The 72,089-nt window shown below is 34.2% G+C and overlaps 1 protein-coding gene and 1 long non-coding RNA gene across 3 annotated transcripts; both read right to left on the bottom strand.

Annotated features, from left to right (window-relative positions):
• Window positions 1–33,628: 33,628 nt before the first annotated feature.
• On the bottom strand, window positions 33,629–39,571 carry LOC135117680 (uncharacterized). Its single transcript, XR_010277046.1, has 2 exons — window positions 39,486–39,571; window positions 33,629–34,041 (listed from the first exon to the last, which is right to left on the bottom strand). It is a non-coding gene; the product is annotated as an uncharacterized LOC135117680 (long non-coding RNA).
• On the bottom strand, window positions 34,240–39,026 carry LOC126054217 (uncharacterized). Of its 2 annotated transcripts, XM_049838801.2 has the most exons (3): window positions 38,841–39,026; window positions 37,505–38,606; window positions 34,240–35,705 (listed from the first exon to the last, which is right to left on the bottom strand). In XM_049838801.2, the coding sequence occupies exons 1-2, from the start codon at window positions 38,956–38,958 to the stop codon at window positions 37,507–37,509; spliced, it is 1,218 nt and encodes a 405-aa protein (XP_049694758.2). In that variant the 5' UTR covers window positions 38,959–39,026; the 3' UTR covers window positions 34,240–35,705; window positions 37,505–37,506. The 2 variants fall into 2 exon arrangements, with proteins under 2 accessions (XP_049694758.2, XP_063893415.1); XM_064037345.1 differs by lacking the exon at window positions 34,240–35,705 and having other exon boundaries at window positions 35,886–38,606.
• Window positions 39,572–72,089: the final 32,518 nt, after the last annotated feature.

Here is a 72,089-nt window from a genome sequence, read left to right as displayed (position 1 = left end):
GGGTTTCGTTATAAAATGTAATATTAAAATATGCCTGTAAGGCCCTTTGGATGTGATGGAATTTGGCAAAGGTTCAGAAGAGGTCATGTTATGGCATTTTTGTTGTGCCCAGATAACCTAGTTACGATAAGAGAGGTCATGCTTGTTTATTATAATAGATGCCCCGGTTAATACCAGCATAAAATAATGTTTCCTCTTTAAACATTTAAACAGATATCTAGATATCTAACTAGACAACAAAGACAACTTGGAACCGAATTCTCTCTTATACAATATTGACGAATTGGTAACACACATACATAGCTAACAAGTTCATTTAGTTAGTCCAACTTTGAGGGCAACATGTCAGAAAAGTACTTTCAAAAGGATGAAAGAAGGTACCAAACAAAGTACGGACGTGAACAGAATTCGCGTTAGCACGTTTTACAATTTGTTACATCGCTTAAATTGTAATAAAGCTTCAGAGTAACACATACGTCTGATAAAAAATTGTATGTAACCGTATCAGGCTGGATAAAGAAAATCCGACCTAATAACTCAGGTTACAAGGTTCAGAATTCCAAATGCAAATAAACTGATTTAAGACACTATTTTATTCACAATTGTGCCGTGTGAGGTTTATAGAAAGAGGTGTACTGTGAATCCCGGATGGATACAGTTCGTATTCTATTTACCTTAACAGATGCCATCATTATTCCTTAAGCATTCCTTACGACTGAGCGCCGTGCTGAATGAAATTGACAAATTCAGAGGGAACCCAAATGCCTCGTTACTTTTCATGTGTACCTTTGATAATATTTTATGAATAGTGTTTGTTTTTCAATTTGTTGGGTCGAAAAAACGTACTTTCAAGTATTTTTTGCTCCTTTTTACTATGAATGCTCTCTGAATTCCAAATGCTGTCAACTAGTGTTTTTTAATGAGCGACATTTAGGGCCTTTGTTTTACCTACGTCAAATAGTTTTCTTCTTAATGAATTTGATTGAGATCTGAAATACTTCCTATTTTTTATTACCTACCAGTATTCTAGACAATAGGGTAGTTTCCAGGGTCGAAATAATGAAATAATGTTTAGTCCGCTTTTTAGATAATTAAAAAATATTGGATACGTATTTTTTCTTTTTTTAATTAAACATAAAATGACAAAGATAATACACTTCAAAAATTAGGAGTGGGGGCCTTTTACGTCACAGTGTCCTGAAAATTGTAGCAACTTGTGACGTCACACTCAACTTTAACACGCTATATCTTAACAAGTTCTGATCCAATTTAAAAAAGAAAAAATACGTATCGCTTAATTTTGGCCAATCTACAAGACGGACTTATTATTATTTTTTAGGAAACTAGCCTATTAAGGACGTATTCTTTTTCTCTTCCTCAACAATTTGATTTAATATCTGATATTATATTCCGTCAAAATATAACTACGCAATATTCCCGACTATGTCACGTTTGGACGATCAAAAATTCCAATTTCATAAAGTCATATTAATGGTTATTGGGTCCTTTTGTTACCGTCCGTTTAATCAATGTTTCAGTTTATTACTTTTGAATATTATATAAAGGTAACGTACAAAAATTAAGTTGTTCGTGTATTTTGTAACGGGATCGGGCTATACTTTTCAATGTTTCATACGGAAATGTGTTCCTGCTTCATAAATAAATGTAAGATTGTGAATTTAATCCACAGTTGATAAAAAAATAACAATTTATAACACCTAGATTCTTTATTTTATTTTAATGCATCCAATAAACAATCATAACTCAGAATAAAAAAGTTATGATGCCGGAAACTTTCTTAATTGCGATTATTTCACTTTTATGGCTGAAAAAAAAACTTGAAACGCGTTTAGTATTCGGACCCTCTGCTTGTAAAAATGCCATTAGTCCTCAGTGTAATTGCATTTACAATTAAATATATAATAAATGAGCCAGTCTGAACAATTAATTAGAGTTCTCTATAGCATTGGAGGAATAAACGCCCAACGAAACGGCGCTCGGCTGCTTTTAATAGTCCCAGTCTTCGGCTGTATTTAATTACTTATGTACTGTCTATATAAATATGTAACCGTACGCCTGAATAATTTATTTGTATGTAGCAATTAAGTATTAAAGGAGTAATGGAGAGAAATGAGATGTTTCCTCGTTATTAACATGCGCCTAATTGATGTGTTTTTGTTTGTTTATTAGAATGATTACAATTACTAGCTAGCCTTGAGTAATATAATCATTTTTGGTCTTAGAATTAACATGACGCTTAAGTTTCTATTTTCGCTTTCAGACGCCAGCTGGTCCTGATGAATATTAGTTTGGAGTTAAAAATAAATGAAAGTTGACTGATTGCTGTTTCGAATTCTTCCTTTATATTATGCATTGTATAATATTTCCACAAACAATTCGAACACAATTTGCCAATGTTCCCATTAGCCAATATTGTACGAAATATATTCTTAACTTGTATGTACGTACAATGTAACCAAACTTGTATAGACATTACAAATTCAATAGCAGTAAATTAATTTCAAAATACACTTAATGTACCGTTCGCGAATATCTACAATACAATGTTGAATCTCGTCTACTTTATGAACTAATATAGTAGCAGTTCACACAATGTACGTATGTATGTATGTATGTACCGATGTAAACTATTATTTACGAAACCACATCAATAGCTTAAATTATTATTCTGTATCTTAATGGTTTAGCAGTTCTCAATAATTAGAACTAAGATTTCATTTGCTTTGGAAAAAGGTTCTAAAATAACTAACAAAAAAAATATATTTTAAACTAGCTGTTGCCCGCGACTTCGTTTGCGTGGGCATTTATATAGAATACATATAGAATTTGCAATTTTCCAATTTCGTTTATTTAATCGTTCATAGCTCAACGCCCGTGGGTGATAGCGTGATAATATATAGCTTATGTGTTGAACCGTCCCCCAGGCAATAGTCATGCAAAATTTGATTTAAATCCATGCAGTACTTTTTGAGTTTATCCGGGACAAACATACAGACATACAGACAAAAATTCTAAAAACTACATATTTGGGTTCAAAATCGATTATGGATCACCCCCCAAGTATCCTTTTAAAAAAATATTCAATGAAAGTTTTGACTTTCCTATCATTTTATTATATGTATAGAATATAGATATAGATAGATGAATTGAAAGAATAATCTGTAAACCGATTAAATTATGCCAAGAAACGTATTGCAAACATAAAAAAGGTATTTGCCATCTAATTCAATATTAAAATAATATCTGAGAGACCAACTATGCGTGCCCCATTCTGAACGCAAACCTACGAATATTGAGTTAAAGTTAGGGTAGGTCCCAGATTTTTGTATTCAGTTCAGATAGACCTTGTTTGATAACTCACGTTGAAGTATTCGTAAAAGGAATATAATCAGAAGCTTTTCGTCAAAGAGTATGCTTTGGATATGAATATTGTCAAATGTAGTTGAAACGTATGAAAGTGTAGGTTCATACGTCTAAAAATAAGTACGTAGGTACAGGTGTATGAATAGATGATTATTAACATGAACAAGGAAAAATTGCTAAATTATAAAAGGATTTGATATTAATATTTAATTTTGATTTACTATGGTATTTGAGACAAGTCTTATACCCGCATAAAATGGTATTCTCTGCAAGAATCGATTCATGGCGCCATCTGACACCATCGCACTGACTTAAACCAAGCCGGTGGAGTCAACAAATCATAATCATTTTCTCCAACAAACTTATTTTGATATATCGTTTTTATCATTTCATTACTTGCTTCAAATAACTTGTCCGTCAAAAGCGACAAATCTGTCCCAAGCATCCAGCTGCGGATACATCAATTTGTCACAAAATGGAAGAAGAACGCGAAGCAAACTTAGGGCCGCAGTTTATCAGGGTAACGACCTTTTTCGAATCTCTTTTAGGTGACGCTCGGTTCATTTATTATTTTTTTCTCCTTATCCGTTTCAACTCGATCACATGTTAGGTATCACTCAGCGTCGCTTTAAAACGTTATCGTTCTGTCTCGTGTGAAAAACGAGCATTTGTCAATTTGGAAGTTTGAAGGAATTCCTAACGAGTTGGAACTCCTAATGGAAAATTCTTTTTGGAAAACAATTGTTGAAAGATAAGAGAAGATTACTTTGATTTTAAAACTGTTATTTTAAATATTCTATTGTGTTTTGTTCTCAGTGAAAATATTTGACTTATTAACAAAATTTTATTTTCAGATCGGTGGGACTATTCTCTGCTGCGCCATTAGGTGAGGATCCCCACTAATTGTCGCATTTAAGTATGTATTACTAACACCAGTATTTAAGTTATTTTATATATTTACACTGTGGGCACATGTCTGAAATAAATTAATGAATTTGAAAAGAACTATGTACTCCTAATATTTTTTCATAAATACCAAAGTAATAAATGATTTATTAAAAAAAAAGTATAACCGTGCAAAGCATTATCAAATTACAACAACATTTTAATAAAGAAGAGCATTATCTCATCAGCAGTATAATTATGGATGTCTTAAAACAGAGCGCTTCAAAAAGCAAGTATTTTTCCAAGGTATATTCCGTAACATAATTTATACATTGCACCGCACCGCTGTCGTGGTACATAATATATATCAGTATTTCTAGCTCGCTGCACTCAGTAAAAAATGGTCCCAAGACAAAACAAAGAATACCAACTGCACTCCTTTAGTAAAAGCGAGCAAATTTTACAAGAAATGGAAATAATTCCAGCCGCTGCAACTAAAGATAGAAAATAATAAGCTATAACAAATAGGAAACGTCCGGGAACCGTGCAATATGGTTCACTAGAGACCACCGTACAGTAAGGTATGAATTCTAGATACCTACATAATACCTTTATCTTTTCTTTAAACTGTACGATGCGCTTTGGTTCGATTTAAAAGCTTAGGAAGAATGGGTTCTGCACAAAAATGATTTTATAGGATTTACAGAGAATAAAGTTCTGTGTGGACTTTATTCTAGTCTATTTGATATTGTTAATATAAGGGGATATAGGGAGGAATATTTTAATTAAATTGAGGTTGTTAGCGGTTGTAGCACGGCGCGAGCTACGGCGTAGCACCAGTGTGAACTACGGTGTAGCGCAGCTTGTAGCGTTACGAGGGGTTATGTTTATATGGTACCTAATACCTAGCAAATTATTAATGATAACTACCATATAGTAATAATTACAAATCGTATGCGTTCACAATTGCGCAGCTGTAGAATCCTTGACTCGCAGAGCAGCAGCATTGCATTCAATCACTCATTTGCATTCAATACGTACCGAAAAAAGTACGTCCTTATTATGTTGCTAATATTTTGAATTATGAAATAAATAAAACTCAATTTGATGATATACTTTGATCTCAAATAATATCTACTCTATAAATTAAATTTAAATTGTTTAAAAACATTTTTACATGCAAACTATGAAGCCGAGCTTAACTCAAAGGATTCTGACGAAATTATAATAATCTCTCGAAAGAAGAGTCGAGATTGAAAGTATGGATCAGACGGCATTAGCATTTATATTCAGATTCGAGGTAAAAGTTACTCATCATTGCTTAGTATTCTCTTTTGAATACACGGCGAGTTACTCCGAAGGAATTCCGTATTTAGATCGTGGTATACATTTATGAATTATTTTCTACTTCGCGGCGTAAGAAGATTAAAGATATCAATGTTTAAACAAGCTCTCTGGTTCGTCACTTATTTTGTTTGTAATTCTCGATATTTCGAATTAATAAGCTGCTTTCGTTGAAATTGAAATAAATCGACAATGGCTTTTTGTTGTGATCTAGTGATTTTATAAGCGACTATTTGTGAATGATGAATTCAAGTGAAAATAGTCACATGTTTTTATTTAACACAGTAATAAAAATATACAAAATGCTACAAAAACCACAAAAATTGTATAAAAAACTCGCACATAAAAACTTTTGAAGAATAATCAACTTTTAGACCTAATTTGGAATATATTTTAAACCTAGCTTAACTTAAAAATAGTTCGTGCTAAGAAAGCTTATTGCATTTAAGGACTGAAAACATGCATCAAAGAAAAGGTCAGACGTTGACAAAGAGTTATTACAAAAATAACCGTAGATTGAAAAATTTGCCGCCCACAGCAGTATAATATCATCTACTTTATTTTTCATTGCGACTCGTCTTCGGAAGGGTCCGTCTCTTCCAATTTAGGCTACAATTAAACGTAAGCATTAATTACATTGGCCCCTACCCCCACCGTTTCTGCCTTATTTCCCTTTTGCTTATTCAGCGGGAGCTATCACGTTTTTATAATGATTACTGGAAGCGGTAGGTAACTGTTGAAGGGTCGGAGACACCATTGCGATCGTAGCTGCTTCAATCTACTGAACGTGGGAAAGAGAGAAAGCATTTAATAGTAAATAGATAAAAGTGCAATCTTGCAACGAGCACATTATTATAAGATACATTATTTGAAGATAAATATTAAATGTAACTATTAATTTATCATAAACATTTTGTGGTGGCTTCAGGATGTTTTCCTTCTTCCCAACCTTATCCTCCCTATTAAATGTCATCACATAAAACGTCAAGCGCCACCAAGCGGCTGGCATCAATAACTGCACGCGCGGTGAAAAACCTAAATAAAACTGTGATATAGGACTACTAGTGATATGGTGTGGTGATCCCCTTGTTCCCAGCATCCAGTGAGTACCTAGCAATTAATTATTTTATCTGATAGCCTGTTTCTAGCAAGACACTTTATCGACGCGTCCCTGGCTGGACGCTAAACTCAATCAAATAGGAATGGAGCGTACTTGATTTCTCACCGTAGCAATCAGATACAACGGTAGTCACATCTAGGCAAAGTTTATCAAAGACAATGTTACGATTTTATTGTAGGCAATTTACGGTGCGATATACGCGTCCCTTTAACGCCTACCCTCGTATAATTTGGATTGTGGGACTAATAAGAAAGAAACAATGCTAATGAAATAATACCTATTAATGAAGTGTCTACGTATTATTTTAATTAAAATTTCAATGTATTGCGGTCAGCCAAGTTATTGTAATGGAGGTAAATGTTATGTAAGGTTTTGTTCGTACCCTATTATACAAATGAAGAGGTTTAAAAGTATTATTCGGGTTTAAAATAGCGTACGAACTTAGCTTTAAATAAAATAAAAATAAAATCTCGAATTTGTTCAACAAATACGGTGAAACTACTTTTTTATACCAAACGCTCGAGTGGCGTTTGAAACAAAAACAAACGATAGAAATTAAAGCATGACGTACTTTATGGTACACTGGAGACCAAATAATTAGCAAGGACTCTAAGCAGTACAAAATAATCCGAAATTCTCCTAATTAAATTCGCGTGAAGATTAATTAGCTGAAATTATTTTTCGTAGCATCGCTAATAAAACACGAGGATACTATCAAGACGACAATAATTCATATTTGTATTATTCTTGTAAATAATCAAGTGACCTTTGGGTAGTCACAAATTATGCGCAGTTGGTAATAAATCAAGTCCCACGGGTGCTAGTAGCTCAGCCTAATTGTATTATTATTTATGGGCCTTATAGCAATACTGTCGTGTTTGCACAGTTTTGTGCAAACACTGCTGGACGCTTGTTTATTAGATGGGCGCTGGATTAAAATTAAATGGGGATGAACAATTCTTGCTTATTTCTAGAAAGAAATGTGTTTTATACAATTGAGGTTAAACAATATAATTGTAATTAACTTTTATTGAAAGGTACTCGGACACAATTTCAATTAACATTTTCTAACATATTGAAAAGGATTGGATATAACGTACTATGTATGCAACACTCAATATCTGAAGGGAAATCGTAACAGAAATAATTTAAACCATAATTTCGGCTTTCACAGAGTAACACCAACACAATGATTTTCAGTTAGCTGACAATAGACGCTAAATTCACGTGAAAATGTATCTGCGTGTTACTAGCAAGTGGCCAAAACAACTTGATTGAAATTGAGTTGAAATGTTACAAAGCAGTCAACAGGCCTAACCTAGTTCCCTGCAAACATCACGCAGCACAATTCCATTTTATATAACGTTCATTCGTAGAATTGTGGCACAATTTCAGTAAAGATTTTGCTGAAATCAACCATTTTGGATATAATTTAGTTGGGATTTTGCACTAACTTGTTATGAATGACGGATAAATTGAATCTTTTGGTACATACCTATAGGCAGATATTTTATTTTACTTTAAAAAATGATTTCAAAATTCATAACAGTGACCTAGTTGCCCGGATACTAAGCAAGAGCATGAGAGACCAAAATAGACAAGAGGTATGTAACTATGTTCATCTCAAAAACTCGCCTTTAATTTGGAAAGATTTCATCGAAATATAAGCGGTTTGGCATTAGTGTGATTTAAAACTAGCTACTAAAATTACTGTTAAGATGCATGTGATATGCAATTTAATAGTCAAATGAAGTACATATTTTAACGTAACGTTAATCAGTTACACGGGGGACGCGCAGGGTTTCGCCAACCATGATATTGATATTTAATTTAATAAGTGATACTTGAGGGTAGACTCAAGGTGGTAGGGAAAGTACTATTAGTTACTGTAGTTAGTAACTACGATCAATTACTATAATAAATTCGTCATTACGTCACTCGTAATTCGTCCTATACTTACATTCAATCATATGTAGAAATATAGATACTTGTTTCTGAAGTATTAAAATCTACCTATTTTATGAGCACAACAATGAAATGAAACAAAAAATTTATACATTTAATTCAAAATGCCATTTGCATTAATTAAAAAAATATCTATTTTATTAATTAAATTATAACAAAACAGCCTTTCAAAAGTGAGATTTCAGTTTACGGAAGAAATTCGTCTTGCTCCTTTTGGAGCTGTCGTGGTTTGGGATCACGATCAAATTTCCAATTAGGTTAGTCTTTGGTTCGCTTTGTCTTCGTGTCATCTGGAGAGAAAACAGGTATCTGAATTTAATTATGATAAAAACTATGAAAAAGATTTTTTAAATTATTTTAAACCAGGTCTCATTTACAGTTACATGTTTCTCACAAAATTTTATAAATAAAGGCGTTAAGAAACTGCGAAACCCGTACACGGAAATGCATAAACGAGCAAAATAAGCGCAGAGCTTAGTATGCACACAGTTATGCTCAGTTGCCCGTATTCGCTTGCGGTTAAGATAAGGGGAGGTTGCGATGCCCGTTTCCTCTTCTGAACGTGTCTTTGCACTATCTGGAAATTTTGAAGTTGCAACTGCACGAAGCGAATAATAATCCAGCCAACATCATTATTTTGTCGTTTGCTTTTTTCGTTAGATACAACTGTTTTGAGTACTCATCTAACTTGTACAAATAGGTACGCAACACTTGAAACTTTAGGTAAAGAAAATTACAATAACAACAAAAGAGCACGTTAATCAATGTAACTATCAGACAATTAATTTTAAACTTAAATAAATTAGACAAGTTAGACTTAAAACAGGTCCAAAGAATACACGGGCAAGAGAATCCTGGCACGTCTAACTTAGTTTCAAAAAACCGATATCTAACTCAGGCTCTATTCTGCCCGCACCCACGGCATTCAACCACAAACTTTATAAAACCTTTTAGTTAAAGTTTCACGAAATTTCCTCTTCAGGCGTTACCCGATACACGTTAGCTTATCTATTATAATATAAAATAGAAATTATACGAAACTAGTTCTCCTGCAAGCCAAGGTACGTCAGATAAGCCCAGTACAGTATAAGTTTGAAGTCTTACTAACATTATACGGCAATTGGGAACGAAATTTACGAAGAAAATCAAATACTCGGGATTGTAAAGGTAGGTTGGCAAGGTGAGTAAAGGTTTTGGAGTGACTCTCAAAATACACAAAGTCTGGGATTTTCTTTCATCGATTACAAATTGATGCTGATTTCGAGTGAATGTTCTTGAACTTTGAAGAAATCTTTTGTTTGATTGATTTTTTAGGCTGAAGCAGCACTTGATCGTGACTTTGAAGTTTTTTTCAATACTTTTTCCTGTGTAAATGTCTTGAGCCCTAAATAGTAAAAATATATATAAAAAGACATATAAAATACTAAATAAAGAATCCATTACGTATATTTGCAACATGTAAACAGAGTCAAATACTACTTCCAAAAAAACCAAACCTTATCTATTAAGCAAATAAATTCAGAAATTCAAATAACCTTCCAAAGAAAACAGGCAAAGAAGTTTTACAAATAAGATACCCAATTTAGAGGGACCCACTTAAAACTGGGTAAGTCTCTATAAAAAGGTCTGATTTTATTTAAAAACAATTTATTTTTATTAAAAGTCGATAGTAGGATACAACCTACTCTTGCTGTCGGTAGAAAGGCACTTCGAACGTAATCTTGTGGATTGGTAAAATTCAATTTACCCGTTGCACTAGCAAAACAATAAGCCATACACCAAGTTTCGATACGAACGCTCGTATCGATATTCGATAAAAAAGTTGTATCATTTGTGCTGGACTGTTGATTGAAAAACTTTCTTTAAATGTGAAATGGTCAGTGCTATTTTGAGATTAATAATGAAATACGAATATTTATAAATACTTATGAAAACAGATTGGATATACGATGTTTTATTTGTGATATAAAGCCATCTTCCTATATTCTTGTAACAATAATTGAATGAAAGCTAAGAAAAATACTTACTTAAAATTTTAGGACTGACTACGCAGAGCTTGTGCTGCTCTCACAGACTCTAGTAAAACAATGCAATTTTATTTTTATCGTAACGCCTAAATATTTTTGCATTAGGTACTTATTAATTGCAAGAAAAAGCCAACCGCATTATGATAACAAGTGACACAAAACCTCATCATCCTCATCATCCTCCGAGCCTTTTTCCCAAACTACGTTGGGGTCGGCTTCCAGTCTAACCGGATGTAGCTGAGTACCAGTGCTTTACAAGGAGCGACTGCCCTATCTGACCCCCTCAACCCAGTTACCTGGGCAACCCAATACCCCTTGGTTAGACTGGTGTCAGACTTACTGGCTTCTGACTACCCGTAACGACTGCCAAGGATGTTCAATGACAGCCGGGACCTACAGTTTAACGTGCCATCCGAAACACAGTCATTGGTGTCTAAGATATACTTAGAAAGTACATACAAACTTAGAAAAGTTGCATTGGTACTTGCCTGACCTGGAATCGAACCCGCGCCCTCATACTCGAGAGGTTGGTTCTTTGCCCACTAGGCCACCACGACTTTTTTTTTAAGTGACACAAAACCTAACATTCTACAAATCACCAACATACTGGCATCACTCAATCACAACCATATAATCGAGGCAAGTAAGTCCGCCGTTTATCCGTATCCGCATTATCCGGACTGGCGGGAATAGTGCGGATATTGCCCCTCAAATTATCCGTTGACCGCTTGTAATCCGTTCGACGCCACACGCCACGCACCAATGATTATTGGGAACGATGAGCTATTATTACTAATATAGTAGAAATGCGTTAGCATTGTGTCCAGTTTAATTGAGTTCGTAATTAAGTTCACTGTGACTTAACAGTAGAGTCTGTATTCACTGCAGTCAGTTAAATTAGCTCTGAAGTTTTGTTAGGTCAACTTCCCTGCGACTGTATTTTGTTAATATTCCAGGGTTTCTGACCACTTAAGATCCATACTTATAAGATTACTTTGTCAACCGTCTGTTTATCAAGACGTTGGAATTAGTAAGTATTGAATTGAGTGGATACAGCAAGAGCTTACCTACACTACTACTATAGAAAAGTATAAAATTCGTTTTACCACGCCACCATTTGCTTACGAGTTTCACCGTTTAACCGGCTAACAAAGTGACTTCTTACTATTTTTTTCAAGCACACTTCATCACTCAACATACGTATATGACAGGTAATATAATCAAACAATAATATAAACTGCAGCACGTTACATCCCTCGCGTCGTATCATTAGGCATCATCTAATCACTGGCTCATGGCGCGTGACTTCGCTTGATAAATGGGTTATGTTACATAAACGCGCTTACCTTTGTCATTACGTTGGTCGCTTCTCAGCCTTATCTGGGATATGGCTTGGCTATTTCGCTATTTCTTGTTGTAGGTTAGGGTAGTAAAATATTTGAGTATTTTTCAGGGTCGGTTTTGTAAGTAAAGCTGCTCTTTAGTACGTGTTTGGCTTTGTTGGTTATTATTTTGTTAACAGAATTTATTTGGTATACCTAAAATGAACCTAATTCTTTAAAATATCTCATATTACAATTGTATATATTTTTAAGGGAATAAAGAAACATTTATTTCAAAATATTTTTAATACTATGAAACATACTATTCAAATGAATATTAAAGCTAAGAAGATTATTTTCAGAGCATTTTATCAATAGCATATAAAAGTGTGTCAATAGGTACCTACTTATTATATGCTTTCACACAGTAAAGATAACATACTATCAGTTAAAGTTTATGGTTGCATAAAACGGGGGTGCCATGCTTATTTTGCTCTTTGTCGGAGTAAAATCTTGTTGGATTAAAATTATGTGACTTTTACGAGTTCCTTATTTCACCTTTGCGCATGATGCTGTGAAAATTTTATTCTAGCGCATATTATTGTCATCAAAACTTCATGATAAAAAATAATATATATAATATATATATATATAATATATAGTAATATGTATACTATATATGTATAATATATAGTGTGTAGTATAATATATAGTATATATAGTATTTCTCCAAACCTCAATCTTGGTAGATATCGTGTAGAATTTTGGTTATTAGCATGTCAAAGGTACCTAATCCAACATACATAACTTATACTTACTACATAGCCTACCAAAGTTACCGTCGCATAACAGCTACAAATTGCGTAGAGCATAAAGTGAGATCAGCAGGTACAAACTTAGATGGTTCTAGAAGTTACTCTGCGCAGTAATACGAGCCTGACGTCAGGTTTCCGACACATGACCTACATTGGCCGAATCTCAATACCGTCACATGAATATCGTAGCTCAATAGATACTATTCAAGAGGATGTATGAGAGAATTTGCATGTTTTTCATACGATCTATTTATGACTGTACCAACCTATGGGTATGTACGTAAACTACAGACTTCATATTTATTGATGGGCATTCATATGACATATTTAGCGGAGAGTTTTTACAGTTTTGTATTTATCATCATACCTATTGTTCGGAGCTATTTGAAAATTTTGTGAATGCAGGTATTGGTGTCATAAATGACTAGAACACAATTTTGATTTTTCCTTTAGAAGTTTAAGCGATTTGTGAGTAAAGTGTATAAAATAACAACAACCGTGAAGTGACGACGTGGTTCAGTCCGCCTTAAAGCAAGTCACTTGTAAAGTTGCTAGTAAAACATTCCTTGCAAAAACTCAAGGCTCTTGAATTACATAGTAAACTTGCTTTAAAGAACACTGTTTCTTTAAAGGTTCACATTATTCAGTGGGCTTATTTGCCACACGTCCTCACCTACGGGCTAATTGCCAGGGCACGTTAACCAGATTTAAGTTACAATCTGGTTACCTAGCATTTAACGAATTCAGACGGAGTTAGTTAGTCTCGTACGTGAACAAGAGCTTTGCGAAATCCATTGTTGCGAATTAAATGAACAGTTTTAAGTATCCTTAGTGAAGGTTTGGAAGTGGCTCTCTCAATTTCAACTTTTGAAGATGAAGTTAGTCTGTGCTAGTGCGGGGTAGTTGTAGTTTCTAAGCATATTAAAGACGAGATGGATTGTTGACTTGATATGGCAGGAAGAGCTGTGAAACTTGTCTGTTTTACCAAGTTGATGTTGCTGTTTTTATGTTAGAATAACAGTGGAATAAAGTAGGCAGTGAAATGCTGCCTTTAGAAAAAAGAATAAAAATTTTGGTGCTAATAAAAATTTAGTTCTTGATTACTCGTATTTTTAGCAATTCAACCTGCGTTTGCCAAAAATCTACGAACGTCCGATCTCGACAAATCCTTTTCACCAAGACAAATATAGGAAAAATCCAAAAAAGCATTTAGCTCGAACGTAAACTGACGGTCGGCTGGACCTGTGCCAAGTAGCAGTTTGTGTTCGATTCTTGACTCTCGACGTTCATAAAACGTCGAACGAATGCACCATCGCACTCTCCTCGACGGTGCGAATAAAAACACCCACTAAACTGCCATAAAGACAATCTTTGTCAGAAACAAAGTGGTGATATTCTTTTTGAACGACGTGGTCGGCAATGTCATGGAAGTTTTCATAAAAATGCAAATTCTACCGCAACGTATTGCCGCCAGTCTGCGTCTGCACTCAGTACTCCTTCATTAAATGTAAATTCTTTATCACGCTCTTTTGACTCGTTCACTGTTAGTTATTAAGGCATACAACAGTGCCATCAAGCCGACATCCGACATGATTTTTCACTAGAATTTGAACTCTATTTTCCTTTCACTAGGTTTCAATTTTGTCTTGGTGGCTGGTCGGATTAAACGCACGCAAAAATGTACTTACTATTCATTTTATTTGTCACATCCGCAGCATTTTAATTATTACAATACTTGTGTTGTGCCTTCATTTCAAAGTTTTTAATAAAAATATTGCGCCGAGTTTATGTAACTTTAAAATTTAATATATGTATAGATTCTTGTCCGTTTGTTTAACTGATATTGCTATACCTATGTAAAACGTACATTACTTATGATGACCTTTTCTAGAAATAAAATTGAAAGATAAATAATAGAGCTAAGGCACGAGGCGCTATTATTACACCTACGAAATTGTTGAAGACCCCCATCACAAGTGGAAGGTTCATAAATCGATCAGCTTCACGTAACTTAAATCGTATCAATAAATCAGAGCACATATACAAAACCCCACATCGGACGTAATAAAACTTCACATTTCAAGCGCATCTGCATCAAAATTCCATTCGGCACTCACTGTCATATTTTATCCCTTTTTATCACCACCGCTTGCATAAGTACGACTAGTATTCTTTTTCAATGACAAAGATTCGCTTTCTGAATAGCAAAAGCTGTGAATCTCACTTTTTCAAGAGGCAAGGGTCGTTTCGTTTATCGATCTCGTATCGCGAACGCGGTAGGAATCCCAATCGAGTTTTCGATGAAATTTCTGAGACGAAGATCTTTTTCCTTGTGTATATGTTTTCGTTGCAGCACTTAGAATGTAAACGTTTTGATCAGACGAGTTTATCTGTTGTTTTACTATTTATGGCAGGGTTTATTGTTTTGCTATTGAATAGTGATGTAACATGTGGATAATGTTCTATCGTACATAAGTAATGCTTTTCAGATCAATGATGCGCGAAATAGTTTCGCGAGGGCTTTTTTGATGTGTTATTTATCCTTATTTATATCGAATAAAGCCAGAATGTTATTTTCGTCTCTAGAATCTATCGTAGTTACGCATTTTAAGATTTTTTAATAGGTGACGTTTTGTGACTGCCTTGCAATCTCAACATTTTTAAATTAAATCTGAAACAATTATTAACGCAATACAGCAACACCATCTAATTGATAAAATTATTATTTCTTACTGTAGGTTTTCTCTATGAAAAGAACGAATTACCTACACATGTTTTAATGAGATAGCGATATAAATGAAATAAAATAAAATAGAATAATTCCGTACCGACTTATCCATAACCAAGTAATTGTCAGTATTGCAGAGCGTCCAATGGTAAACAACGTACAAGAAAAACACTGGGTAATATTATTCGAGGTGTCTCAGACAATGCTAAATGGCTTCAAGCCTCTAACGAACTTATTCAAAGGAAAAAAGAAAATGACAAACCTAAAGAAGAGAGACGCGGGGATAGCAATTGTTCTATGAGCAAAAAATCAACGTTGTCTTGCTAACAATGTTGTAAGAGATTGTTAGATGTGTATTTATCTGCGTGAAATTATTGCTATATAGCGAACAATTACGGTAATTATGTTATGGTTTGTTGTAGTTTTTTCATATAAAAATATGCTTTATATGTAGAATGAGATTAGGTATATATGTAGATTTGAAATTTGACAGTATTATCACGGAAACTTTTCTTGGTCAAACCTTTGACTAGGCTCTAGAAGTCGGTGACAAAATAAATAGTGTTAGCTTCGAGACACGGCTTTTAAGAGCTACAAATTATATTTTTCAGAAAGTCATTTATATTTTTAAGTATTTTTTAATATGTGCAACATCAAAAAAATATCTTTCGCCATTCTAAAATCTTCTACTCTTGAGTACTAAATTATTCAGTGACGTTCATACGGAATAGTTTCATACGTTGTACCACAACATTTTCAAAGCGTTCGCATACGTACGCTACGAAATAAAACTGCATTGAAATGTTTAAACTGAAACTTGAAACTGGAGTTAGTGTGTACTTTCGTTTAGTACTCTTGAGTTTAAGAAATATAGAACAAGTTGCTTTTACAAGATTGTTGTAAGGCTGCCGGGTTAAAGGGAAATTGGATTCAGAAAGGCTGAAATTGTCTCTTGATTGTGTTTGTAAATTTTGCTGTAATGTTTTACTAAAACACTTTAGTAATTTTTCATAATTATTCATCATAATCAACTTTTGAAGAGTTTACGACATTTTTTTTGGCAACATTACGGAGAAAATTCTAAACTAGTTACTGTAAGAGCACAAATATTGTTGTATCATATTTTTCTGTTCGAGCTGATGATTTTGGGACACTAACCTACATATTTCATGAAAATATTGGAGCAAAGTTTAAAGTTATAACAATATCAGAAATGAGATAAAGGAGAAGTAATCTTAGCTTACCAAACTCCAAACTTTGGCCTACATAGTTTGAGGAAAAAGTCATAACTAATGGTAGGCGTCATGAATCTACTATTAATACGAAGCCGCAATCCGTGCTGCTCCAATTTGTTCCAATTCCGAAGTTTAAACAAACTTTGTGCGAAACTTTGCATGATTCCCGTGATTAAATCGATTTCGGATTGCCGGTGAAATTCCGAAACTGCCGATTCGTCGTTAGAAGTAAACGGCTCACCGAAGTTTCGGCACGTAAAATTTTAAATCCGAACATTATTCGGTTTGGTGCCAACTTTATTTTGGTTTTAATTCTAGAAGTTTTTGTAGTTATTTTTTTTTTTCGTTTCATGTCGCTGTTTAAATAGTTGAGGTACGGTTTTAAGTTGAACATCTTTTTTGCGTGCGAGAATTGCGCATTGCCGGCATTCCTTGTTTGATGAACAACAAAGCCAAATCAATTTCATGTTCCTAGTCATTTCAGTTTATAACTGAAGTAATATATACAAAATAGTCCAGTTCTTAGACTACAAACAGATCCAACAAAGTAAGCCATCACAAAACCAAAGAAGTTTAACTTAATGTATTTAGCATCACACCTCCCATTGACCGTCGGTCTCAATTCCTACAAGAGAATTAGATCTGGACCGAACTCAGAGTCGAACAGTTTCGCTAATAAAACGCGAGTCGGTAAAGTTAGCCGAGAGAATTTGTGATAACGTACTATTCAGTCAAGTTTGTCTGCAAACTCCAAGAAACTGTGAATCTAATACTTTGTTCAATCACGATATTTTTCAACTCCCCAAATTCCATTAGAGGTTTTCTCCGTATTTTTACTACAGCTGTATTAGCCCGCTATGTATGATCAAGCCAGTAGGTACTCGTATCTTAATATTGTTGTCTGATTGTATCTTCGCAATATATATTTCTAGTCTAGATATGAAATTGGAGTTTTATGGACGTCAATTCGTTTACATCACAATGTTTTATTTGGTTATAAAGTTGACGTGTAGGCTATATTTTCTTAGGCACAGTAAAGAGGCTAAGCGTCTGGGTAGGAAGGTCAAATGCTGAATAAGAGGTAGATAAATATACTTTTATTTTGTTATTTATTGAATACTTTAGAAGACGGTTTTTTTTCTAACCTTACATGAAAAGAATTTCAAACAATTATATTTACATAATGTCTTTTGAATGGGAGAGTAATTTTGGAACCACAAACTGACTGCATCCCATTTAAACTGGATGGTCCGCCAGCTAAATTGTTTGTCACAACATTAATTCACAATTTGTACCGTAATCCAACTAATCGTATTCGTAATGCAGTCAAACGGACTCCGGCACATGTGTCGGTCGACAATTCAGTTATCTACGAGATATCCCGAGAGTCGCACGTGAGACTTTTGCACCAAGCGCAAACGAACTTATTGTGAGAGTATTACCCGTACCATTGAGTTGATTTTTTAATTTCGTTTGTTAAAGTTTCGGGATCCATTTCGAGGCTTCTTAGGAATTTCTCAGTGTCGAAAACGATGTGCCATTTTTCATTTTGTCTCCTATTTGATGACTGAAAATCTATTTTGTTAGACTAATCATCTAAAAATTGGGCAATTTATGTACGAATTCAAATGGTTTCCATTTATATTTCAGTCCGTAATCTAGGCACCTAATTATCTCACAATATTAATACGTTTTTGGTCATAAAAATGGTCATCGATAAATCATTTACTTCAGCCCATCGACTTCAGATATTCAGCCTCCTTTGCCACTGAAGACCCACACTGCATTATCACCTCTGAAATTATTTGCCCGTAAGAGCAGTAACCAAGGCTCCATGTCACGTTTGCCGGTTTACAATTCACTTATCTCGGAGTGAGATCCCAAGAGTAGTACGTGAGACTTAGGCACTAAATACGAACGAACTTATTGTGGATCAAATTGACCAGATGATTTTTTATTCAGACCTGTATTTTGTTTGGAAAAAAGATCTTGGTTTATTTTGGAGTTCTGCTTGGAGGTATGATTTAATAATTACCTGAATGTAATATATATTTTTTTGGTATTTAGAGAAATTGTTTGCATAGTTACTTCTCTTCGAAAAGCTGGAGTTATTCCACATAAATTGTACTATTTTGCTAGAAGCTCACCTCAATTAACCTTGCTTACCTTTGTCTACTACATTAAAACCAGTATTTTTATTTAATTTAATAACATATTTTATTAGACACAGCGTCTAGTTAGTTTCATAGCGAGGTAAACAAAGTAGCACAATCTCGAAATTAGCTAGACACGGAGCACTTAAAAAAATATTATTCAAAGAAATTACATTCCCCAAGGAATATTACGTTGGCTCGTTTCTTTTTATACCGAGGTAAGTTGGCTGCAACATTAGTTTGCAGAGTTAGCTGGTTTCCTTCGTCCAAAAGTGGGGTAATATTTTCCAAAGATAAATTTTAAATGCTCCAGGTTTTGCACTCTTAGTTTGTTAGAATATAGCGCCATTACTCATTTATTGCATTCCTGTGTTGTTATATTTAATGATCTTTTGTTATTTTGTTGCTTTGCTTACAATGTTCCAGATAAGGTTTATTTGAAATCTGCGAAATAGGTATTCTGGACTTTAGTGTTCTGTTCGCAGTAAAGATGCAATTAAACGCACTTGACTGCCGGAGTCGAGTGTTTTCCATTTGCAACATTCTGTAAGATTAGTATGTACTTAGACTGGTTGTTATAGCAGAAGACTGGAAAGCCAGAAAATGTATTTAGTAATTATTTGAAACCATTTTTTATTATGGACTCGAATAAAAACTCCATTTAAAATCAATTCGATAATCATAAACAAATTCACAGCGAAGGCAATTTGCATTCGAATTCATTAGCTCGAAAAAATCGGATCGACGCGAAACACATTTGCACGTGGCCAGTTACGGTCTGATAGAAAAATCCAAATATTGCGTGGACCCGTATCCTAAAATTTAAATATGGCGTACATCAGATGTAATGGCCATAATCGCGTGAATCGTACCAATGGACTCGACAAACGAAGGGACGCATCACAGGCTACATTGTCAGCGGATAGCTTTGCGAGTTTTATATTTTATTCTCGTAATGGTTACCAGGATTTTCAAGTTATCCGGCAAAGTTAAGTAATATTTGAAATGGAATAATTATCTTCTTTGGACGAATTACAAACTTACAGCAATTGTTTTTGTGATTTAATATCAGCGTATTTTTTTTTTATTGCTGTGTTTCGTTTTCTGATTTATGTTAAGGGTATAATAATCCTTATTGGTCCTTCTGTATAAGGGGCTTAAAATAAGTCACAATAATATTTGGGGGTTAATGTTTTTATCGCTCTCACAGCAACCTCGGCTACTGTTATACATCGTTGGATTTTGCTCTGGTATTTATTTTAACATCAGCTTAAATCCTGACGTACGATTACGACTCCGAGCTACACTGAACGTAAATATTTGTTAAAAACACGAATAAACATTGTAAATAGATTACTGGATTAGGTCAGTGTATCCACTGAATTGCGATATACTATAGTATGCATTATGCGTTTTATACCACTAAGCTTTTAGTCCATTTGGATTTGTGAGGACTATTGTAATGGCAAAGCTAGTTAGATATCAATAGTAACTAGGTACGTGTAACTCATCGTTCTCCTGCCCTTAACCCAATTTTATTTGCCTCTATTTTATACTCTTCTATCTGCCGTCATCTCACAAGTAACATTATTTCTAGCAATATAGACTGATACATTAATTATTATGGATTTAATTGGTAGGTAAGCGTAAGTTACCTAGCATATAATTAAAAAAAAGGCATTTACCGATTTCTGACACTTACTACGGTCTGTCTGCCCGTAACTATGGATGCTGTAAAGGATCCGAAACGGCGGGATTAAATAATATTAATTTAACCGCCATAAAATCCGTAAAAGTAGTTTATATTTAAAGGCATTTACTGTTTATAGTACGATACTTTTAACCTACATTCAGAAATAAAATAAAATTAATTCCTTTATGGAAGTAAACAAACCTTTTCATAATTACAGTTACTTCAGGTCTATACAGAAGATAACAGTGCAGCTGGGAGTCTCAAAACATTCTCTTTGATGTGAAACTTTCCTTTTGTTTTCAGTCAGTGACAGATTTCCTCTCCATTAGACAAATTGTTTTAAAAAGTTTTCAATTCGTAAAGTTAGCTCGAATAATGAAGAACATTAATCAGAATGTTAGGGATGATCGTGTAAAGCTTAAGAGTTTTATTATATTAGAATTAAAGGGTATAAGAGATAAGAGGTTTGTGTATCATAAATATTTTATGTTATTTTCTGCATGAGATCTATACTTACATGGTTAAAATAATAATTGTAAAAATGAACATCGGATTCTATTAACTTTATTTGTTTCAATATTCTAGGTCCAGCGAAACACAGGTTTTAATAAAGCAGGTCGTCTTTATTTACTTACAAAATAAATATTGAGTACTTATTGTGAAATTTTAAATTATGCTACAAAATACAATTCCGCAGTTCTCGCAGGCAGTTTATTTTCATTCATTCCTTTGTATTGAATTTGCACGTAAATGAAAAAGCTATCAAATAGCACTCAGCATTTCATAATGTAAAACTATCAGTATCGTTTATATTTTTCTCTGTAATTTTTATTGAAAAATTGGAAATGATATTTATTACTGCAAACCAATATTCCTGAATCAGCTCACATTCTCAGTAGTTGACGAGTTTTTAAATGTTCAGCAAATGAATATTTACCTACGTCGTTAATTTATTAAATTTCTCCGGTTTACTGTTGGTTTATTAAAGTGGTAATTAATGGTCTGTGTGAAATTAATCGCGGCTGGCCGGAATACATTGACGAATTTATACTGGATAAGTTAATCACAAAATGTCACCAAAATATGGATCTGTTTATTTCAAAGGGATTTAACCGTTGTTAATTCTGATTTGCAATTGAATTTAGATTATTGAATGAGATATTTGACCACCATCAATAGTACAGTGGTCCATTTCAGCTATGTTTTCGTTTATCCTAAGACAACAAAACAAGCAATCGAGATATTTATCCGTAACAATGTAACAAAACATCACTAAACCCCAAACATACAAATGCCGATGTATCCGACAGGCCGGAGTAAAAAAGCAACACATTTTTCTTAGCATTCCGTCACTCAATTGTCCCACACAATATGTATCCTTTTCAAACATCCCCCATTATGCCGGCTAATAAGACTGGGGCTTACCAGACCTCAATTTATAATAAATCGAACTGAACGTTATCGTTTGGTTGCACACAATGAAATGCCGACGTATCTTCGTCCACAGTCACCGGAGATCCAAACACCCTAAGGCCATAACCTTGAATGATGACCAACGATTTGTTAAGACCCCGTCCTCGGTCGTTACGACCTCTTTTCAGTTTTTATTCCCCTTATGATGTTTCATTTTATGATTGCCTGCAGTATTAGGAGCGTATGTGACGGTATGAAATATGTTTTAGTTATTTTTTGTTGTGGTATACCTTTTTGCACTGTAATGCCCGTTGTATACTTTTGTGATCGTTGGTTTCTTTTTTCAGTGAAAAATTTCAAGAGTTTATTTTTTGTAAATTCCACAATCTTTTCTGGTCTAACTCATACGTTAATTTTACTAATCAATGTTAATATTCCAATGCAAAAATATATATAGAATTGCTGCCACAGTACAGTAGGTACTATTAATCATTAGACAACTCCCTTAAAGTTAATGTTATCGTTCCAGCAAACTTCTCACACTAACTAAGATAAATTTCTAAAACGATTATAATAAATTATATTGCTTGATTAACATAAATTAACCCTATATTTGAAACTCTATACCTCACACTGTTCCGTGAAATTCTAGCTAAAACATTGTGAGCTCAAAATGCTGGCGTCGTCGCCTTGTTATAAATCCGTTTTGCTCGTAAAGAAAATTGTGTAATATATCATCGTGTTAACACCACGTGAGAGAACCCGTTTATCAACTCAAGCCTCCTAATAATATCTCTTATGAATGTTATTCCACGTTTTTTTTAAACATTCTAATACGACGCACGTTCCCTGAAATGAAAAAATAACAAGAAACAAAAAAGTAAATATTCATGATAAGATATGAGGACAAGATTTCTGTTTTATTAAGACTGTCTACATTTTTCGAAGTTGAGTTAAAGCCTAAATATTTATTCCAAGAGTAGGCTTTTAGATTCATACTTTTCTAACAAAAAATAACATTTTTGGTAAAAAAATGATATGAAAAAATACAAAAAAAAATCATTGCGAAGTAATAATAGTTTTACATTTTCAAAATTAAGTATATTAAAACCATACTGACTCAAATCTATTCAGTCAACCAGTTATTGCGGACCCACTAATGGCATAGGTTTCAGTTAGATTGTTTTCTGGGGGAAACCAAAACAAGCCATAAAGATGAAGACATAGTAGGAAACAAGACAAACCATAACAAAATTGTAATGCACCATGCAAGCGTCTTTTCAATTATACATGACCATATGAGTACGGTTTTCAAAATTCAATTACAAGGTCCCCGTGTCCCCTACATAGGTATGTTTTATGAAAACATTTTACAATATTACTAGACATCGCGATGGGGAACTTGGGGAACTTGGATAGTAAACGTCTTGTTCTTAGGGGGTAAGAAAATGAAATTTACATTCGCATAACAAACAGGGGAACAATAAAATACACTTCTTTGCTTTGAATTTAAATTACGAGTGTTTTTTTTTGGTAATTTAAAAGAAATACATGTGTAGGTAGTGTTGTTCTTTGGTGCAGATTGCTAGATTGTTGAAGATTTTATTCGAAGGGAGCTTCAAGGTGCAATGTATGTTCCCTTTGTTTTTGTACTGTAATCGTTTGCGTTAAAGTTGTCGTACTGAAATTGATATATGATTATTTCTGGGGTTTCTTATAATATGAGATAAGCTACCGATATTAGTCAATCATGTAAATAGTTTTAGGAGAATAACAAAGTTGGAACATTTGGCAAGATTAAAGATAATAAAATAGCTTTCATGTAAAAAACAAAAAGAACCATTTTATTGAATAAACAACTTGATACTCGAATAAACTATGTAATTTAATTTTCTTCTAAACAGCAATTCGATGTGATCTCAATCGTTCTCTTCGAAGAAATATACGAGGTGCTTTACAAAGCAAAGTTTGAACTAGGTTATCGTACTTCTTCTTCAAGCACCCTTTCGCTTCGAACGGTTGGCCATCGATTCCGCGAATCGTCGCCAGTCAAACGAAAAAACACTTCAGTCACTTTTTTATAATGAAACTAGTTGCGCAAATAAATCCAAGTATCTACCTGATGCTTCCATAAGGACTATAGCAGTTGTTTTTGCGCCCTCTACGAACTTTTCAAATAGGGACGTAATTTCTCAGTGTTTCGAAGTTATATTACAACCTTTGATGACTAATATTTTCTTATTACAATCATAATATTTTCCTCCCCTTCGGTTACCCTCAGGAGATTGAGGGGTGGCATTCAAATACCACGATACTGAGCTATTAAAAACGTACATTCAGACTAAGTAATTTGTTTTCCTAAACAATTTCCTATGTCTACACCCGACTCCCAAGCGAACTGGATCCGCCAAAACAAAATATCTAAATAGAGATGTATCGACTAACAAGTATAGACTCGATACGTTCCCTCTTCAATTTGCGACTGCAAAATTGGATTTGATCCTCAACACTATTCGGATAGTCGTTTATCTCAATTCCGTAGGCACAGACAAAGCGGCAGCATCTACTGGTGAGAACCCAAAATATGTGCGCGTATCATAAATAAAGCATCGAACTTACTCGAGGCTATAGCTCTCAAAATAGGGATCTAATAATATTTCGCCTAGGTCTTATGATGTATTAGCGTGAATTGAGTGCTATTGTAAGTTCTTGTTATTAGGAGATTGAACTCTGTTACAAAGGTAAGTAGTAACTTAAAAATATGTGTTGTGTTTCTACAAAAGCCGGTAATGGTGAAGTAAAACGCAAGCCCTTTGACCTTCAACGTTGGCAAGCCATCAACTTGGCTTCATGATATTCATTTTTAAATAAAATTTATACTTACCATTTCAGGCGAAGTTTGGTCCAACACCTGTCCGTATTTCAGGGCAAATGACTAGACCATGGGGATGCAACTGAAGTACAATAATTTTCTGAGGTTTTTTTTTAGAAATGCGCCATCTAGTGACGGATGCCCCGTAACTTGGGTATTTGTACTTCGTTTTAGTCACTAGATGTCACTGCACCTTAGACCGATATTTCATCGATTTAATAACAAATCTAAAAAAAGTTTTGTGATTAGAAATATTAACAAATATTGTAATTAAATAATTTTATGATTTATTTTTAATTCTTTTTTATCTATGAGGACGTCTTAGTTAATCACAATAATCACACTACTTGAAACCACTTGAAACACTGACGATTGACATTGACAGTCGACCATACTTTTAAATTAAACCGTTTTCCGTTTTCTAACGTGTTGGTTTATTCTGAGTGTTATTTTCTGGTTTTTTTATTACGATTGTTGCGTGTTCCTGGACTCTGATACTGACTGCTTCTGTGATTGACCTGGCTTCGTATTTTGGACCTGTGATCTACTGCATTTTCATTGACCCGGCTTTGTATTTTGGAACCTCGATCGACTGCTTTTACATTGACCCGGCACCGTATTTAGGACTAGAAAATGCGTCCAGTGGATCGTCTTAGGGCGGAATGCCATCAACGTCAAGATATAAGTGCTACTTTGATTGTGACAATGACGGTAAGTTCAAAACTTTTAACTTTATAATGCACGTAATTTATCTTTTGCTGATAGGCTGCACAATATCCATTATTGTCATCCGTGCAATCTGTGGTCATCATAGTCCTTGAGTCATCAAAAATCTAAGATGCACTACCACACACACTCCTGTCCTGACCCTACACAAACAATTGAAACTGCACATTAACTTTTATATCCAATCAAAAGACTCGGAATCTACGTATAAGACAAAGCCCGCTCTAGACGACCCTCTGACCAAATAACTTCATCAGGTTTTAAAACTATGATTTTACAGTGGCGTAGCATGGGATTCCGCCGCCCGGGGCGCAGGTATATTTAGCTGCCGGTCAGTGGGTAGTCTTAGGGGCGAGCCCCCTTATTTAGGTACTTATTTAAATTCAAATGACTACAATTTAATAAAATTCTAAAGATGGTTTTGGCAAGAAAGAATTATTATTGATATCGACTCATGACCAGGTGCGGTCTCAGCCCATGATTTTGGGATTCACTAGGGTGCTGGAAGGAATACTTTCAGAAATTGTTACTGGCTCTCTTTGATATGTAGTGCAGCAGTGTGAAAATTTTAGCATCCTACCTAGGATTTTGTTGATTCATACACTAATGATCTATGTATAACTTTGTCGATTCATACAGCATGCAACAATATTTTTTGCAAACTAGGATATGTTAGATTTTCCTTTAAAGCTCAAAAAACATAAAGCCTTGTGTGGACTAAGCATTTATTGTCAAATTAAACGAAAAACAAGCAGATGTAAAAATTCAAGAGCGAGTCGAAAAATTTAGTACCCTGCCTGCCTGATAGGTTAGATCTTCTTTAGTAGACAAGAAGTTATTGGGAGGTAGGCTAGAAGTATAGATAGATATCTATCTATCTTGTTGTATTTGTTATGGTGGTGGTGGTGGTATCTATACACACTATGTACACCATAACAAATTACAATTTAAAACTTAATAACTAAAGGGGTGTAACAATGGTGGTCTTATCGCTAAAAGCGATCTTTTACAGACAACCTTTAATGTATAGTGACTCTTCTCAAGAAAATTGTATTATGGGGTGGCATAAATAGGAACTGACAATGTAAAGGCGGCAAAAAATGCCTTTGCCTCTACTGTCAACGCTATCAGCTTCTACTTGGCTTGATGCTGCAGCTAGGCGGCGGTGCCGGCCCCTAGAGTAGCGCCACCCAGGGCCATGGCCCCTCGGCACCCCATGCTATGCTACTGTGATTTTATTTACTTCAACTGTGGTGTTCCTGTTCTAGTACTGCTAGACCTCAGCTATTATTTCTAGTGTTAGATTAATATTCAAGGATGGTATCACAGTACATTACTAAAATTTTATACATATGATGATGATATCTATTACGGTATTTTAATGAGAGTGAGTTGTTCATGTATAAAACTTCTTGATTTCAGGCCCATTGCACCGATTTCCTAAACCTGAATACCCACATTTGGAAAAGTTTAACTCGTGGAAAAAAGTACTAGATAAAGCTTTACAAGAGAAAGGCGACATCTACATTTATAACCAAATTCGATTTTGCGACAGACATTTTGAAGAGTGTTACCGTTCAGCCAGTCACCGACTTACTCCAAATGCAATACCAACTCTAGGTACCTACTATTTAGATGTCTTATGTTATTTAAATCTTAATAGAAACAAAACCACATTTCTTTGCCTTCGCTGTAATAACAAAATTGTTCCTCAAATATTAAATAAAATTTTCTACTGAATAATCTAATCCTAATTAGAAGAAAATAAAATGAATATTATATACCAAAAATAATTGATGCAACATGCTATCTTCTAAGAATTAAATGAATATTGTTCTATATTCTACATAATTATACAGTAACTATAAATAATTTCATCCTTTTGCAGATTTATCTACATTACCAGTTGGTCAAACTCTTGAAGGTCCATCGGGACATGTCGAGGCAGACATGTCGAATTTATTAAACATTTCGCAAGATAAACTTGCTGTCATTGAGCCATCCAGCTCTACCCACTATCATAGTGATGTACAGAATGCATTACAGACAGCTGAACGCCCTAAAGGTAAATATTTTTATTGACAATTGACCTTTGACTTGTAACATTAGGTTTTTCTTTCCATCATCAGGATTCCAATTTGTTTCCACTGTAGGGTCATAAAACTTCTTGCAGAGAGAGAGTGGGCATTTAAGCGTACATAGGGAAATAAGGACAGAGAAAGCGACTTTGTTTTATACTATGTAGTGAAGCCTATGTGTTATTACATTTTTTATAAGCTATATTACTGTAAAGTTTCATCTAAATCCGTTTAGTAGTTTTCGCGGGAAAGAGGAACAAACATCCTCACAACATTTATAATATTAGTACTAGTATAGGATTATTTCATACTAACTGCGTCCCGCGGTTTCACCCGCGTATACCGGAATAAAAAATAGCCTATGTCTAATTCCAGGGTATAAGCTATCTACATACCAAATTTCATCCAAAGCCGTTCAGTAGTTTTTCGTGAAAGAGTAACAAACATCATCCAAACTTACAAACTTTCGCGTTTATAATTTTAGGTAGGATTATTTCCGCACTTGCAGGAATCAATAAATGTAAGACAATAACAAATCTCCGAACTTGTAAACCTGAATTAAATGGATTAATAATAATAACTTGATATAATCCTACAACTTATGTGTCATAATAATTATTCATCCAAATAGCTAGTTCTAACCATCCATACCATTTTTTTTCGTTGGTAGAAAAGGCCCAAAATGTATGGAGTCTGAATGATCTTCTTTATATCCATTTTGTTTACCCATAAAATCCCCATAAAAATATTTATCAAGCTTGTATCTGCTGTTGTAGGGAAGTCTCCACTTTTGTATCTGTTCCTCGAAGCCTACCTATTCCAATCTCTGGTCATAATATAATAACAGAACAATATTATGTAACATATTTTTATCACAATTCTATTAAAACTTTGTGTAACACTATTTCTTTGATCTGAGGTGTAACATAATTTAAATTACAGGTTCTAGGAAAAGAGGGACTTGTCAATATTTAAAACGAGTCGTCACCTCCAAAGAGAAGGAGATAATAAAGTTAAAACAGAAAGTATTGAAGCTGAAAAAGAAATATAAGGAACAAAATAACAAGAAACTCTCTGCAAGGAAAATTTCCACATCAAAATCATTTTTGAAAGAGTTAAATAAAATGCCTGCAACAATAAAAATATTTACTTCCCTCCAAATGAAATGGAAAAAGAAACCACGAGGCAGGCGATTTACATTTAACGAAAAAATCATGGCATTGACCATTTACAAACAGAGTCAGAAAGCTTACAACCTCATGCGAAAAATGTTTGTCTTGCCATCAAAGCGCAGCCTACAAAAAATGTTGAGTAAATTTGAACTGAAACCAGGCTTCAATCCTGATATATTTAAAAATTTAAAAGCTACAGTAGCAAAATTGCCGGCAGAAAAAAAGTTGGTCAATTTACTGTTTGATGAGGTATCATTGGCTCCGGGTGTTTTTTACAACCCTGCCCTAAAACAGATAACTGGTTTTGAAGATTTTGGGCACAGACAAACAAAAAAACTCGCAGATCATGCCTTGGTCTTTATGATCAAGGGTATAAAAAGCAAAGTGAAACAACCTTTATGCTTTTCATTTTGCCAAGGTGCCACGAAAAAGGACGATTTAAAGAAGCTGATCAAAACAATAATAAAAGAAATCTCCAATACTGGATTGATAGTTATTGCCACTATATGTGACCAATCAGCCACAAATATTTCTGTGATAAAAAGTCTTCAAGAAGACACAAAACGCAAATATTTACAAGAGGGTAATGAATATAGGACCCAAGCCTTCGAGTTTGAAGACCAAAAGGTCTTCCCATTATTTGATCCTCCACATCTTTTAAAGGGAATGAGAAATAATTTACTCGCCAAACATTTGAAATTTGTACAAGATGGGAAAACAAAGTATGCAAAGTGGGAACATTTGGAGATGCTGTTGAAGTTAGATGTTGGGGATGATGAAATTAGGCTTGTTAATAAATTAACAGAAAACCATGTTAATAAAGAGAAAATTCCAAAAATGAAAGTGAAATATGCTGCACAAGTTTTCAGCCAAAGGGTATCATCAGCATTGAGATTCTTAGCAAGTAAGTATGCTTTTATTGTTCTCATTATTTTCTCTATATTTAAAAAAAATTGCTATTAATTTACTAAATTAGATTTTTATTTTTAATTTACATGTTTTTAACCATCTTCATTCTCCACAGACAAATTAGAAAGTTCATTATTTTTCTTTAAAATAATATTAGATGTCCTGGCTACATTTATAAGTTCAAAAATATTTAAAAACAAACAATTGAGATGCTATTTCTCTCGATAAAATTCAAAATAAAAATACAATTCATATCTAATAATTTATCTAAAATTGGCTATGTCAATATTTAAGATGCATAAGATATATTGTTGGAATAACATTATAAATTGAAATGAAATAATAAATTAAAATTATCATATTGAAATAAAAATTTGAGACATTATGAAACTACAAAATATAGTTTAATGTTGGTTTCTTACTAATTATATTTACACCCACAACTATTTACTGAACCAACTGATAAAGACGCACAGTAAATCGTTACTGCCACTTTAAAGTTTGTAAGTTTGTGCCTTTTCGACACAGCCGTGAGGCACACCGTTTAATTTTTAATTAAATTTTTGTATTTTTGTTTTTTTATTGTGTCCCCTAATCTGGGTCGAATAAATGTATTTTCTTTCTTTTTTCTTTAATTTCGGTCCACAATAGCAAAAAAGATTGATATGAACTGTATTCTAGTACTTATTTAATATATTGTTTCAGAACACAACCTTCTTCCGGCGGAGTGCGAAGAAACTGCTGATTTTCTACTCATTATGGACAAACTATTTGATTCTTTCAATGGACATTCATATACAGGTGATCCAAAATTTTCAAGGGGTGTGTAATGAATAATTCTCCTCATTTTAGATTATGGACAGAGGTAGTTCCTATATTGGATTCAATGACTTTTAAAACTATAAAAAAACGGGATGGTACAGAAGAAGTAAGATATGAAAAAGTGCCATCCCTTCAAAATTGGATCCACAATATTAAAACGTTTAAAGAAATGTGGGAGTTTTAAAAATCAAATATAAAGTTACTAGCCTTTTAACCAGAAATTTCAATCAGGACCCTCTTGAAAATTTTTTGTAACATTAGAAGTAATGGGATACGAAATGTTAATCCCTCGTGCCTACAATTTATTAATGCGTTCAAAACTTTGTTACTTAATAATTTAAATTCGCCCCATTCTGTAAGTGCCAACTGTGAAAAGATGAAAATAAATCACTGCAATCTTTCAAAGATCTTCTTGCTGAAAAACAAAACAATGAAATTGAATTGGTTAGTGGTGATTTTCCTATTGATTCTTTAATTAATACAATGAACCAAATTAAATGGAATGACTCGATTTTGCATGCCGAATCAAAAAATATGTAGCAGGATACATTGTAAAAAATCGAAATGTAAAGTGTTCAAAAATGTGGAACATGTACTAATGATATATTAAGAAAGGAAATTGATTTTGAATCATTTAATTATGAAATAGATTATACGAAAAATCCTTATTTAATGCATGTGATGATTTTATAAAATTATTAAATGAAATATATTATATGATTGTTGCATGTTTACGAGATTCACCTGAAATAAAATATCTGAAAGAAAAATGAAATTTTACATCAATTGCCATTGTGATTTTAGTATAATTACTTGTATAGTTCATAAAAATAAATTAATTGATTTTATAATTAATATGTCAATTAATTTAATCATTCACAGTTGGTGCACCGGGGTTAATAGAATAATTAACGGAAAAATAACAAATTTCGATGTAAATGATGAAATTAAGTTACAAGCATTTAAATATTGTAATACACATAAAAAAAGGAAATAAAATATACTTAGCCGATAAATGTACTCTTTATCTTTTGTTTTTTTATTATCTCCCATAATATTATTGACTAGACTAGAAGTTGGAAACTGAAAACTGGAAACTGGAACTGGAAATTGAAATCACTGTTTTAAATTCAATTTACAGTAAATTGAATTTAAAACAGTGATTTCAATTTTCAAATTTAAAAACATATTTAAGAGAACTCTTGAAAAGCGCCATCTACCCTAACCATACATGAAGTAACCACGCCATCTTGTGACGGGGGCCCGTTAACTTTCACGCTAGTAAGTTGTTTTGAACGATGAGTTGCGTATCTATCTCTATATAGTGTATTATCTATGGACTAGACTGACATGGCTCGTTATAGGTTTGACTCAAGACAATCAAAGACGTTTCTATTATGTTACTGGACTAAGGCAATTTCATCCATATAAATTGAAATAACTGTTTTCTTTATGTAACCCAAAAATGGGTGGTTTAGTTCCGTTTGTGGTCGATTCTATTTATTTGTTGTGATATTTTCCTGGTGGTTTACTTATATCCACCTTGTTCTTCAAAGCTATACGTCAGTTACTTCGCAGCTTAGGGCTGCATCCTACTATGGACTAAATCATTGGCATCCTTTTGTATTATGTGACTGGCGCTGAAGTCTCATCTCATAAATATTTGTGCTATATTTTCAGGTCATGTTTTGTTACGTTACTTTTCAGTTATATGCAAATTTTCCCTGATAGCATCTAAACATCCTTGTATCAAGAGTAAGGGAACCGCATACGTGGTCTATATTGACGACGAAAAAATACGATAAAAATATTGTAAAGGTTTTGCAAGCTTGCGTGAGGGAGGATACGTGTCCGTAACTTATTATTTTTATCAAAACACTTCCTTATGAAGATGTGTGTTGTGGCGGGAACGTAAAAATGTGAAGCTATGTCATTTTGTGGGTTGACAGAATTTCATGAATTTGAATTCATGAACAGGGGCATTGTAATACTTTGAACATTGACGATTGTTGACAAGCAATGAATATTTTTATTGGGGCTCTTATACATCTATCTACCTATGGTATTTGATGATTCGCTTAAAGGCAAATGTTCCGATGAGGTAGTATATTTGATCACTTGGCACCGATGAATTCAGCTTAGATAAATGCTTTTAATGATGCCATTGGCGTTCGGACAAAAAAGTTGACTACCTACTACAGTTATTACTTAAAAATATGCTTTTATAGTATAATTTATTAAATATGATTTTATCAATATTAAACCATATTTTTAAACTCAGCAAAGCGAGCACCAATCAAGAATTAAAGCAAAAATTTATTCACAAAAAAGAAATGCCTGGAGTTAACGTTTCATAATTGATTGAAGAGTAAATCGTTCACAAATAATTTGTTTCAGCTAATAGAGACGATTTAATTGAATAAGCTGCACATAAAATAATTGCATCATCGGTTAATCAATCGGTATACGAATAAATCTGGGTTCCATTTATTTCGTCCGATATTTTTGCACAGTGAAACGTGAATATTTTAAAAACCGATTTTCGGATTAAAGTCGGCGTTAAATAAAATTCTGTTAAGTCCATAGACGGCTTTGGATGCTAGATTAAAATAAACTAATGTGGTGTTGTGTGTTTGTAATTAGGGTAATTGTTTTCCTTAATGGTTAGGTAGTGGCAGAATATTGGCTCATTGACACTTTCTCATTTAGCCAGATTTTTGAAATCATACACAGTATTTATGAGGCAACATAATAATGCTATATAGTTTTTCTTTTTTATGACAACTAGGCCAATTAGTATTATATTATTTGTGAAAATGGCTATCTATATCCATACCAACAGTTTGTATAATTGTTATTTAATTAGACATCCATTACTTACAGTGTTGACTATGCTTCATCAGCCCTGTAGGGTAAACCAGGCAATTGTGCCCCACCATTCGAAAAACTGAAATAATAATCGGTGTAATTTAAAACATGTTTATTAAAGTAATTAGTCTTAACCTCTGACTCAATAGGTATAACAAAAACAAAAAAAACCTTCTTAAAAGTAATTAAACTAGCTGATATAAACGATTTCTTAAAGTCTAGGGTGGGGCACATTCCACGGATACATCCGTCATATGTGCCCCAATAAAGCCTCTCATGTTTTAGTCTTCTTTCCTTTCTTTCGATTCCAGTTTTATCGTTAATTTGAATACCACTTTCCTCCATGTTAATAATTATTTCAGGCTTACCAATTAAATCGTTTTCAGTCAACACTTTCAACAACATCTCAAAATACATATCAAAATAAATGCTTATGACATCTTCTATAGCTTTTTTCATATTTTCTTCTGTCCATTTTCTTGGATCTGTAGCTATTTCCTTCCCCATTTCCTTAAATAAAATTACCGATCAAAAATACTTTATGGTTAAAAGAACTTACCTTAAGTGAATTTCAACCAAAATTATACGAGATGTTACATCCGAAGAGATTTAACTTTACCATGTAGTCCGTTTTTCGACATACTGCATCGTCACACTGTTTAGATCTAGAAAATAATTTAAAAAGTATAAAAACGATTATTCATTCAGCCGTCATTCACCCGCTCGGTCCGGTCGGTCGATCTGTCACTTCACTATTCATTCGTTTTAGAGCATATCTGCAAGAACAGGCATTATATATCTTTTATTCTGTATTTGGGGTTATCTTATTTTAACTATTAACTTGTCAGGGGGGGGAGGGAAGTTAAATCTCTTCGGATGTAACATCTCGTATAATTTTGGTTGAAATTCACTTAAGGTAAGTTCTTTTAACCATAAATTATACTTCGATGTTACATCCTCTAGATTTAACTTTACCATGTAGATGTTTAGCGTTGATAGCAGAATAAAAGATTACTTATTTATCATCACAATTAAGTATATTTAACAATCAAAAGGTTTATTACCTAATTTCAACAGTTTGATTTATACAAACATTAGTTACAGTTTCTAGTAGTTAATATCATAATTGTAAACAAAACATAAAGTAACAAATCAATTCTTGTTATTAATAATAGCCTCAGCAAAATAAAAGTTAGTATCATCGTCAATTAAGGGACGATTGTAAAATTTTGCAAAGCAAAGTGAGTTGCCTGCCCAACCTGCAGTTTGTTTGATAACATCAATAGAAACACCAGACCTGCTCGCGGCAGAGGTTGACGCGTGACGAGTGCTGTGGGCCGTGAATATATTTACGTCCACACCACTCTCACGTAACATTTCTTTGATCCAGCGACTTATGCTTTGCGAGCTAGCATTGTGATATGGTTTTTTAGTGGTTAGGAATAACTTCTCTGTATCAGAAAGCTGTCTGTATTGTTTTGTAAATTCTATATATGAACACAAGGTTGAAGCTGGGCAAATTGGTTCTTTTTCTCTGAAAAAAGGTATAATCAGCTTCGGATTCTTTCGATTAGGTGCGGAAGTTTTTATAATGTATTGATTTCAATGCATATATGAGACTCATTGATAGTTACGTCCTTTTCATTAATTAAAGACAACGTCTGCACACGTTGTCCCGTGGACAACGCGAGAAGAGTTGCAAGCTTTTTAGTTATCTTATCTAACCGTAAGGACGTGTTTGGAAACAAGGTTGTTAAGTGGTTTAATACCAAGTTAGGGTCCCAGATTGTGTTGTGCTTAGGAAAACAAGGTTTAATTCTAAACACCCCTTTTAGAAATCTAGTAATATTCTCGTCACTGCAGCAAGTTTTACCCAGGATTAGTGTAAGTGCGGAACGATAAGAATTTAATGTGTTATAGCTAGCACCTCTGTGAAATTGTTCTGTGAGAAATTTTAATATAAGTGGAGTGGATACATTATACAAATCGATTCTATTAATTTGACAGAAACGAAACCATTGTTTTAATGCGACATTGTACTGCGAGATTGTGTTGTTTGATAAAGAGTTTAGCATTATATCTACTGTGTCATTTCCAATGGTATTATTTAAGTACGCTTGCCGGATAATATTCCGCACGCCAGGGTAAGGCTGCTCCACAATGGGTGACGTTCCCTGGAAGGTGACAGGAGAAGATTTTTATTAGGTGTAAAGTACTTTACTTCAGATTTTAATAGGGAAATAAACAACGGGAACCAGGGTTGTCCCGGCCAATATGGTACAAGAATTATTCCTTCAGCTTCATCATCTATTATTTTTCTAAGGCATTTCAAAATTAAAGCAAAAGGAGGGAAGGCGTAGAAAAAAAATTTATTCCAGTTAATAGTGAACGCGTCGATGTCATACGCGTCCGGATCTCGCTTCCAAGATATGTATCGTTCACATTTATGGTTAAGACGCGAAGCGAATAGATCTACTTGTGGTTGGCCAAAAGTGCTTATAATTTGCTGAAAAGAGCTCGAATTAATTTCCCATTCCGTGTCTACATTGCTATGTCTAGAGGCTTGGTCAGCATCAATGTTTTCCGAAGATTTAATATAAGAAGCGAATATGAAAATATTGTGTTGTTCACAATACTGCCAGATTTGTCTTGTAATACGATTGAGATGAGGGAATTGTATTCCCCCCATTTTATTTATGTAGGCAATGGCAGTGGTATTATCTATACGAAGTAAAACGTTTACATTATTATAATTTTTACAGAATGATTTTAAGCCAAAAAATGCCGCTAGTAATTCCAAATAATTTATGTGATTCTTTGCCTCATCTGCTGACCACTGACCTCTAGTTATCTCACCATTGCAAGCTGCTCCCCATCCGGTAAGTGACGAGTCAGTGTAAATTTCTAAGTGGTAATTATGTTTGTCAATACTGTTTTTAGCTCTAATTGCCAAGTTAGACCACCAGTATAAATCATCTTGTAAATAGTTTTTTAAATACATTTTTGCATCATAATTTTCGCTAAATTCTTGTAAGGCCAAAAATTTTTCGCGTTCAAAATGTTTTGTATAGACCCAGCCGTACGCGACGGCGGGACAAGCCGCGGTTAATGTACCTATGAATTGAGCGAAAACACGAATCGAAACTTGGGACGATTTTTGTATTTTCTTAACAAGTTCTATAATCTTATTAATTTTTTGTGTAGGTAGTTGTAGTGACATAGTTGGAGAGTTTATTTCGAAGCCTAGAAACTTACAAGTTTGACATGGAACAATATTACTTTTATCAAAGTTTATTATGAAGCCTAAGCTTTCTAGTGTTTGGATCACTTTATGTACAGTATTTAGACACGATTGATAATCATCAGCTATGCAAAGAATGTCATCAAGATATGACACGAGCACATGACCTTGTTTTCTTAAAAATGTTAACACTGGTTTCATGAGTTTTGTAAAAATGTAAGGCGCTGAACACAAACCGTAAGGTAGGCAATTGAATTGATATAAAATATTATTATTCCTGAATCTAAGGTATTTTTTATATTGCTGATGTACAGGCACTAGAAAATAAGCTTCTTTGAGGTCAATGTTTGCCATGTAAGACCCTTTTGAGACTAATTTTACGGCAGTACGAATATCTTCCATTTTAAAATGGTGGGTACTTATAAATTGATTTAATTTTTTAAGATTTAGTATAAAGCGGAAGCCTCCTGTACTTTTAGGTGTTAAAAAGACAGGAGAAATAAATTGGCCAGATTGTTCATCGCATTGTGATATAGCACCTAAGCTTTTCAGCTTTTGAATAGCAAGTTCCATTTCAAGCTCGCAGTAAGGCGGGTTAGGCGGTTCTTTAGTTTGAAAAACCGTACATACAAATGGTATTTTATATCCTTTTATGTAAGATAGAATAATAGGGTCCTCGGTAATTAGTGACCAATTATGAAGGAAGTAACGAATACGACCAGCATGAAGTACCTCTATTTGTGTCTCCGATCGTGATGCCTGCTGGAGGGAGCCGGACGGGCGCGTGGTTGCTGCGTCCTCCTCGTTGCGGCAGGCGGTGGCTGGAAGCGGTTCGTCGCTGACGTCGTCGGCTTCGCTTGACTCTGCTGCTGGCGAGGAGGACCCCGCGCGTTTCCCAATGAAGTAGTTCTTCTCTGGAATGGTTGTTGCGCAGGTGTTGCTTTTTTAATATGTTGGCTTGATTTTTCAATATCCTTAGTGTTTTTGATATTTTCGCCAAGTTTATCACCAAAAAGGTAGGTTTCTCGTTTTACACCTTGTATTGTATTCCAAAACTTTTTGTCTAGCAAGGGTATGATAAGTTTTCGTCTATTTATGGTTTCTTCATAGTGTAAGTCTAAGAGTAATTGGCTAACTTCTGAAATACGTTTGATTATATCGAACTTATCCATATCTTCTTTGATCAGGTGATTAGTAATATTTACCAAGCCAGCCAGCCCACACCCTAATTGGTTTTGAGATTTCTCCAATCGTTTATCACGATTTTTTGCCGCATCTGATAAAACTGCGGCTACTTCGGGATTTAGTTTCGGTGCTTTGGCTAAGAGAAAGTTCTCGGGTATGAGCATCTTTTCTATCAGGGAGTCCTTTTGCTCTTTGGCTAAACCATCTAGTAGTATTTTACCCCAACGTTCAGAGATCTCTGCGGGTATCTTTTCGCCAAGTTGTTGCTCGATTTTCTTAGCTTCGCCCAGAATATTCAGAATTTCCTGTGGAACTTCCGTGTTGGTCGGCGTAACCTCTTCGACCGAAATGCCAGTTGTGGTCAATGTCTGTGAGACACCCGGGTCCACTGGAAGACCCTGCTTCGGGGAAGCGGCTGGCGGCGGGTTCGCCGCGGGGCTGGCTACTTGGACTGTCGACGCCAATTTTTTGCTTTGTGGATTATCCAAGTAATCATCGGAATCACATAGTATGTAGTCTCCATCAGACAGCTGTTCTTGGCAGCGGGAAGGGTGAGCATTTTCTTCGTCTGACTGGTTATAATAGCGTTCTCCAGCATCATGTTCATCGGAAGAGTACGAAGACGGTGTTTCCGATCGTCTGTACCGATCTGTAGGTCAAACAATGACGTATTACTTTCAGGATGGCATCACGTACCACCACACCAAGAAAGTAAATATTTGTTCCGGGATAATATCACGTATTACCACTTTAGGGAACAAAAAAGTAATAATTGTCAGGATAACATCACGTATTACCACATTAAGACAATTGATATAACAGTATTTACTGAAAGTGACAAAATAAAATTATATGGGTCAAATAATATAACATAATGACTAACCTTGATAACGGCGCCTGTGATCACGATCGTGACTTCCACGGCGCGCCAATTTATCCTCCAACCGGCGAATTTTACGACGGATGTCTTTATCTTTATAGTGATATTTCCTTTTTCCCATATTAGATTCACAATTGTAAATGAATTACAGGAAAAAATATTTCAAATAACCTAAAAAAAGAATAATGGAGCACGAGCAAAAACGAATGAATAGTGAAGTGACAGATCGACCGACCGGACCGAGCGGGTGAATGACGGCTGAATGAATAATCGTTTTTATACTTTTTAAATTATTTTCTAGATCTAAACAGTGTGACGATGCAGTATGTCGAAAAACGGACTACATGGTAAAGTTAAATCTAGAGGATGTAACATCGAAGTATAATTAAAAATTAAAATAAAAAAGTAATACAGACGTGGGGCACATTACCCGAAAGAAATCGGGGCGCATTAGCCAAAGTTCAGTATAACGTGCCCCACTTGATTTCAACAAAAAAGTTTAAGAAAAACGAAACGCAATTGTAGGTGCACAATAGTTCAAAGAGGTTAGCTTTAGAATAAAACTTAAAAAACGGAAAAAAACATGAAGCAAACACTTTAACTCAATGTTACAACAGACACAAAACATTTTTGGACTATGATACATACCTTGTGACCATTTTTTCTTCATTAAAACAAATAAATAAAAGCACTGATTTGTTTACATCGACGCCATACTTCTGTCACTAATCCGCACATTCCGCAAATTCAAAATGCATCTGTCAGTCATTATCGACTGGGGCACGTATGCCTGGTTTACCCTAGGTAAATCTCAAACAGACGGTTCTGCAAGTTCATATAATATCAATCGCGAAGCAATCAAGATATCAATTAAACATTACCCGTGGGACCCTACACCGCATAAAAGCCCCGAGCAATGACATGTTTATATTTAATTTCTCAACCGAAATGGAGTCAACATGGCTGTATTTCTGAAATTAATTGTAGCCTCCGTTTGTCAGCTTGGCAATAGTATAGTATGCCATGGAGCTAGAGAAATATAGTGTGCTATTTTAGATTTATGTTTTATTTTTGTTTCTAGCTAACAATTATCTAGTCTCTAGTAATTTTATTTACTCTCAAGGACAGTCCGTGGATCGATTTGTGACGTCTAAAAATATTCTTTTGGTTTTACCAAACTTTTTATTTATCTTTAAGAAGAAGTAATGTAAGTAACAATGTGGTAAAATGATACGTCGACAAAAGCATTATCCTTTATACATTGGATCATGATATCTCCGAACTATTGCGCAATGTACGCAAATTGTAACTTTTTCACTCCCAACTATGTTAATGTTTTGGCCTGATTAAATGAAAATCACAAAGCACATCTAGTTACTCAACCTCCGCGGGTTTCCCAATGCGGTCGACATGGAAATGCCGCGGGCGGTAAATCCACGCCGCACCACGTGGCGTCCGTGCCGCAAAAGTGCTTTTTGATAGACAGCCGTACAGTCCCAAACGTTTAATGCCCCGTGTCGGATACAGTGGAGAATTTTTAATTTAACAACCATACTAGATTAATTACTGGCAATTTTTTGCGAATGTAAATCTGAATGGTCTGCGAATTGATTCGAATATTTGTTTAGGGGCGCTTTAACTTTATGATGTGGTTTGTTTGGTTGTGTAATTACAATTTTGTGGAGTGACTGAATGTTGTGCCTGCTGGATGTGAAAATGTTAGCTTTTAGACCCAGCTTTTCGGGTATATTTTCTTTATGCGTTAGTACCTACGTAAAATGACTATTATCTCATCCAAGCCCTTGAACTTCATTTTAAAGAAAAGATACTAAGATAAATTCATCATGTTAAAAGCTCCGCATTTTGTAAGTGATGCAAATACAGTTTTATGAATGCTAATTAATCCGAACGAAGTAAAGTAAAGTAAGTATTTGACATTGTCGGAATACGTAATTTTCCGGTTCGATAAGAGGAAAATAAGCTGAAGAGTAATTCTGAGTTCAAACAGGGTAATAGTAAAGCTCGGCTTCTGAATATAAAGGAATATCTTTACCCGAAAATTTGTGGTATTCGAGTCGATAACGGTATGTTTATATTCTCACGAGTGGAGATCATGATACTGAAGTTTATTTTATTAGCTGCGTCTTCGGAAAACGGGAATAAGCCGATGTACGAACGAACGAACGAATGAAGTGAACGGAAACGTTATCACGTTTATCTGAGTTAACATAAACTGCAATTACCCAGTCACCAAACGTTCTTGGGAAGGAAACGAACGTTTTCTCGGGCCTATGAACGGGGAAAACGACTGTAGAGAAAAAGCTAAATAGATATTTTATCACTTTTATGGCCTCTTACTTTGAGCTCTGTTTGAATTACAACTCGCTGTGACTTTTTGCGTACAAACGTTTGTACTTCGACGTAATTTCGCGTTTCGTTCTAATGGGCCGTATCAAATTCAGTGAACACGTCGAGCCAATAATCTGATTCGATATAGATTACACGAGAAGATGGTAAATTGTATGTGCTTGTTTATAAAGAACGACAGCAAATCCAATAGTGATTGAGTAGCTTTTTCGACAGACTTTTATTTAACGACCTGAAATAATCTAACTTTTTCTCTAGGACATTTCAGATTAATTTGCATTTCTGAACAAAAATTCCGCTTTCTCCAAGAAAATGGTGACTCACTGTTGACCTTTAACAAAGCCCTCGGCCTACGAGTAAAATTAGAAAGCTAAGTTCACTTTATACGGGCAGATTAAGCCTAGAGGCACTACAATTTTTATTTGAACAAAATAAACAATTAAGCTATTAAAATGTTGGTCACTTTTGTTATCATGTAGATTATTTTTCAATTACCGCCAAAAATATTTCGAATAATACCATGCTGGTAGTACCCACTCGTATTGTAGACCACAATTCAGCGGTACGCAATATTGAAGCGATTCTGTATTGTGTTGTCACTCAACTTTATAAACATTTCACATGCAATTACGATACGCGAACTCGTCATATGCCACTTAAATAATGAAAATAAATCATGGAATTCGGTTTCAAATTTTATTCAATCATCTGGTTATTTATTAAACCACAGTGTAGTTAAACTCTACCCCAATATTATCTTTTTCTATGTACTTACCAATTTTGCTATAATCGACAATTACACATTTATTATGACTACGCTATTTTAAGTAATAAATCAACGGTAAAAAAATTAGTAGGAGATATTAAGCAGGCTGAAAAACTAGAAACACCTAGTAGGTTAATTCTGATACACATCACAATCATACATGTAATAGAAACTTGTTATTCAAATTAACTAAAAATAACACGAACAAAGCTAATAGAATTTACTGAACAGCTTTTATCGCCACCAAGGCCACCACAGACATACCAAAAGGCATACAATAGCCACAATTTACTACGTTTACCAAATATTTTACCCCAAACATGACCTCACAAGATTTGTAACAAATTCCTTCCGGCTGCGTTTAACCCGGTCACAAGTGAAAATAATAACATTTTCATACGTAACATGACGTCATAAAATGTGGTCGTAAGTCGCATGTGGAGTGACCATTTGTAATATTTGAACCGAATGGCGTAATTGGTAATAGAGGGCAGCTACTGGATTAATTAATATTACCTCAGAGTCACGCACAAATTATTATGCTAGAATATTTTTTCCGTGTATTAACCAGTTACATAGCAGAGGTAGATTTTCCGTTTAACATTGCCCTTACATTGGACGATTATGAAAAGACAGATTTCAACTGAAATTACATAATATGTGGATGCCCGTTCCCCGATCAATAAAGTCTTCACAAGATGTCAATATTCGGTGCTCATGACTTTCATTCACGCATATCATCTGTCATCAGACCCCTGCTCTTCCAATTCTGAGAATAGCATATAAAATGAATAATTTATAAAAAAGGACGAAACCTTACCCTTATCATGCGATCGACCTTAACTCAGAGAGATGGTTGAGAGGTGTAACGACACATCAACCTAACATTGGGAATAATTCTCTTCGTGAACGATGCCACATCGTTCGCTTAACGATTTCCGTACGTTTTTTTTTATTGGGATGTGCGGATACCCTGATTAGCTATTAAGCTGAAACGGTATATAGTCAGCGGAATTATAGCTTAGTTTGCTTTTGAGACTCTTTGGGAATTGATGGAATAAAAAAAAAGATATCAAAGTGGATGTAATGTTATTTTTAGTGAAATAAATCAAGGTAAGTATAATACCTTTCTAATGTGCCTGGCGATTAGGAGTACATTACAACATTCGACAGCCTAACTAAACTAATGTTCGTATTCTACATATCAGCACAAATAGAGCTTTAGTACTCCTTTTGTAATACATCAGCAGAAAAAAGTCACCAAGTAAACTTAGACATTCACATGAAAATGAAAAGGTTCATTCTTTTCTGGCCACTGCTCTTACGGCTGTTTGATACAATAGCCGGCGACAAAGTATGACCAGTATATCTTATTATACAAAGTTTCCTCCGTCCATAGACTCTGTTACTGTAATTGCCATTTGCGGCGTCATGAATAAAACATCTGCTTACTTAGATTCGCCGTATTCGATTGTGGTTAACATATTTCTTGTTTAATGGAGACGAAGAGTTGTAAATAAATTGTCGGTAAAGTATTCCGGGCAACACTCGGTTTAAGAGTACAAGATTAAAGAGGCTACACACGTTATTAGCTCGGTAGCGTTATTTAGATTCTATTGAGATTTATTTCATTATTTATTTGAGTTTCGGTTCAGAGGTTGGAATTCGATTTTATATGTTATCCTTCAAGCATGTTACATAAAAAATGCTCATATTTTTCCTTATTTAGGTACCGTTGTAGCATAATTACTTCTTTACGAGATACGAATAAGTGTTTTTATATTGCTTATTCTGTATTCCCTCAGCTCACTAGAGTTACAAAAAAAAGTTATTAAATGACAAAATAAATAATTATGTATTTATTTTTTACATAAACTTAAGCTATAAGGAACACACAAAAAATATATAATTAAATCTACAAATATTTACAATTTGTGTCTCAATCAAATATCATTTTCCTTAGAACACGACCGTACTAGGTAAATTAAATTAATACGCGCTATCGATCTCCAATTAGTTTTTGACAAACGAGAACGTCAATTATATCACAAGACAGTGCCAAATTAAAGTAATAAATCATTCAGGAGAAATAATCACAACTGAAAATTCAGAGGTAAAAATAGAGGAAATTCAATGACAAATTTCGCTTCCATAATTTGAATTCGTAGCCTTGTAGAGACAGCTGTCGTTGCCGACACGGCGCGGATGAGCGAGTCCTGTGTTAAAAATATAATATCAACGTATGCTGTTGTAGGTACGTGAATATGGACTTTAGAAATGTTTGTTTTTAGTTGTGATTTATGATGTAGGTATGTTTGTAGAACTAATTTTTTTTGCAATACGGAGCTCATAATAGATACTGTATTCAGCTTTCATAATGTAATGTTAATGCCTATCCCACCCAAAACAAAAATGTGAAAGACTGCCAAGTTCGATAATATGGCAATGCTTCGCCTATAAAAGAAGTGAGATCTGAATAAGTACCAAGTTCCATACACATAGCTCAGTTAAAAATAGTTACTTTTTAATGATGTTACTTGGCAAGTTTTCACACACCTTGTTATAAACCTACTAATCGCAATGAATCAAGTATTTAATTTTCTATTAAAACTTGCCAAGTAACATGATTAAAAAGTAACTATTTTTAACTGAGGTATGTGTATGGAACTTGGTACTTATTCAGATCTCACTTCTTTTATAGGCGAAGCATTCCCATATTATCGAACTTGGCAGTCTTTCACATTTTTGTTTTGGGTGGGATTTCATTTATTTTTGTAAGGTTGTTTATTTTATTTTTTTCTTATGATGAAGTTAGTTAAAGAAATGTCTCATTTATACTATCTTTCAGATTTTTTAATATGAGCTATGTTTCTTACAAAGAAATGAACTAGATTGACCTAAATGAACTAAATGGACTAGATTTACCAACTGACTGACATGACATGTTATCATATATTATGTTCATGGATCAAAGTTACACATTCGTTATTTTCGAAAGTGATTCACACTTGGCCGTTTTCAGATTTTTACTTTACTTTGACTAAATACAAACCTTTGTAACGAATTTTAGATCGGTACGACCATTCGAAGACATATTATATAAATATAGATAAATTTAGTTCGTTTTAGTTCCTTAGGGGTGTAAATTTACACCGGGTATAAAACACCTTCATTATTTTGAAACCGACTCACACTTGGCCATTTTCAGATTTTTCCCTTTACCTTGACATAAAGACCTACCTCCATGCCAAATTTCAAGTCAATACGACCATTGGAAGTGGTTTAGGTTTTTGATGAGTGAGTCAGTCAGTCAGTCAGTCAGTGAGTGTATAGTAAAAATAGCGATTTTCTGACGTCAATATCTCAAGACCTACAATAGGTATATTAATGAAATTTTGTATTTTAGATAAGTGAGGGGGCCTCAACAGATACTAGAAATTTGATAAGCGAAAATAAAATAGATTTTGAGTTACAGGGGGGTCGAATTTGGCCCGAAATGGTTCGTGTAATATAACCCACGGCCGGTGTGTCGCTTTTTTTGCTCGAACTTGGCGGACACACTGCCGTGTGTCTAGATTGTTATAACGAATTACGCATTGAGTTTAATTAAATAAATTTTCTAAGAAACATGTAATTTTGTATGTTCTTATTAAAACACAAAAATTCTTTCAGCTCCAAAAAGTTAATTATTCCTAGGTAATACATATTAAAAGTGTTCGTAACGCTTCACTAATGGGACATCGTAATAACACTTGGTATTACAACATAAATGTATTTTTAGTATTATCTTTTTATTGTCCTGAAACTTTCAGAATATAAATCAGTGTGAAGACTAAAAGAGAGTTATTATATATACATTTTACAGCTCTGTCGGACAGACGTGCGACGTTACTCAAATAATAATGATTTATTTGTCAAATAGAGAAATAATAACTACAGAAGATGATTACATGAAGCTCTTTTTGTTAGCTTTCCGAACCATAAAACATAGTAGCTACCCATGCAACTATGCGCTTATACGAACCAATTGATAACACTGTTCAATACCTAATCATAAAGTAAAGAATTTTCTCAAAATTTGGAAAGAAGGGATATACTGTATAAGTGTATATTCTTCGTATAAGAGCAAGATGAAGAAGCCTAAATAAATGAAACATAAAGCTGGCTTTAAATGCGTCATTAGGCTTGGATGACGGCCAGTCCAGTACTTATTGTGCCATTTTCTTTTCACTTATATTTTAGTCAAATGACTCTGTTTGGCCGTCCGTGTAATCTATTCATAATGTTCGTGACGATTGCAAAAAAGTTACGAGAGCTAAAATTAATTATTATGGCTGAGGCAAATCTTAGTGAAGAAGTTGTTCAGAGTGTAGCATAATAAACTTGCTGACACGAATTAAGTGCTATCTTTGCAGGCTTGAAATATTTTTAATTAATGATCATGCTGCGTCGTATCTTGATTAACAAAGTTAGATCACAACATTTAAATATACGATATGTTCTTAGTTTATGATTATTATATGACGTTATAAAGTTAACTGAATGACATTGATATAGCTTACGTGAAGACTAAATAGATTACGAATAGATACTAATATTATCGTTCAAAGATAGAAACATATTTATAGATACACGCCCACTAATTGGAACAAGTTTCTTTCTTTTATTAGGTAAAATGGTCATATAACCTGCGCGCTGCGTAGGTATATCCAGTTACAAACATATTTTTGCGAATAGAAAACGATATAAAAACTATTCAGTATGCAGTGCATTATTTAAAATTCAGTTCAGCCAGACACAAAAGGAAGCTTTAAAATAATGAATCAATCTTATGCACGTTATCAATCTTGACGGGTTTAGAACTTACGTGGGGATTTTGAATTAGTTTTTAAAACTTAACCTTATGGAAACTTATCTAACTCAAAGTTTGAGTCAGAGAGAGTTTTTAAATGAAGATCGATGAGCTGAAGTTGTCTCACAAGGTGTTTTTTTAAGAACTTTAAATAGCATTAGGTAGGTAGGTACCGAGTTAATACTCCTATTCATTTTTGGATGACTCTCATTATAGTTCCCTATGTTGCTTAAAGACATCAAGAGAAATCACTTTGCTAGGAAGAAGAAGCCTTCAATTGCGCCTAACAGGTACAATTTATTATCTAACAGCGTGACATATTCAGTACTAGAAACCTGTATCCATTGATAAATACTTGATTAAACACCGCCACTACAACCTGGTAGTACATATAATCAGATTAATACTATTTCAGGGGCGCGCAGTCCCACCGGGAGGTCTCGACGGTGGCAATTGACAAATGGACGAAATACCCACTTGACAAACAACCACATACCACGTGTTGTTAATAAAATTAACGACTGTGATTAATTGTTCCACTAACGCCACTGTGGTGGGATTTAATCAAGTGTAATTAAGGTGTTTTTTTTGTATATAGGCCAAGGTATTTTTTAATGTCGGTCTAATTTACTTCAATGTGAAGGAGGGGTTTGTTGAATATAATATTATCTTACAGTAAATTTATTTCATAACATTTTTATTTTTCACACGTACTGTAATATGGAGCTTTAGATATGACCTTTCATTTATGTAATCACTAAAAGCAAACTTCATTTATCAATCAGAAAAATAACACATCATTTTTATTATGATGTGTTATTTTAGTCTAGGCAGAAAATAAACCTTTTCTTAACAAAACACAACGAAAGCAGAAAAAAAACTATTCATACGTTCTGCCGTAATTCTAGTAAGTTGAGGTCCAATGAAATAATCAAAGGATGATAGCGACGTCAACTCTGATCGTTCGGTCATCAATAATGTATGAGTTTCAAGCGACAAAGTATGAAGACAAACACACTGCGACGCTTGTACGTTGGTTCATTTGCACGTGCCAATAGAATTGCACGGTGTTCACATGTTGGAGTTATGGAGAGACCACGGCTTAGCAGATTAGCGGGCTCGTCTCGTGTCTCCATCGGTAAACATTTGTTTTCCGACGGTTTGTTCGATTGGATAAGTTTGATCACCATGTATAGGATTAAGTAGTGGTACTGGATAATATTTATTTCTTTGTGATAAGAAATCTTGCAGGTTTTTGCGTTTTTATTAGATCTCGTGTCAGACTATTGTGGAACGGATTTACAGTTATTAATACGCCTAATTTAAATTCTACACTATAAATGTTGAAAAGCCCATGAAAAGCTGACTAAACCCCAATTTGTAAACAACTTCGATTCCTGAAGATTGTGTAACTTTATTTGGCCATCATTCTTACAGAAAACCGCCCTCGCTATCTCTCATTCACAAATCACAGCCCCAAAACTTGGTAGTAGAGCAGTCGCGACAAAACGTGCCTTGCATGTCTAATGTCGGCAAGCGGATTGAATGAAAGTATTGTTCAGGAGATAAAATGAAAAAAACGAACTACTAGGTGAATGGTACACAGTGCCTTTCAAACCCAAGAACAGTTGTCTCCTCAGTCAAATTGAATAAGTTTTCCCGCAGTGCTTTGTTATCGGCCATTCCAACGGGTATTTTTGTACTAAAGTGCCCGTACACGACGGCTTCCCGCTATAAGGGGTGCACTTCTGAATAAGAACATCGATTGTCAAGTTATTCTATACAACGAAATAGGTCATGACTTCGTGAGTCATTGTTGTTTATCAAAATATATTTACTTATGTTATTGTTTCAGCAGTAATTTTCGTGCACAATATTTGTTGCTCATTCACCCGATATATCTAATTCCCAAAGCAGTAGTTACGATATCAGCAAAGAATATGGTAGCTAACAGTTTGCAGGAGATAACAGAACATAAGCTGTTAGAGAAAATCCGTGTACCTATATTGTTGTGCGAGTTCGTTGGGGATGATATTTAGAAATTCATGATCCCCGTACGGATTCAAACACACGTGTTATTCTAGAATATATTTAAATCCAAATTAAAAACTTACTTTCTTTACATTACAAATTGTAGTGATTTATTATTCTACAAAAAAAATTGGCCACAAACAAATTATTTTCACAGCGATTTATTTGCTCAATTGACGTTGCATTATATTTGATCCTTGGTTTCTGCAGTGCCTTCCTAATAAGCCAATGTATCTTATTACGAGTCATAAATTTACTATGCCCACTCTATAAGGACTAGAACACAAGAAAGGCATGCTGTTTACTTCAAGTGTCCGCCTTAGAGCGAAAGTGGACAAGAAATCTAGTAAAACAACTGGTTACACTAGGTTTAAGAGATTTCTATCATGATTTCCAACTCATTATAAATCGTTTATATCTGACTGTTTGAGTGGAAGATTTGTTAGATTGTACTTTAATGGGATTTACCAACGCTTAGTTGTACGTCAACCGGCTAATGATTTCAATAAATAAAATTGATAGAATTAATAAATTGGTGATATGACTATTTCATTGATCAAAGTAATTTTAAGCGTTTATGCGAAGTAAGAGGTGGCTTATTATCTCATGTAATAAGGTCTGTTCCTCGATACCCTATTGTACTTTTTGCTTTTTACATGGAAGTAATGCCAAAGTGACCAAAGACATTGGAATTATGGCATTACAGAGACTGTGCATAAGTAGTTTTTATTGAGAACTTAAAAAACGGAACATAAAAAGAAAAATAAAATATCAGAACGAATTATTATAAGTTGCTGATGATGAAGTTAACTAAGTATGTAGTGCAAACTTTTCTGAAGTTTCTTGTAAATTCAGTAGTTACACCACCAGTCCTAGTCAATAAAATCAAAGCCATCCACATCGATGTATAAGCAGCAGCTAATGATTCCTAAAACGTTTAAAGTGAGCCACTAATGGGCCCAGTTTCACCTGTGACCCGGAAAGTTGGGGCGTTAATTGCAAACACTTCGCCCGCGGGTAATGAAGGCGAAAGTGCATATCACTGTACATTGTACGCGCTTTGTAGGGTTGTCGAAATATTGATAAACTTTTCACTAGATTTTAATTAGTGGTTGTAGTTTTTGCATATTGGAGGCATATTAACGGTTATTTAACCTTGTAGTTCCTTGTTAAGTATTATTAGTAGAACATTGACAGTTGTACCTCTATATTTAGTGTTGATATGTTAGGTAGATAAAGTAAAATTAAGTCTTTTTTTTTTAATCTATATTACTTAAAAGAAAGTCGTGTTAACGCCGTTTAAGCTGAAAAGCTTTTTGTCACCATCCGGGACGTGGGCGAAACCGCGGGTAGAAGCTAGTAGGTATATGAATAAAAAACACTTATTAACTTTAAAAAAAGTTTAATCCTTTTTATTGGAGCGTTTTAATAAGCATCGGTACATTTTTCAGTACCATAAAAAAGATCAAAGACATAACTCAATCGCTGTTATTATTGTGACATAAGACCTTACCTTTTCACCTGTCTGGGAAAAGTGTTCCAAAAATATATCACTTCACCCCCGTAATATTTCTGAGTTCAGGTGGCAGCCCTAACGTAACCGGATGGTTAGGGAGGTAACTTGGCTCGTTATTTATTATTGAGCCGTTGTCCTGTAACGACTTTAATATGTTACGGCTCATTTCAACACTTTCATATTTTGTCCAAGTTTTATAAGTTGCCATAGTTTTTTGCTCTGACCTTCGTATTAAATGGGCCAATTGATATATAGACCGGGTAAAGAGGTCGTAGTTCATTATAGCGGGTCATAAAATTCTATCGCAGATTTGGGGTATTCGTTATGACGACCAGTCTCTAAAGGAATAGCTTTCAGTATCATAAGTGGTACAGATAATCCTGTTTATTAACGTTAATCATGCTTTCAAGAATTTTTCTCAATATTTGAATAGTATGTAATAAATATTACTTTCCAGACTCATAAGAGTCTGGAAAGTACATAAGCCGGCACATACCGGCCGGTACATAAGTACCGGCCTTCTAGTGCACTTTTAAGCATTTGCGTTCCATTAGTTGTAAGTTTGTAAATTCAAAGATTTATAAAAATCTAATGACTCTCTGTGTAATTGTATCTGTATTAGCCTCAATATTACTTTAAAAATACATTGGGTATTAATTAAAGAAATTAACTTGAAAGTTAAAGGCCTCATTACCATTTGCAGTAACAACACCCGTAGTTACGTAACTTCCCTGTAATTTGGAGTTTACGCTGAAGTACCAGATTTAGTTAATGTCTGTTCCCTGAGCAATATACCGGTGGTAGACGTGCTAAGTGCATTCAGAAGTTAGGTACATCAAGTTTGTGTTAGAGGAATGTCATAATTATATAGTAACAAGCTTCCGCTCGCGGTTTCACCCGCGTCAAAGGATAACTGCTTCCCGTAGCCAGATGGTGACAAAAACTGTACTATGTCCTTCTCCCGGGTCTAAGCTACCTTCCCTTTAATATTCAGCTTAATCGGTCCAGCTGTTCACACGTGATGTCGTGACCAAGGGATATTCATTTCTATATATAGAGATTCATACACTTTAAAAGAAAATTATATGACAAAAATAAAATAATTAGAATATAAACAATTATAGGTATAATTTACTTTTACTATGATAATAGATGTAGCCAAAAAAATAACATAACTAAGAAAGTTATGTTATTGAGTCCTATGTAGCTTCACAAGCTTTAGGTAATCCAAGTCAGCCATTTTAACTTGGACTCATTATAATTTAGACCGAATAGTTAACCTCAGAAAAATGTTTATCCTTCTTTTATACACAAACCACTATTGCTGATCGTCCAAACTTAAATCAGTGTCAAAAAGTCTTTACACGAAAACAATACTTTGAAAGTGGACTCTCAGGACCGAGTCATATGTCTTTCAAAGTTTTCAAGCGCGTTGGCTGTTGCAGTTCGCTTGTGAACACATCAAAATTGAATACGTAACTGTCCGTCAAAAATGAAAAATCGACACCAATACTTCACTTTTGGACTTTTATTCGTCACAAGGGTGCTGTTTTGAAAATTATGTTTTGAAATGGAAATCAGATTTTTATTACCTATTTTTATACCTTAGATATGTTGCTACAACAGGATAAAAAAGGCAAATACCAACTTTTATTTGATAGGTAAGTAACGTTTTAAAATTTAAAACGGGTTAGATTACTTAATTCACAAAATGCCAATTACGTTCCTCATTAAAGGATACAGTGAATTGCGTATACCTGACATTACGGTCGACTGGCGCAATACTCCGTCAATGGCCTTACCAGTGTATCTGGCGAAAACTACAAAACGGAAACTGGAAGCAATGTTCGCATTTTTCCAATTCCACCGATAGTGTGTCATCAGGCTGGTCGGCGTCAAAACACGATGATATATAAACGAGCAACGTGGCTTCCTGCCAGACCTGACTGCTGGGAGACACACGGCCGTATCGACCTGTTTGTAATTAGATTAAGTGAATCCTATGACACCTCTGAGAGTGTATGCCGCCCTGGTACCTGATTGAAATTGTGATTTCTATTAATAATATTGTGGGGATATCATAATTATAATATAGAACTGGGGGAAAAAACCAGATAGTTATGAGCGTACTTTTGTCCCATGGTCTACTTTTTTCCACTTCCTTGGTTAGTCCGTTGATACTCCTCTTCTAATGAATAAACGAATGGTCATTGAATAGATTTAAAAAGTTTCTTATTTATACTTATATATTCCCTTCTCCGTGTGAGAGGAGGCCTGTGCCCAGCAGTGGGACGATAAAAAGGCTGTAACGTAACGTTTCTTATCAGATTTACCTTTCGTTCAAAATAATTTGAGACATAAAACCGAAATTCTTGTCCGCACAACTTATGGTAGAGGTATAAACAAAAAATTGCAAATATGACATGGGTAAACGTGTTTATTGTTTATCCTTTTCAAGTATTCCAGTTTGCTCACGTTTTTATCCCAATGTCTGTGTGTCCGTTTATGGATTCAGGCATAAATCCGTTTGCGAAACGCCAGTCCGACCCGGACCCGTAGTACGCGGAATCGATGCGTAGTTTTGGCGCGCCCAACCCTTGTAACTCATAACGAAATGGCGTATTGCTATCCTTTGTTGAGCATATCGAGGGCTATAGTCAGATCTAATTTAGATTATGATGTAAATTATATCTGATGGTTTGATATTTTTCGATTATTGCTTTGTTCCTTTAGCAAAGTAATAAGTAATTGAATAACATTTTATTTTCTTCAACATTTCCGCACAACAAATTACATCATATCGTAATGCTTTTATTTTGTTTAACTACATAGTTTGAAAATTAGGTCATCATACATTTCGATTAGGCTTTTAAAACATTACATGCAAAACATTTTGTCAAGCACGGGTGTATCAGCCAAGCACAACGGTTTTACATATGTTCTAAAATAAAGGTTTTTACGTGATCTAAATAATTAAAACGTTGCATCCTAATACTCTTTGAACACGATGACAATTCAAAGCATTAACCCATTTAAAACGAATACTCAACGCAATTCTTTTTGATAATGCGGCTCTCAATGTGCAAAGAACGTGACAACGCGCCTCGGTCCAATATTGTTTTAACCTCTCAAAAAACATCGTTAAAGGCAGTTAACACAGTATAATAGACCGAATCGGACAGTGCGAACCGGACACGGCCGTAGTTACTGTTTATGTTTGACGTTCCTGTTGTATAGGGTTGCCTGATAAATAAAAATATGATACGACTATAAGAATCTCGTTGTGTGGGTAGAGGAAACTATGTGATACTCACCTTCCTAATAGTCTTGTGTATCAAGTCAACTATGGTAAGACCTATATACCTAAGCTTACATCTAGATGCAATTCGTGGAAATCTAACAAGCGGCTTCTCAAACGCCATTCGACACAATAATTGAGCTAAAGCAGTTTTTTTTGTACTCAAATAATCTTTCATTGTCCGATGAGATGGTATTGAAAAGTTAGGATATACTTAGGCAAGAACCCCCGTCAGTTTTTGTGACTCAGTTTATGTAAAACCTGTGTAATGTTTCAAAACTTTCACTTCCTAATGCGACTATTTAGTTTCAGTAGCTATTCAGAAATACTGGTGTATTTCCACTTGACAACCCTGACGGTCCGGCCCTTCGTCCGGTTACCATTACCATACGGCGGGCGCTTTTATTCAAATCGCCGTGTGTTCCGGTCAACGCCTAAAATAATGTGAAATTGTACGTGAAATTTAACTTAAGCCGTGTATGATTTAGTTTTAGATTAAATTAGTAGTGCTAGGTGTGCCCGTGTGCTACTAATTTTGAGCTGGATTTTATGAAAAAAAAAATTGTTGTCATAGTCATTTGAAGACTGGTATATTATTCAATCGTAAAATTATAAACAAGTTGAAACGAGTTGAACCTTATTTGTTGAAAATTTGCGAGGGTTATTTTGTCTTACTTCTTTGTTTTTTTCAAATACAAAATAAAATTAGGTACATAAAAAAGTATCTATCGTCTCAGCTCTATACGCTTGAGAAGTACCATCGAGAGTAAATCAACTTGATGTCAATCAGGCATGTCTATCTGATAGGATCGGACGAGAAGGGGATAAACAAGCGTCTAGTCTGGAGATACGAGTGAAGTATTATACAGAAGATGTATCTATCTATTTATCAAGCAAAGAAATGTTGCGAAAAATGGGTAGCACGAGTCTTGTTTATTCAAAAACAAAATTTGTTTAAATAACGCTTAAATATTCCTACATAATTTATGAATCTAACTACATCTTAGTCATTCCAGGAATATAGAGGTAGTGTTAAGTAGCTTGTTCATACATATGTAAATAGACACTAAGCCCTAACTACTCATCAAATAATAGGTACGTCAAACTGCTTAAAACCTCTCACAAAAGCTCTTCAATAAGTCTTCCAAGAATTCTTATCATGAAGCCTAATTTCATCGTTCAAAGATACGAAGATACGAAGCCGGTCTTTTAATCCAAACTCACTTTCACAGTCTAGCGAAACTTACATGCTTGTATTAGAAGCGAATCATCTAAGATGGGCTAATAAAACAGCAATATAAGGGTAATCGTTTGTGAGCTATCGATAAACGAATCGATTTAAGTTCCCCGGAGTGACTCGCAACTCGTGGTAAGTTTAAATTGCTACACAGGAATTTTGCTTTGAAGGACTTCGTTTGACGCGAAGCATTTATAAGTGTATATTCCTGAAAGAGTTATTTTTTGTTCATTTTTTGAAGTCTGAGTTTTGTTTTTATTTTGTGGGAAAATGAGGGAATTTATTCTTTCAGATATTTTGTAGGAAAAATTTAATAAAATGTTTTGGTGCCAAAGTGCAGCTTAAAAAAACGCCTGTGTTATCATCCTACTCATTAACAGTTTTACTTTTTATATAATTGTCCCACTGATCTAGGCCTCTTTTTGGAAAATGTAAATAAGTTAGTAATTTACCCACTAACAGCCAATTTCTTCACCGAAAGTAAAATCCAAAGTAAAAATCAAAGTAAAAGTAACGGTCAAATTTGCTATTTCCATTAGTTTTGCTGTCACTTTAGCCTTGAAAAAACGAATTTGACCGTTACTTTTACTTTAGACATTACTTTGACTTTTATGTTTGATGAAGAAACTGGCCGTAAGTAAAAGTTTCTCACCAACTTTCAGTGATTCTTTGAAATTAGGTGAAATAAACCAGCGTGTCGTATATTATTTCAGTCAGTGGATTACTCATATTACAAGTACCTTGGTATAGCATAAGATATGAGTGGGTTCAATAACAAATTAATATTAATTTGAGAAGGTCTAGATTTGCTATCTGAAACCGATCGAATTACCGATGTCAACGACCACAGGCCCTTAATCTTAATTAAATGTCCCACTTGATAAATTCACTGTCTAAGTGTATTTTCAAGTAGACTGTAGTAGAGAAGGCTTATTATAATTCGGTGTAGGCATATAAAATATATTATATATAGGTATGTAGATATTTTATAAACATTCAATGCTTTTATATTCAATATTTAATGCCCCAAAGCGCTATTTAAAACTAACATAGTAAAATACGTTAATGTAACAAAATAAAAAATGTTTTCAGATCAGATAAATGGTTAATACGTTGAAAAGCCGCCAATTTAATATTTGTACTACAGAATTTTGAATTACGCGATGAATAAAACAGTGTGTAAGTTTCTGAAAAAGAGAACCTGATATTTCTTTAAGTTGTGGCAAAGAGTTAAGCATATTTTATTCAAAGTCGATAGGTACGTTTAATGTGACTGTAAAGCGTAGATAAGTAGATATTATTTTTGTGCGTTAGAATATTGCATATTATTTTTTACTGAAAGTATTACAGGCTTAAATAAATTGAAAGATGTATACCTATACACCTCGACCCCATTGACTTCTGTAAAACGCGATACGAAAAGTGCTTTAAGCTTTTTAAAAATACTGAAATCCTTTTGCACTGGTTTCGTACTATTACGAGCAAGATGAGCAACATTCATATTTTGTTCATGCATGACTGGCTTTACTTTGCCCTGCAGTATTGGAAATCATAATATTCTGCACATACAATACCTACGTGACGTGAGAAGTAAAAATCTTTGTGCACAGTCTCTGATGTTCAGACTTCTTACACAGCTTAAACATGATAGTCAGTTTACTTAAAGCGAAAGCTAAATGTTGTACCATTCTATGTTAATAAAATACGTTTAGAAACATACATAGTATACATAAATTACATACTAGATATTTAGTGAAAAATGGAAGGTTCTGAGACGCACGTCGCACAGGGGGATAATGAATTAATTATTACTTGTTACGTGAAAATATAAAAGTAACTTGGGATTTATATTTTTTTTCTTATCCAGGTTAGACTGATATCTAATAAAAGTACAACATCCATTAACCACAAAAATCAATTTGATCCAAACAAGGACATTCATTTCGACCAGTTTCATATCCAGAAGCGGGCGCCTATCAAATATTTCATAGCAACGTACCGAGAGACAGCGGCGAAGACATCTGGCGGGACAGGCGGGCAGAATTCAATTATATAGAACGATAACATCGCGACAGAGTTCGCATTAAAACAAACAGCGTTTCGCAATAACGCGTCCCGGTTTATGCTCCCTGCATTTACATGGATAGGTGCACGTGTGGCTAAATATGTAAACCTTTGGCTTATAATGCTGCGAGCTGAAACTAGCTCTCGTACAAAATCCAATTTTACACTTATAAGTTGTTTTAATTAAGAAGGAGCCCTGGCTCACGCTCCTGTCCAGCCCAAAGGCTGGATCTATCAATGTTTAAGCAACACTTTGCACGGTCGCTCCGGTGATGGGTTGACCGTCTTAATACACCTATGTGATAACGATATGAAATTTTCAGAAGTCAGAAAATCTATTTAACATGCTAACCAAGACTTATTGTGTTTACTGGGTACCTAACTGGATGTAAGCGGCAGATAGGCTGTCGCTCCGTAAAAAACGCTTAGATTGAAAGCAGATCAAAGAATAGTTAGAAAAAGCCTAAATCTTGATGGTAATGATGACAAGTTTCTCTAATTAAGCAATTCTTAGCTTTAGTTCGTCAAAAAGCTCCACAGTTAAAACTATGAATACCACAAAATAAAGTGCATTACACAGCTAAACAAATGAAAATAAACTTAATATAGAACACGCTGAAAGCAGCCGTGGGGTGTGTGCAGACTATTGTGAGGTCTCCAGTAGTTCCCACATTGTGCGAGCTAAGATTGGATTTCTTCAGCAAACCTACGTGAAATGTGATCTGCCGCGCTATCTCAGATAAATAGGGGTAGCACTCGTGTAAAATAAATATTTACATGAGTTAGTGCTTGGTACTGATATAGCTGGCTATAGAAGTCTAGAGTTCTGAATGATTTAAATATTGGTTAATAATTGGCTATTGACTGTAGGTAACTATCGCTAAAACCTATTCATTCAAAACTTCATAGCTTTTACTTTCAGTTTCACACGTATTAAGTGCAATAATCCATATTCTATATATATAAAAAAGAAACCCGCTTTCCGTTGTCACGACATAACATGACAACGGCTTGACCGATTTGGCTGAAAATTAGAGGGGAGGTAACTTAGACCCGGGAGAAGGTTTTAGGATTTGTCACCATCCGGCTACGGGACGCCGCTAGCGAAAGCTAGTAATTCATAAAAATTACAAGAAGGTTCATATTAGTAGTACAAGAACTCGCGATATTTACAAATAATTAGATCCCTAAGCAACAGAAGAAACGAAATTTAAAAATTCTATATTTATTCATATTATTAGACACCATTTTGATATATTGCCCTCAGAGGTACATGAGTAAGGATTATTTATTCAATAAACACGGGAACTTGATTCATGTCTGCAAATCCAATATTCTTCGTTCGTATGTCAGCGAGCGCCTATAATATTCGTTTACATACCGATCTTTTTTGACGTATATTTTTCTTCCAATTTATCAGGGGGTGCAGCAAAGGATTTACTTTTAATGCCAAATGACAACACCAGAGAGGCAAGCAAAGAGCAAGTTATTTCTAGCATTTCGTAAACTCTGCTTTTGTTTAAAGGTGTATTAACACCAACTTAAAATAACACACGAATAAACGTACCGAACACCCAAAACTATTAATTTTAAACATTCCTCTAAAGGTCGTTCAATTCTATTAATTAATTAGTCTTTGGCAAGCTGTCAACACCCGTAAATGAGAGTGTTAGCATCTCTCACTAATTAACATTTATCGTTCACAAATTCTGCTGTGAAACTCACTAATAAAAGTTAATATCTCCCCCATTTGGCCTTACTATCGACACCTAAGAAGATTTATTTACTTTTCTATTATAATAGGAATAGATAAGGCAGTTGGTAAAGTAAAATTTCTAGTTTGGGCTTCATTGCTGGGTTAACAGTAAATAGGGGAATGTTATGCTGTATTGAAAGAGTAACGGATGTTGATTTGTGATGTATGGTCGGAATCGAGGCAATTAATTTGTGCGTCGCTACGATTTGTAAGTTATGAGCGTGCACATCACGCCCCCTCGTCGCACGGACGGCGTGCATTTCGGTTCGCAAAGAGTATGCAGATCAGAAAGGACTGGGATGTATTGGTACGCTTCAATGCAAGACATAGATGGGCTAATAATATATGTACTTTACCACCTTCCTAACCACCTTCTTAAACCTATGTTTACAAATAAAAATTTCATTTTCGTTTCAAATTTAGTAGGGAAAAAAAATATTTCTCATATTTTGGACATAATTTAATACACATATGTACTTTGTAGTAACTATAAGGTTTTATTGTGATACTAATAGAAGCATTGACACCATAGAGAAGTTCATTCATTGAACAAATTGTTTTGTGGCCATGTTTCCGTGCCGGTGAATGTGCCTACGTATATGAGCTAAAAAATAATATTACCAAGTTTTGTGCCAGTGGTGTGCAATATATGTAATGACTTGAAATGAATATGAACAAATTATACTAAGAATTTATTTTTAGCTACATCACCATAAAATTGATAAAATATACTTTTACAAGACATAATATACCTACTGCCCAAACCTTATTGTGATATACCAAATATTCATACTCTTTGCCGTAACGATTGATTTATTCGGTCCCATTTACTTGCGCGTGCGCACGAAACAAATATATCATCGTCGACGCTTTGATGCGCCGCTTGATATATTCACTTTTGTATTTGTTTAATAATTTCTCGGTGTGGTGATTATTATTTTTATTTCAAACGAAATTGGTTATAATTTACTGCTGTAAAATATTTCACTTTGAGCCATTTTTCATTTTGATTATTGGAATTTGAGTTAAAAATATTTCATCAAACAAAGACTTTAAGTACTCATTTTGGCAGACTAACTTTTTAATGTTAACTACCAAGATAAACTTAAGACATAAATTTTGTTTTCTTTATTCCTTGAAAGTTATTTCATAACGTAACACTAATTTTAATATCATCTACACGCGAGAACTCCCCTCTTTAAAACGCCCCTAATTCTACACCCAACAGCATAACACTCCTAATAAGCCTCCGTAAAACCAGAACATTAACTTAAAAGTTAAGTGATAACCCTTTATTATTGCTTCCAAAACTGTTTCCAATAATGCAACCGAAACTGTAACATACATAACAGTGTTCCCGGTAGTAATTCAAGCGGGTGTTACTCTGCGTCAACGCGTCCTCTGTAATCCCCCTTTATGCGTTCAACGTTATAATTTTAACCTGTATTATTTTATATGTTGGACCATTATCGTGGATTAAGTTGAATATAGCGTATTATTTATGTGTTCCGCATGTTGGTTACACGTGTTTATCTGTTCTGTGGTTTATCGTGGAATTAAGGTGAGAATGATTCCATTAAATTCGATTGGATGAGTAATTATAACTGTCCTAAAGTTAGAGCTCTAGTATTATTGCGTAGAAATTCTAGTTGTATCTGTCTAAATATTAGGCAACTTTATTTACTATTTGACCATGAATTACCTTAGATTCTGAGGTACAGTAACTAAGGTTTAAATATGACCTGATTTTCAATATTTTATTTCAAAATCTGATTGACTGCTAGCGTAAAGAAACCTAGAATTTGAATTTAAAACGAGGTGTGAACCACGTTGAGACGTAGATCTCCGAATTTATTGACTTTAACTCTAGAAATATATTCAACAAACTGACTTAGACTGTGCAATCTCAGATTCACGATTCAAGATAACCTCTGGGATATGTTAAAAAGATTTCAAAACTGAATTTCTGAATGTCATTCTATCGTATCCTAAGACTTCCTCCCTTTTCACGTATCGATACTGGAAAGAAATGATCCTATTATATTTCAACCTGAACACGTCACACAATAAAACAAAACTATATTTTTACATAAGTAAGAAAGTAGTTACTACCTCAGATCGCTGTTTTCCTTACACTGTGTGGAGGCCATAGGTATGGTACATCTGTTAACCTAATTGTCCTGATTACATAACATATTTATTCGCAAACACCGCGTAGCCTTGATTATAAAGCTGTATTCATAATATCAATTGAATAAGCAATATGATATAAATTAAAAATACATAACATTTTTTCAAATTAAACATAATATTCTATCGCAAGCATTAAAACATATATTTACGAAAGGTAAGTAAATATACCATATGTATAAAAAATATACTGTATGTGTAAAAATATTTGAACATTGAGTATAAAAAATATAAAGTTAAATTCTACAAATGCATGGGTCCGGAATAGGATATCTAACTGAGCATTTGTCATTTATTTCCATTGTATGCCTTAAACAAAAACAGAACTGCCTTGACACGAATTGATACTGCAATCAAAATTATATTAGTACAAACTGGAATTAGACCAAGGAATTAAACGCGCATTGACAAACGACGCTCATTGAATACATAATGCAATTCATCGCATAATTTGTCACAGCACATTAATAAAATTATATTACAAAATCATTTTAGAACATTCACTTGGTGATAATAAATCTAATTATGATCCTGTCACATTTGATCTTGAAAAGGATGAAAATAATTATGCTGATACAATATTAATAACGGCGAGTGAAGGAGGAATTCTGTCTTTTGATGAGACAAAATGTAGTATTAATGAGTCGTCGGTAGATGGTTGTAGGTTACTGTAAAATTATAGAGAGTACACTTGAAATGTTAATAGCAACACCTACGCTAATCCTGCATATTAATACATTTATATATGTTGATGTGGGGAAGCTTATTTGCAAAAGAGTTAAATGAAAATAAGAAAAATAAATACACATTCAAGACATGGTCTATTAAAATAATGATACATTTTCTTAGCATTATGTTTAAAACCAGACAAAAATATATTTTTTCTTTTGTCTTTATAGCGTTGCACATTTGAATGGTATTTTCATTCGTTTCTTTCTTAAATGATGTGTTATTAATTACAAAATTTTAATATATAATTCTATATACAAATTCCTAGGTCCACGAACATTTCTGGTAACAACAAGATTCTGTAAGTAACCTCTATGCCGTCATTAACCTGCGCCACACGCCGTCCACTCGGGCCCAACACGCGTGTGACGTTTAATTTTGTACCCCGATGATTGATAGCCCAGGTCGTTCATTTTCATACTTTTGTTACATTCGCAAATCTAACTGGTTAGACTGTGTTTTGTAGGTATTGTTGTCAATTGATTTATGTGCTGACGTTTAGTGTGATGGGCAATAGATAAGTTAAACTATTTTTTAAATAATGAAGTTTTTTTTATAGTAACGGGTCATTATGAGTAGGCTTCCGCGATTTTATCACCAGGATCTGCACACTATTTCATGGTATCCTAAATGTTCAGGTGTTTTAGTGTGATAGCGTAGCAACATAATGGAGACTATTTTCAAGTCATTAAACGAAAAAAGATTCCATTGTCGCTTCCGCAATTTCATGAGCATCCACAAACTATTTCAAGGTGTCCTATATATGTTCAAAAGAGGTTTAGTGTGATAGCGTAACAACATAGTAAACTTTATTCTCAAGTAATTAAACGAATAAAAGAAAATAAAAATGTAATTGAACTATCATTTACTACCACAAAGTGTACATTCGAACGGTGTAATGAAGTAAACCGTCTTTTGTTATTTTATTAACAGTGATTTTACACCTAGAGGTCGCACGGAGTTGCTACAAATGTAATTGAGAACAAACTCGCTCGGTATGTCAAGGTAATTGATTAAGCTTCATTCGTGGACTTGTTACGGAGTTTATTTGCAGTGTAACTAAGGTTTCGAGTTTAAGTTTCAGAGTAGCCAAGGAATTAAGGGAAGTACCTATAGTGTTTGTTTACATGTGTGTGAAAGGAATTTAGGTATAGGTACTTAATTATTTTATTGACACTTCAAAATACCGGTAGATAAAGCTTTCAGCCAATAAACAAGCAATCATACTGTAGATAAACAATATCTTAAAGATCTCACATCACATATCTATACTTCTATACTAATATTATAAAGAGGAAAACTTTGTTTGTTTGTTTGTTTGGTTGTAATGGATAAACTCAAAAACTACTGGACCGATTTTAAATATTCTTTCACCATTAGAAAGCTATATTAACTGCGAGTAACATAGGCTATATTTTATCCCGGTGAGGGCAGTAGCACCCACGGGACGCGGGTGAAACCGCGGGAAAACGGCTAGTGTTTAAATAAATAGATTTGGCTAATAGATTACGCTGTGTACGAAACAAAGAGATATCGAAAAGCTTCATTAAATTCTTTAGCTTAAAATATATGAACGTATAGCAAATACAATCGCAACTTGAGTAGACAGGATGGACAAGTTCATACGGCTTCGCTATAAATAATAATACATACGACTGTGGAAACCTTACAAATTCAAACAACTTTGTTCGTTTGGCAAACCTACAAAATGACTAATAAACTGAGAATGTTTATACTCTGCTTTTTTAAATAAAAACGTATTCATCAATTTTATTTTTTATGCGTTATTTCATACTTTATTTATTTGTAGAGCTTATTTGTGATAAAATTTTGACATTCAATTTGTACATTTCATTGCCATCATTTTGACCAAAACTAGTCAAGTTCTACAGTTAATGTTCAAGTATATGGAGTATTTTTTTAGAGTATAATATAAGGCAGCCACAATTTTTTTATTTAATGCTGGGTATGTACCTTTACAAGAAAAATATTTATTAACTATTTTGCTTAAAGTACATACATTCATAGGATTTTTAACCATTACAATATTAAAGGATTGGGTTTCCCGGAAGTTTTCCTCAAACGTCTTGTGTTTGTCAAATAATGTTCCTCAAATGTCTTGTGTAGTATCTCCTTCCATAAGAGCTTGAATTCATAGAATCACATGCGGTTCATTTATCGTACTTCGTAATAGAATGTATTTCTAAGTTACTTAAAGCTTTATCTCAGGTAAGATTCTTGGAACACATACCGATAACCATTTCTAACTAAATCTTTGAAGGCAACATTTTATAGAGACATTATACGTATGACATTGTTCATACCACGGAGGAAGGAAAGATTGCGGAGATGCCATATAGAAGGTAGGTCAGGCGCCTTCTTGTAGGTCACGGTAACGTAAGGTAGGCGTGATCAGTAACGAGGCCTTCGGTTTCCTTGTCACATCAAAACCAATCTGGCAAAGATTGATAATTTTGCTTTGGTAAAAAATGGACAGGTTCAATAGAAGGCGTGAAAGGGTGGAGCTAGTTCCTTGTTCACCGAACACCCGCATCTTGGCGCGCTTCTTTCTTATGTAGGTGCGTTATGACTACTTTTGACATCTCCGCCAGTTATTTTATTCTCCATGTTTCATTCGGATTGATGCGGGCTTGTCACTCATACAACTATTATATAGGCAATAAGCGATTGTATTGAATGTATAACCTGATGGTGACATGACGGGAGACCATACGGGCTTGCCCGTCTTATGTCTCATTATACTTTGTTATGTATGTCACGAGTCAAAAAAAGGAATTAAATGGGATTATTATTCTCTGTTAAATGTAGTTATTGCTACTTATTTGGAAATGAGAAATGACATGCGTTCTATAAGTATAAATATTTTATTTATTTCCTTTAATATCTCGCAAAGTTTTTTAAACAATATGCTATCATATTCTGAGGTTTCAATTTATATATAAAGTCAAATTGATTGTATTTTCCGCTGCGTTAACCTTTTTAAAGTAAATGAGTAGCAAGCATTGTTGCATAAATAATAGATAAAGCATTACATTTCAATTCACTCAATATCAGTTATAACGATCGCAAGATTACTGAGAATATTATAAGCAGTTGTTTAAAACTCGTTGCCACAAAAAGTCGATATATCAACTTTAATTTCAATAATAGACAGAACTAACGATGTACTAACTCAAGTATATCAAGCTGTCATCATATTACCATACAAAAACCTACAACAGATTTACCGGTACCTACTGCCTAACGTTTTAAGTACAAACGAGCTTCTTGTTACTGGCCAGTTAGAATTTCTTGAGGCTAGTAGTAACATGTAACCAGATAACATGGTGTAAGGTACGGTAGCCAATCAGACTTGCCAGGGAAACGTCCTACTGCTGATGGATGGCATCGCAGCCTGCCTGAATAATGTGCTATCAGACTGTTACATACGTAGTTCAGTTGGGTTTGTTATTAACGGGTTAGGTAACTGTTGGGCAGGCAACAGTTGATAACTATACCTACTGTTTCTTGTACTCATCTTTCCTAAATTAAGATTATAAAAACTTACGTATCTGATGCCGTAGAAAACCGCTATCCTCGATATGAGCTATCGAAACTAAAAGAAGTTTTCAAATGGGTTGAGTAAGTAGTTCCATAAATTCTTAAAGTTGATACGTAGATAACGAATATTTTTAAGAGTGTATCTAGTTAGCAGAAAACCACCAGTTTTACTAGTAGCATAAATTATTTTTGAGTTTCTTTTTTACCAGCTTTAAGGTTCCTCCTTCATTACTTCGTAAATTCTAATACCATCAGTACATTCAATGTGCTCTATCAAACTCGTACTAATCATTCACACTTGTCACAGAATAAATTGGTCTTAACCAACGCGCGTGATTAGCATCATTCATCCAGAGCTAAATGTGGAATAAAATAGACTTGGACTATAAACCAGAGAATAGAGAGAATTATATTGCGACAATCGAGACTGATTAGCGCACGCAAATGCTCGATTTGTTTTATTCTCGACTAGAAAATTAGTTTACAAGAAATGGCCAAATAGATTATGTTTCATTAGCCAATCGATTTGCCGAGCAATAGTTTGTAGCTTTTCATGAAGTTCCAGAGAAGTAAACTACTTTAACCACATTGCGAATATATTATCTCAACCAAGCGGCTTTATGAAAAATCAATGCTGGATGACCTTGTCGAAAAGAACTATCTCTAGAATTGCTATGAATATTTCCTCGACATAGAAGTAAAGGGTACTATCAGATGAACCTTCAACATTTCTGTAACTGAATTTAAATGCAGCAATGCGACCTAATTCCTGTATTTTTACCAAAAAGGTGTAGCAGACGCTTAACCTCATTGGTTCTTTACCTCATTCAAACAATTCCCAAAGTTATAGCAGCACAGTAAATAAACAGTTGTAAACAGAAACGTTAACCTTAATTCAGAGCTAATGACTGGTTCATTAAACGTTACCCATGTACATACAGTTTAGTCGCCTACTGGACACAGACGTGGGAAAGTAAATAGTGAACTGTGACGTCATGCCATTAGACGAGGTATGTTATGTAATCTAACTTGCAGTAAAAGTTGTTTTTGATACTGAAATTATAATAATTGATGGATACCTTAGAACTTTGATTTCATCTGCTTAGTCTTTTCCCAACTATGTTAGGGTCGGTTTTAATTTCAGATGCAGCTGAAAACCAGTGTTATAAATTGAGCTTATCAATTAAACACTATCATCTATCAGTATCTATTCATTATTTGACAACTTGATCAAAATTTAGAGTGATCATAATATTCTTGTTATCTTGACCAAATGCCGATCACATTTTGAAATTTTAATTAATCGGAAACCATTTACGCAATTTATTTTCAAACACGTCAATCATAGTTTGAACCTCAGTAAAACTAATTTGAAATCTATCTGCCATTCCCGAATCACCAGGGTCCGGAATTAACCCGAAACGCCGTATTAATAGCCGACAAACGATCGAAAACTGATCACGTTGTCGGGTAAATAACACTCGATTATTACCTCGCTAAGCTAGTAATAGAAAGCGTTTAAGTTGTTCTATTTTCCGATAAGTTCTTTATGTTGTTATGATTTAAGTGTCCTAGTAATACAATATCGATATTTACTATATATACATTATATGTACTATAAACGTCAGGCGATTGACTAGGTAGTTTTGTAAACTTTAAAGTGGAAAGTAATAAATGTAGGTACCTACGCCTAAACGCCTAAAAAATAATTACCTGTATATGTGAAAAACTTCATCAAAATTATTACAGAACAATTTATTCTGTCAATCAACATCGGTTTCACGTAAATTGTCTTTTCAAAAGTATAGTTCAAAGATACAATGACGGGTTTAATATGCCACGCACAAAAAATACGATGACAAACAGCTCGACACGCAAACTGGGAAGAGAGCATTTTCCACGAATCGTTTTATCAATTCCAGCACGGACCACTAAAAAACGGACGAAAATATTCAGAACGTTAAATGAAAATCTGTAGCAGTAAATTTGTCGTCATTTAAACAGATTAAAAGAAAATGTAGCGTGATATTGAATGGCAAATTCAGTTGAACCTTCCCGCCTTCGTTTTATTTATAGCGACTTTGACGATCTGACTTAGTAGAGTTTTCAGGACTGTATTGTGCGTTTACAGAGTGGGCGTTGTTGGTTCTTATAAACTCGTGAAATATCAACTAAAGTTTCCATTATATAAAAACGTGGTGATATAACTTATAATGCCAATTAGGTAGATACATAGTCAAAATCATAAATAGAGTAATTCTTATATATTACAAAAAAAATATATGTTACATTTATGTTATCGGTTTACTTACAATAGTTCACTGAAGCAAAATCAAAACTAAAACAATTTAAGTCTAGATCATGAACAGCCTGTCCAATAAACTCTTCATGAAGAGTTTGCATAAACTAAACATTTTCTCCTTCATATTAAACTGGGAATATTATCTCGCTTAATACTTTACAGCACTTGTCATAAGCAACTTCTCTCTCTTGTAAACATTTCAGTTGTTGACTTTTTGTGTTCTCCGGAATAACGATTATTAGCTCCATAAGTTAGCGTTGTATGAAATTAATTATTATTTAGTTAGAAACTGTTGGATTTTACAAATCATGTTTATTGATGCGTTGCTGTAATATTTCAATTTGAAATCTAAACGTCAGTTAAGCGAAATAACACCACGAGTTTCGTTTGAAGAGTTAATTTAATAAAAATGTTATTAAGCATATTTCGAATATGATATTTTAGTGCTACATAATTTATTTTTAGCAATTTCGAATGGTTTACTTATTATATCTTCAACGAAAGCTGCCAATTCGGCACTTAACGCACAACAAGGCCAATAACTCACAAACAAATGACAACACTGAACCATAAAACCGATACAATAATTGCATAATACCGTGCAACATCCATTATAGTGGGCAGATGCGTCTCACCATCACACTATTAGCACGATCCCAGTCAAAATGACGTATAGGGAACGTGATGACAACAATAGGAGCAAGCGAACATGGAACTATTGTTAGGTATCCATTGGACGGTAATAAGTATTAGAACGTAATGCTTTACAGTATATCTGAATCACGTTCCGCAAATAAAATTGGAATCAAAATGATAGATGTGAAATTTTTGACTGAAGCTGGCAAATGTTTAGATTTTTTTGGTCAGATACAATCGCTGAGGTTTGCAGATGGTAACAGGATAGGTTATTAAAATTATAACTGAAGCGCATAATTGATGTATTTCTATACTCAATGGGTTATTACAAAATCTGCTGTACACAATTGAGAAGTACGATACTCAAATTAATTAAAATCATGATCCTCCGAGCCTTTTCCCAACTACGTTGGGGTCGGCTTCCAGTCTAACCGGATTCAGCTGAGTACCAGTGCTTTACAAGAAGCGACTGCCTATCTGACCTCCTCAACCCAGTTACCCGGGCAACCCGATACCCCTTGGTTAGACTGGTGTCAGACTTACTGGCTTCTGACTACCCGTAACGACTGCCATGGATGTTCAATGATAGCCGGGACCTACAGTTTAACGTGCCATCCGAAACACAGTCATTGGTGTCTAAGATATACTTAGAAAGTACATACAAACTTAGAAAAGTTGCATTGGTACTTGCCTGACCTGGAATCGAACCCGCGCCCTCATACTCGAGAGGTTGGTTCTTTGCCCACTAGGCCACCACGACCCCCACTAGGCCACCACAATTAATTAAAATAGATGCAAATAAAAAAAATGCATTAAGTCGTGTAAAACATTTTAATCAAATAGTTTGGAGCATAACAAGAATCATCCTATCTAACTATTTTTAACCTATCAATTGCAAAGCTATTTTAAAACTTATGCCCCTCAATACAACGTCAATTTATGATTTTTGGTTGCCTGGATACGTAACGTTTATAATTTTATGTTAGGATTATGCTTTGGAATCGTAAAATCGTTTTACGATTCTATAAATGTGTTCAAGTATCGAATATTTTTTTGTCTATCGATGTGATGGAACAATGAGATAGAATATATCTAGAGCTCCAATATGTATAAGTCTTGTATGACCAATCTTTACATCACTGTTTCAAATCTATTCATAGACTCGTAGAATACGTCTGTCTCCCAATAAAGATTCTTCAATCAAAATAGCTTCATTAACAATATCAATATTTACGTTAATTTCCAGCCTAATGAGAAAATTTATCAGTATTAAGTTAATTTCTAACAATCGTAATTGAACAATAAAAGTTAACTCTTAATAACCAAGCTATATTCAACAAACGATCAATTTTACCTTAAACAGTTATATAGTAGATCATAAATATTTATTCATCGATAAGATACACAAAGAATCATGGCACATAATCTCAAATCTTGTTTTCCTAAGCTGATGGAATTCCAATCACAGTCCTAGATACTAGAGCAAGATTTAAACTTATCATTTCCCTTTAAATAATGGGTCAATTATCGCTTGCAACTTATCAGGCTGCACTTATCAAATACTTAAAGTTGTAGGGTAAATTATTCCAGTGATTGATTATCGACCTTATCTTAATGACGTTCGAGTTTCATTTCACTTGTGCAGGTTATAACAAGGTAAAGAATGGCCTGACCAGAGTACATTATCTACTTAGTTTAGTTTCGATCGACACAAAACTTTATAACTCGGGCCATGAGATTTATTGTAATGAAATCGTAAGGATAGCATTTTCCTGTTCGTGAGTTATAGATTGCTGTGCGAATCGTAAATAGTACGGTTTGCTTTAATAAATTCTTTGGGTCCCTTGATCGTAAAGCGAACCTGATTTTGCGGAGGTTTAATATGTTTCCAAAGTTGTGTTTAATGATAATTTTGAAGTTTTAAGTGCGGCAGTAAAATGATGTGCCGACATTGAAGGATTGTTCGCAATTACAATTCGGCAATTTGACCTGCCTTGCCCGTGTTATGACATGGCTAATCGTAAAATCTTATTATTAAGGTCTGGTGACTTCGTTGTAATTGATAATAACAAACTTTAAATTACATTATATCTAACGAGCGAGACCTGTCTGGAAACTTGTAAATTCACTGAGTACACAAGAATTATAGTTTAATTAAAGGATGACATTAATCAAATACAAAAAATAAAGTTAAGTCAGTGTTTATACAAAATATTTACATATAAGATAAAAGCAACATTGAAAAATAACATACCAATGCATATAACGTGTTCATTGAATGTCATACATTTAACCAAACTTAAACAATCGAAAGGAATTACACAGTTAGCAGGAACTCGCACACAAACATAATTAAGTTATCAACAATATTGCAACTATAAATTCAGTAGAAGCTACTTTACGAACATCTAATTCATGTGTAACTTTATTCAAACTGTCAGATTGAATCCGAAACTACAGTGCACAAATCACTTCTATATTAGATTCCGTAAAATTTATCGCCTCAACGACTGGTATAGGAGAGACGAATCGTGTTTCTCAGAGCTCACTGAAACGCTGTATCGTTCACTTTTCAATCTCGCTACCAAATTTCAAATGTAGCTATTTCTGTCGATTTAAATCTGAATCCGGACTTGACAATGCAATTTGGACTATTAGAGAGCTCCAAGTTGATGGTTTGATACAGTTAAATTTGGTCGCTACAATTACACAATCTGGTGGACTGCTTTGTAGTTTTGGAATAAATCTCGTGGCTGAAAGTGAATATACACTAATTGGAGGCTTTAATGATAGATTTCTACTTTTAGAATGACTATATTTACAAATTGAAGTGATAATACGTAAGTAGTGTCCCGATATATATACATAAGTAGTTGTAATCATAATTAAGAAATGAGTAATTAATTACAAAAAAAAACTTTCACATAATCAATCAAAAAACAGTTTAAATGATCACACACTAAAAGCTTACATTAAAAATAAATGAATGATTTTTACGTATAAAAAAAAAATACGCGCATACTCTACCCAGATAAGATTTCATGCATTTTCACAGCCTTAATTTTGGCAAAAACGTCAGCATTAATTTAAACTGACAAAGATTTACGACATAAAATCAAGTATAAAACAAGTTTTCAGAAACCTAATTAATCACGAACATAAAAATTAAGTGTCATTCGATACTCAGATTTGGGGTAACAAATTATGTTCACACACAAATTGGTTATGATACTTTTAATTAACACCTCGATAATTACTCCTATGAGTGTAGTCATGTCTAATTACCTACCGCTTCACAGAAAGTCATCAAGTGAGTATTTCGAAGCGTCTTCAAATTGTTCCAAGACATTCGATACTTACCACGTTCCCTCAAATCAAAGTATAAAACGAACTGTCATATTTTCTAAAGACACACGATATATTACTGGAACACCCGCCTTTTCGTCACGTTCCACGCTCATTCTTCACGCCTGGTGACATTTGGAACGTCTCACAAAAACAAAAGCTTCACTTCGGTGGCGCTATGCACCAAAAAGTCGGGTATGCTCTGCCACAGTCTCGAAATATTTCTCTAGGTAACTGTCGGTTTGTACTTTAAGCTGATGAAAATTTTGTAGACTGTGGCTCATCTCTCCGTGTGTAACATTATCTCAAAATTATTCATGTCAGTGGGTAATCTTCAAATCTGTTGGCAAATTACGTTTAGGAGTTTGTCTCGAGTTGGTGAGAAATCGTTAAGAGTATCTACATAGTATGGTTCAAATATGCAGGAAGAAAAGATATGGTTCCTTATAATTTGCACTGACTGCATGAAAGTGGAAGATTATTATAGTCATATTTATATGTTGAAGATAGTCTGTCGCTTATTTTTGAAAGAATCTTGGGTTTACCTACAGAACCTAATTGCTTTCTATCATCTGGCAGTCTGCCTGGGAAAAACATAAAAC

Source organism: Helicoverpa armigera, chromosome 12 (genome assembly GCF_030705265.1).
Source record: "Helicoverpa armigera isolate CAAS_96S chromosome 12, ASM3070526v1, whole genome shotgun sequence".
In the NCBI taxonomy this organism is placed as follows: Eukaryota; Metazoa; Arthropoda; class Insecta; order Lepidoptera; family Noctuidae; genus Helicoverpa; species Helicoverpa armigera.
Note: the sequence above shows the minus strand (reverse complement) of the source record. Positions and strands in the feature narration are given on the sequence as shown.

Coding starts and splice junctions, on each gene's coding strand:
- LOC126054217 (XM_049838801.2), bottom strand. CDS start 38,958: ATGGGAAAAAGGAAATATCACTATAAAGATAAAGACATCCGTCGTAAA. Junction 38,607..38,840: donor TCACAGGCGCCGTTATCAAG/GTTAGTCATTAT, acceptor TTTGACCTACAG/ATCGGTACAGACGATCGGAA.